Below are 72,089 nucleotides of genomic sequence, written 5' to 3' on the forward strand. Positions count from 1 at the left end.
TCAATATTTGGTGCAGTTTCCATTCACACGGATAACCGCATCTTAACGTCATTTTATACCTGCCATCCATCGACGAATTTGTTGATAAGATAACCGCAACCATTCCTGATAAAATGCATTGGTTTTTTTGACGAAGTGTTTGAACAAGGGGTGACCTTTCACGCACTTAACGCCAAATAATGTCCCAGTTATGTTTTATAGGGGTCCATTCCGGGCTTCAAATAGGACAAAGAAGATAAACCGATTTTCATCGAACCTGTTGATCTTCCTTCAAGATAATAATTGTATGTCTGTTCGTAAGTAAATGTCCTCGAAATGGTCTATTCGTATGCTACGCAGTAGTTATGAGTCGATTTCGAACAGTTCTTGTTTAAAGTCTCCTGTAAAGCAACCACTAGGATTGTACTGTTTGCAAAGGGTTTTCTACTGACCAACATTTCTACGGCTTGGGCTTCCCTTGCTGATGTTATAGGGGGTCTTCCTGATCTCTGAGGTCTTTAACATCATTTTTTGCCTGATTTTAATTCATTAAACGACTTATAGTGGAATGGTGATGACCAAAAAAAGTGCAATTTGTCGCAAAGACATACCTACTTCTTTCATGCTGATAATATGCCATTTGCTGCAGTTGATAGTTGTTGTAGACCTAGTACATTGTGGCAATCACATAACTTTACAAACTTAGTAATGTAAAGTGTAGAAAACAATGAGGTTAAAAAACATCTGTTACTGTTTACAGTCAATGCGTGTGCAGATTATAACTTATCGAGTCATCATTTATTGATTTAACTCAGGAGAGATTTGAATAACGTTGAACTAGTTCTATTTTAATAAATTATATCACAACACAATATAGAGTGTTTTTTTTATTTGAGTTTCAATTCGGTGTTGCAATACTTTTTCCCATGTTTATATATAAATAAATAAATTTGGTGTATCAAATGTCTTTTGATTGGCTAAAAGAGTTTGCTTTATTTTCAATGTTATCAATTTGTATGGAGACACGCCTACTCTAACGTTGTGTATTCATACGCAAACATCTGTTTACGTTGTTATTGGTATTAGTATATATCTTTGAGCATTATTTTTGATAGAAATTTATTTATAATGAATGGCAATAATTTATTTTGAATTTATTGAACCATAAAATTAATTTTTGACTGTTTACATTTAACATAATCCGCTTCACGGATTATTCAATGTGAACAGTCAAAAAATAATTTTATGGTTCAATAAATTCAAAATAAATCAAAGCCATTCATTAAATATCTATGTGTGTATAAAATAACACGTACTTATAAAATAACATATAATACATAATACGAAATACGAGCGGAGAATGATATACCTAAAAAAAAAAGTGAGAACAAATATGCTATATAATGCAATTATTTTTTTCTGCTGATTTTAAAAATATAAAAAGTTTGTATGTAAATTAATTTCTCTAGTAATATTTTTTTTATACTTTTCTCGGATTTGACTATATTTTTGACATTCTAGAATAAAATAATATTCATATTCAATGTCTTTAATTTTTGTCACTATTATAATATCTGCCTGTTTCTATGATTAATTTGTGAGCTGATTTACTATATTTACAAAGTAGTAAATTCGGTAAGGGCCACATTTGGCCTCGATTATAAAGTACTATATTACAAGATAAAAAATGGTTTAAGTTGACTTAAAGGCATGTGTTAAACTTAAAAAGAACTATTTGTGTCAAAGTTTTATTCTAAAGTGTTGATTTTTACATCCTAAATAGGTTTAGATTAGAGATTTTTGCGAAATTTGACAAAATAGGCCAGATTTCACCCATATGTAGGACAAGGAAACATAGAGCGCAGCCGTCGACAAATGTAAAATGTCATAACTAACATCGTTTTAAAAGATATTTGTTGTCGACGTATGCGCTGTATTTTTCCTGTACCATAATCGATGGGAACTTACACATTTTCATTTTCATTGGTTGTTTCGTAGAAAATCAAAATGAGTACTATTTGTCACGGCATAAAAAAAAAACCAAAGGAAAGTAAATTTTTAACAAAAATTGTACTAGTATTTCATATCTAGTCGCTGTATTATCTTTGATGCATTGTGATATTGGTTAATAAATACTTATTTGAAATATAAGCTAAAAAAGGGGTCAATATTTCTTTTAATTGTGGTAGTAAAATGTCTTTACAAACTTTGGCTTAACCAAACATAGTTAAATCAATAACTAAATAAAAGACTTCTAATTTTACAAAACCTTTTTTGTTTATCATTTTTTTTAATACAACTTTTTTCATACATCTCATCATAGCAATACTTCTATAAATACAATTTTTTGTACACAACATTTTAATCAATTTTTGACCATCCTATACTGCCATTCAATGGACATTGACAGTCTACCTAATACACAATAAAACACTCATTTTGACTTCAAGAGTACGTTTGGAAAAATACAAATGAACTTTTTCGATATTTGTAAGTATCACATAATGACAACAAAATGGCAACAAATTTTCAGGACTCTAGTAATCGTCATGTATTTTATCATATATGCTAAAACAGTCTTTTTACCATGTTCTGATAGTTTCTTTTGGGTATTGCAAACTTAACAGTATAATAAATCAAAATTCCTCAACACACAAACTCATAACTTATAACAATATCGTGAGCGTACATAAACAAATACAAATTTAACATTTTAAGTTCACATGATTTATAATTTTGTGTTATAAGTTCTATCTCCATATCATTGGTATATAATGAATACAGCAAAGGGGATACGGATTCCCCTTGCATTAGACCAACTGTACATTAAAAGAATTAAGAAAATATTTCTCAAGTTTTCCACATGCTTTTAATTTGCTATAAATAGATTTAATGACAATTAATAGCCTACCATTTATTACGCATTTGACAAACTTTGAAATGCACGATACCACCAAAAGCTCTATCAGGTCAGCTACAAAGCAAAGTATGAAAATTTATTCTAACTTAAAAAAAATAGTGATAAGAGAATAAAGAGCAAAGACGGCATCAATTGTTCAAAATTCATAACGGAAACCATATTGTGCATCTGACAACACATTATTCTTTTCACTCCAGTGTAGCAAACTTGTATTTAGCAACGAGGTGAAGAATTTTTCAACATGAAATACTTAAAAAATGCCACGGTAGTTTTAGGGTCAGCCACATCTATTTTTTTTTAAAACAGGTACGATAATAATTTTGACCATTATTTATGGGAAATTTCCAGAATTAAGCAATTAAACAAAATTGGAATTACTACAACTTTTCAACCTATCAAATATTTATTCTTGACTTCAATAGAGACAACGACCCGACCAAAACAGCCGAGGACCACCAGTTGATTTGCAATGCATCGAGAAAAATCCAGCATCCGGATGCGGTCTTCAGCTTGCCTCTGAAACAAAACGTGTACTAGTTTTAAAAAAAATGGACATAGAAATGAACTAAAATTTAAAACAATAAAAGACTTACAAAGGCCAGAAGCTCCTGACTTGAGAGCTGCGGCGAGGTTAAACATGTTTTGTGAAATCTTACCCTCCTCCTTTACCTCTTGGAAATGTAGAATAGACACACACACATAAGCTACATATATTAACGAGGGATATATATATATCAATATGGATTTCATAATAGAAACTTAAGGATAACTTTATTCAATTTTGGTAATCAGGAATATGCAAAAAGAAAAATCCCAAAAGTACTGAACACCGAGGAAATTTCAAAACGGAAAGTAATATTAAATGGCAAAAAGCTCAGGCAAAGCAAACGCATTGACAGTCATATTCCTGACTTGATACCAGCATTTTTGTATGTAGAACATTGTGACTTTAACCTGGTTTCATAACTAGCCAAAAGTCTCCCTTGTATGACAGTCGCCAAAAAAATCATTATCAAAATAAACTATAAAAGTATAATCCTAAACCTGAATGCAAGTTCGTTGTGGTAATTGTAATTCACCAATTAATTATATATTGGTATTGAAGATTTCACTAAAATAGAAAATAGACCATTAACCTAGTGTGCTTTTTAAACAAATGTACATTTATTTTTGAAAGAATTCATGCAATAACATTAAAACAAAAAGATAAAGGCATTATATGTTTTATTGTTTGTTCAAGGTTAACATAGCACAGTTATTTTACACAAAATTCTCATAACATCTGTGAAATCACCTATATAATATATGCATATATAATTGCCTTCATGACAAGTTCAAGTTCTAAAACGAGATTTGCAAGAGTTTAGACTATGAGATTTGCAAGACTATGAGTTTCTCGCTACATTGAAGACCCATTGATGGCCTTTGTCTGTTGTCTGCTCCATGGTTGGGTTGTTGTCTCTTTGACACATTCCCCATTACCATTCTAAATTTTATGAGGTAAATTTAATTATTTCTCAGGGGTGCAAACTAAATACTCTCCAGCTAAGATCAAATTATGCAGTATCAAATAAAAATGTTTTAGTTTTGAAAGAGATAATAGCACAGGAAAATAATTTCGTATCATAACTTAATTTTTCATCTTTAACATGTACTCAATCGGTTGTATTATTTACAACGAGCAGGTCGAATGCATAAGGTAATGTCTTTTTGTTGTTTTATTGATAATAAAAAGTTGCGAAAACGTTTTAAAAAGTCAAAACACAATATCACAGACCATTTATTTAAGATAAGAACACATATTTGGGAAAGATCAAGGAAGAAAAATATCATCAGAAAATCGTATTTACGAAAAAGTGAATGCTGCAGACCTCTTCATGGAACAGTCACGTCTTAGTGATTCAGTCTTTTAGTATGTGTCTACGTTAGGCAAATATAACACTTCGCCATAGTTTTAGTTATAAATTTTCTCAAAAGTGAGCACGTTGTTTTTTTTTTTGTTGTTGTACGGAAGGGGATTTTATATGCTATTCATGATTATTAAACATATACCTAACAATTATAATATACCAAATCGGGGTTTTTACCGTTTTTAGGGGTTTTGTCTCATTTTTCGTTTTTCGTTACAAAGATTTTATTTTGTTTCATTTGTTTATGCACATTACATGTGAAAAGAGTTATCAATAGATATAGGAAGATGTGGTATGAGACAATGAGACAACTCTTCATCCAAGTAACAATTTATAAAAGTAAACCAAATCTATACCCTACCATCAGGAAAGAGTAAATGTGCTAGGTCATAGATTCTGCTAATATTTTGCATACACATTTGGCATGTTTCAAAACTATATTAATAACTAAAAGTGAAAAAATAATTCATTAAGTAGATATACGTGCTTAAATTAAATAGTTCAACATTTTTGTAGAATGTTCGTAAAATCTACCGAATACTTTGTCCAACTCAATAATCTTCCCCTTGTGCATAGATTTTTCATTTAGATGAAAATGTTGCCTGATTAATTTGTAAATTAATGAATATGTAAATTAATCACAGCATCCCTCTCTTTGTCTTTTATTTTTTTGTGTATGCATATTAAAGTGAAAATTATGTTCTTTGTAATACAAATAGCGTAACATCGTCACGTTGTAAAACCATAAACGCCATTTCAAGATTTTTCACTACCAACATGGTAACAGTTTGATAAAAGCAAAAAAGACGTTAATGGCCCAATAATAAATTTATACTAATCAAAATTAAACAATGTGACAAGAACATATTTTAGAAAGGAAAGATTTATAGATTGGTGTTAAAGATTTGGCTTGAATAGAATGTTAAGACTGTCAATTTCATTTATTTCACTAAAATAGAAAATAGACCATTAACCTAATGTGCTTTTTAAACAAATGTACATTTATTTTTGAAAGAATTCATGTAATAACATTAAGAAAAGATGTTAAGCATTATATATTCATTGTTCGATTATTCCAATTCAGTGCACACCTTGCGTTTATATATTGCGTATTTCAGAGCTCTTTTACCTGTTTTTTGTTTCAATACCTGAATAAAAGTCTTAGTTGATGAAGACAATTTATAGTTGGCCTTCATCACCAGTTCTAAAACGAGATTTGCAAGAAAGACTATGAGGTAAATTTAATTATTTCACAAGGGTGCAAACCAAATACTCCTCAGCTTAGATCAGATTGTTCGATAGCAAATAATATTTATCAAATTTATTTAGTTTTGTAAGAGATATACTAGCATAAGGAATTAATTTAGTATCATAAGTAGATTTTGATTCTTTAACATGTACTCGATCGGTTGTATTATTCATAACCGATCAGGTCGAATTCTTGATGTAATGTATTTTAGTTGTTTTTACTGATAATACGAAGTTGGTAGACATTGTTGAAGTCAAAACAAAATAACATAGACCATTAACATCATATAGGAACCCATATTTGAGAAAAATCATGGGATAAATATTTCATCCAAAATGTGCACGTTAGTTTGTTATGGAAGGGGATTTTTTACTTATTCGTAAATTACCCAAGCAATTATAATATATATCAGTTCGGGCTTGATGACCATTTTTTGTTGTCATATAATTCAAATCTTTAAATCTATTCCATCTATCAGAATATCATCTGTATAAAGATGTCCTATTATTTAAGAAATAGTGTCCTAGAAAATGTCACAGCCTTTATTCCAATAAATAGATACTAGTATGAGAAGATGTGGTATGAGTGCCAATGAGACAATTCTATATTTTGCATCTACGACAAGTTTTAAAACGAGATATATTTATATAAGAATATTAGGTAATTGTATCACAGGGTAGCGAACCAAATACTCTCCAGTTAAAATGAAAATGTGCACGATATGTTCAAAAATATAATAAAAATAATAGGTCACCGAGTATTTTCTGAAGCTGTTTTTTTTTACTGTCAAATTACCTCTGTTTTAAAATCAAAAATGTTTATTTGTGCTTTATAATTACTTACTTATTTTGTTTCAGAAAACAATGCCGCTTTCCATTAAGATATGTCATTTGTATATTGTTATTGTGTTTTTTCGTTCTTTTCCTATATAATTCGAAGTTTGGAAACGTTTTTAAAGTCAAAACACAATATAACAGATCATTTACATTTGATAGGAACAGATATTTGGGAAAGATCAAAGGAATAAATATTTCACCAGAAAATTATATTTACGATAAAATGGATGCTGCAGAAGATCTTGAAGGTAACTTCGTTCCAAATACTGTCTACTTTTCATGGTGTAAAAAATACACGATTCCTTTCAATGTTTATCTCAGTATCCTCACGATATGGAGAACATTAAAACCGGACATCATAGTTCTAACGACAATTTATGATAATATTGAATCTGTTATCAATACCGGTGAAAAGGCTGACCCTTCCCTTCGTCGGGAAAAATATAATGATTATAATATGTGGCTTGGACTTCTTAAGAATGCTATACCAGGTTTTTACGTGTTAACCGTAGAAGGAACCCCTGACCGTGAAGAGGAGTGTACTCTAGGGTACATATTTCAAGAACTTCAAGAAAAAGGGGGTATTTATTTCTCCAATAATGTTTTTCCTACATCTTCACTGAGGTCATTTAGGAAACGACGATTCTCATTGGCATTTGACAAAATGAAGAAACTTAGTTTCATATTTACAGAAAGAAAAAGCGCTACATTCACTAGGTTTAAAAGCCGTTATTTGATAGAACATAGTAATTATTTTTTCAACAATAGCATAAAGTGTGAAAATGTAAACACTTACACTGGTAGAAATTCACAATGTTTAATTGTACCAACGTTAAATCAAGTAGACGTAATAAATTCGATATCGCCATTTGCTCGTTTAGCAAAACAAATATTGTACGAACATTCTGACATTGATGCAAAGACTCATTCTGAAAGTGTAATGCCAAAGATTGTCCACATGATATGGTATGGAACAAGTGATCTACCATTTCAAAACTACTTAAGTCTAAGAAGTGTTCTAACCATTCTTAATCCTGAAAAACTATACATACATGGTGATGTCATCCTTACTGGGTATTATATGCAAAATATATCAAAGGATCCACGTGTTATTTTTGTCTACAGACATAAGCCGCAGTATGTTTATGGAAATAAAATTAGATTTTTGGCAGCAGCTAGTGACGTCACAAGATGTGACATATTACTACGGTATGGTGGAATCTACACCGATTGGGATGTTATATGGGTGAAGCCTGTTGATGATTTAATTATGAAAGGTTATGCTGCCGTTGTCTCTTTCGATATAATACCTTGGACATACTATCCAGACACAATTCAAGTCGGAGTTATGATGTCAAAACCCAAAAGCGAATTCATTGAACATTGGAAAGAAAATCTAAAACATTTTCAGACTAACAGTTGGCATTTCAATGCTTTATTCTTAACTTATAAAGTATATGAACAATTTCCTGATTCTGTTCATATCGAACCACGGCTACAAGTTGTCTGTCATACACAAAAACGAACCTGTCATCCGTCGTTTAAAGAGAATTTCAAAACCCAAGCAAAGAAATTCAATTGGATTTTAGATGACGTTTACAGTGTACATGTACCTTGGCCTGAACCATTTCCAGGATTGGAGAGTCGTGCGAGTGTTATGCGAGGTAACGATATGTTTGCCGAAATAGGACGTTACATTCTTCACCAAAAGTACAAATATGATCATGAAAGTAACAGTTAAAATAAAACAAAAACGAAACATTGTAAATTTCAGAAAACTGTAACCATGCAAAATTGTCAACTTTACTTGAATCAAACTGAAAAGCTGGATAATTGAAAATAGAAGTTGTTTTCTTATATGATTAAAAGAACAAATATGTTTTATATTAATGAAACCACAATTATAAAACGACATAAAAACAAAAAAAATATAAAAAGATCATCGTATGTTGCTTATAGATACACAACGCAAAGCTATACACCGTCTGATATAAATAAAACCAAAGAAATGAAAAAAATCGAGTTAAGGTGGCTTGTGGGTACAAAATTCAGCAAAAAATTAAACCTTTATTTTGTCATTACAAATTTTATTACACTATTAGTTATTACTTTATGATATGGTACAAAAATCAACCACAAAAACGATTCGGTTTGGCCCCACAAGACTTTTAAAATGTTTATATCATTAAAAAAAGCTCCAAATTATCTTCCTTTGGTGCAAAAATGCCATTTTTAGTCATTCATTTTGAAACATCTTTTTTCACTCATCGGTGACCTATATTTTTTATTATTGTTTTCAAATAAGCTGTACATAAACTAAATAATTGTAAAATTTAAGCGATTTCTGTAATTAGGTTATTTTTTTATTTCGATATTACCTCTATTTCTCCTATTATCTCAACAGAATAAATGGACATTAAAAAAACTGTAATCTTCTTCCAGAGGCAGATTGCGAGCTTAAATGCACGGTGACCCCATTTTTATTATTTCATTTTTCTTTTAAGCATATAATAAAGTTTATTTATAAAAAAAAATATACATGATATAGGGAAATCCTATATTAGAAAAAAAAGATTTATACCCAGGAGCCCCTTAAAACTTTAATAGATGTGCAATCAACATCATGTTTTTCATAGATTTTGTAGACGAAACGCGCATCTGGCGCAACTACAAAATTTCGATCCAGGTATCTATGATGAGTTTATTTACAACCACTGGGTCGAAACCATTACTGCTGGAATTGTATTCCTCCGAGGATATCACTAGCCCAGTAGCCAACACTTTTGTTCTGACATGAATTTTCATTGATATGGTCATAATTATGAGTTAACTTTTTACAAAACTTTACATTTTTGAAATAGTTAAAAGGTTTTTCTGCCTCAGAATAGATTACGTAAGTCGTATATGGCAAAACTTTTAGGATTTTTGGTCCTCAATGCTTTTCAACTTCGTACTTTATTTGATCTTTTTCTTTTTTTGTAATCAGGCGTCACTAATAAGTCTTTGTACGAAGAAACGCACGTTCGACCTAAATACATTTTTTTAATCCAGGTATCTATGATGATTTATTAATAGGGTATAAGACAACCGCCAATGAGGTTCCTGAGTTAAATAGGCTAATGAATATAGTAGAATTGGACTAGTTTTTTAGATATTTAAAATTCCTTGTGTGCTTTAAAGCATTTTTAGTTTTTAGTAATGCTGTGCTTGTGCATCACATTTAGTTGTATATCCCTATGTGAATCCTGTGGCACAGTGATTTTTATAATTTATTTTAATATCTTTTTGGGGTTTAAATTTGAACTTATATCAGGCTTTTGGTCTTCTCGGATGAATTAATTCCCGTTTGTAATCCAAGTGCCTTTTACTTCGAACTATATTGTATCGGGGTTTTTTTCTAATTGGTTAAGATCATACCGATGGTGTCTTGCACTTGTTAACATCTTGTCTTCTGGTCTTTTTTAAAAGAACAACAACATTCGGCTTCTTATGGTACAATAAAACTGTGTAGATATATTCTTGTCATGAGACTTTATGTCTCCCAAAGGTTTTTCTTCTACCATTTTTGCTTTTGACAACATGTAATTAAAATACGTTTTCTGCTTTTCTAGCTGCATTGTAACAGGAATAATTCACTAACCATAGCATAGGAGGATATTTTGCCCACCCCCCCCCCCCCTTTCTCCAGTTAGAAATCGATTAATTGTTGTGTTGTTAAATGTGTTTTCCAGTTCATTTTTGGTCACATTTTCACTCTGAACCTTCCCAGCTAACATTAATATTCCAAAGAATCGACTACTGTTTGTTATGTTATGGAATACAAATATTGTATATTGTTATAGTCTGTTGGTAGTACTTTCGGAACAATGATTGAAATATTGAAATACTGAAACATTATTGAATTGTGTATTATGTTAATCTAATAACGTTTATTAAAAAAGTTATATATTCGTAAAGATTGATACTCTAGGAATTATTGTTTAGGTCATAACCGACCAGTTCATATTACAGGGGTTATAAAACTTCAAAAGTCATAAATCGGTTAAAGAAAATAAATTCGGGTTACAAACTAAAAACGAGGAAATTCAACTACAAGAGGAAAAAAACAGAACAACGTAAACACTGAACTGAAACAAAATAAAACGTCAACATACATAGAAACAGATTATTTGATAATTAAAAACCAATTGTTCAGAGAACAATTGAAAGTCTTTCCACACCAAAGAAATTTGGATAAGAAGATAGTTTCTTCATACTGATGCGATTAATAATGGTTTAATTATTCTTTTGAGTGATATAAGGGAAATAATATGCTACTTCCGGTGAAATTAATGTCACTTCCGGTCTCATATGATAGCTTCTTTCACACTGATTCCAAAAATAAATAGTTTCTATATACTTTTGTATGTAGAATGGGAGATAATTGGTCACTTCCGGTTTGTTGGAAGTCGTTTTTAGTCGTCAGTAATCAGTTTATGTATCTATATGACAAAATATATGGATTCTGAGTACTTTTAAATGTAAAAATTGCAAAAAAGGCTACTTCCGGTTTTCTCAAGGTCACTTCCGGTAGTCATTTTTCAAGGTCATTTGTCACCTAACCTTTTGTAAAAGGTCAAATGCCTTTATAATGAACTTAGTTGAAGTTATAATCAAATAACCTCATATCATGACATTTCAGGGGCACCAACTCCTATAAGATGCCATTAAATTGTATAAGACTAAATGTAGCATATCTTCATTTCAATAAAGCAGACATTTTGCACTTGTTCTTTTATATGTATCTTTCAAAGTGTCGGGAGAAAATGCAAAAACAAGCAAAAGTCACAATTGAGAACTTGACCTTGACCTTTGACCTTGACCTCATTTTCTAAGTTAGGACCTAGGGGCCCCAAATAAAAACATTCAAGGGTTATACGGTTAACTGTTCATGAGTTAAAAAAACATACCGACAAATTTATTTTGTAAAGGTAGATAACTCCTATAAAATGTCATCGAATCGCTTCGATCCAAATTAGCCAAAAATTCCTGAGGATGTAACGAACAATTTGTAAAGGAATTTTGTCGCTATCTTTTTCTGTTACAAAGGAGATGCACACAGATGATAAACAGTGAATAGGGAGATAACTCTTACAAAGAAAATTGTTCGTCTTAGCAGGGTGAGATTTAAAACCGTATAAACTATACGATACAATATACAAAATATCTAAGCGACATATTGCGAAACAAAAATTTCAGAATGTGGCGGAAAAAAAAATAATAATAATCAGAAGAAAAACAATAAGTCTTTTCACAAAAAAGTGAAAAGACTTAATAACTGTCATATTCCTGAATTTATACATGACATTTTACGAAAAACTGTTGGGTTGAAGCTGGTTTTATAACTAGTTAAACCTTCCGCTTAAAAATGTTTTTTCCATGAAACAATTGTCTTGAACTTCTGTTGGGGCTACTTGGCTTGATCCTTTTCTCGGATGTGCAATTGTATAATGTAACTTAAGTTATTAATAAGCAAACACGGTTTAATCAATTTATACTTTGCACATTGTTCATTGTCCAAACGGTAATAATATAGTATTTTCTATTCAAAGTGTTAGAGGGCACTGCAGGGTTTTAACTATTTTGCAGAAGGAAATAAAAAGTAAGCATTAACTTGTATTCATTATTGGAAATCAATACTACGTATCGGAAATATAATCCTTTGTCCATCATTGTAGTTAGTTAAAATCATTTATGGGAAGTTCTTTTCTCGAATGAATTGTTTCACGTTTGTCATGTCCGGGTATCTTAAAGCTGCCTATACTAATTGTACATGAGGTAAAGTAGTGATCTGGTCCACTTTGAAAAAGACAAAATTTAGTATGTCTAGATCTGAAAGTGTAAGACTGTATTATTCACCACTCTTATCCATAATTAAAGTGACAGTCTATATACATTTCTATCATTTCGATATAATTTCTCCAAATATTTTTACACTGTAAAATAAAATTTTGGATAGAGGAGGTACGACCTTTTTTAAAGACAAGGTATGATAAGGGCGTTTTAGCCCCTTCCCAAAAACGTTTATATATAAATCATTGATAAATGTAGCCTTTGTATAGAAACTAGACAAATCAATGATTTTTGTTGTTCCAGTAAAAGAAAGGTTTTATTAAATAGCCAAATTATCACTTATGCATTGCTTTCTCATAAGAAATAGCATTACTCAAAATAGAATTGTTTGTTTAACAATAACTTAGATATGCAACAACCTAGCAACAAAAATGTTGCCTAAGAACGGTTTAGGTTTTGGGTCTAAATACAATATACTTAGACCAAAGAACATCTCTTAAACATCTTCTAGTGATAACGGACAATATAATAAAAGATATCATGCCAAACGTAATTTAATTCATCGATTTGAATATAGGCAACAGATGTATACTGGTCTTCAAAAGTCATAAATCAATTAATTGAAAACAAGTGAAGGCTACAAACCAGGCGTATAAAATACAAGTATGTGTAAACTGGGTAAACCACCTATAAGTAAATCACATGATATTTTCAAGAACTGTGAAACACTCTCATTCTTCAGCCCATTCTAGGAATATTCGAGTACAGTTAAAGATTTTTGTCACCATAGACTGTTCCCACGAATTGATAAACTCGAAGATCATAAAAGGCACTTGTTGAAAGTTAAATGTATTAAAAGATGTATTGCTTTCATCAAATTAGCAAGTATATTAATTGACTCTACCATTTAAATCTTTATACATGCCTATTTTGATAACACAAAACTTTATATGATTTCGTATACATAAAACAGAGTTTATCTGTTTTTTTATATTATACGTCAGAACCATCAGCCGTCAATGTAGAAAAATGATATTTCTCTAACTTGAAAAAGTGAATCGTAGAGTTTTAGATATGGCCCATATGGTCATGTTATTACAGGAGACCTCAATATAGTTCAAGACCGAAAGGTTCAAAATATTTTGCAAAATGGACACAATGTCGTCCTCCATTTAGAATAGATCGGAAATCGTGTCGTTTCGTATTCTATTAAGTGTTCTACAACTAATTTGTATGTGCTTTTAACTAGTTCCCTACATACTATAAAAGAACTTTTATAATAGAAAATGTGAACATAGTTGAACTATTTTTTTGGAGTGTAAAACATTCTTTTGAATGTTTTACAAAAAATCCGTGCTTTTGATGGTCCCTTCCGTTGTCAGTTTTGACTTATCAACTCTTTACACTACACTGCAACACAACATTATCAAAAAAATCTTGTCCTATGTAATTAAATGGTTGTTTGGTTAATTTGATTGCAAATATATTTGCTGCAACTCTTATATTTGCTTACTGAAAGTCTGCTGTGATGATTGGAGCTGTTAATGTTCTACTAAATGATATATGTTAATGTTTCGGCAAACTAATTTTATCGACAGTTTGTAGCTTTTCCTATAGATAACAATTATGATCGTTAAATGGCAGACATGTTCCTGGAGCAAACTCAGTAAAAATCCGTCAGAATTGCATTTAAATATTAAATTGCCCTTATCGTGATGATAGATTGTCGATAAATAATCAAGAATTTTCTTTAAATATACCACCGAAATCTACTCAAAGGAACATACTTATTATTGAAGAAATCTTAACATAAACGTCCGTTGCATAAACGGAATGTACATCGTTACCAATGATAAAACATATAGTCGATACAATTTCATTATATAAGCTCTGATATAAGCCATTGAAATCAACACAGTTTTGATAGTTTCTCATGATGCTGGATCAGATAATCAAATTAACACTTTTTAACCTCGAAATGGAAGATAAGCCAACAAAATTGACATAGTTTGCATTACACTTGTTCGTGCAGTGATAAACGCGAAAATTTGTTGCATGCAAGACATGGATAACTGACCACAACCACAAGAAACAAATTAATACATCTCATTTTATATCTCGAATATCTGATAAAAGGGAGAAAGGAAATGGGGAAATTGTCAAAGAGACATCAACCCGACCAAAGAGCAGATAATAGCCGAAAGCCACCAATAAGTATAAGTTTCATTAATAAGTTTGTTGAAATCTTCATTGATAAGATGTGTATAGTTATGCGGAATTTACTATTTGATAGCAATCAATCTGCTCCATTAGGGTTTGGGTTGCATGATGCAATCTTTTTATCTATGAAATTTCTAATACTTGACATTTGATAAAAACACAGTCGAATAATATATTTCTGTTAGTGATCTTTGACGTGATAACACAAAATGAACAGAAAAACAGATATTCAACAATGAGCAATTCGTTACAATGCCAAAAATTGTCCCTTCTTCGGGCCGCAGTAGCCAAGTGGTGTAAGTAGTTCTAGCCAGTCAACAATGAGGTTATGACTTCGAACACCGCCTGTGCTGGTGCACTCGACTCTTATCTTAATTGATTAGGAATGTCAGTTTTCCCATCGAAGGTCGGTGGTATTCTCCGAGCACTCCTACTTCTGCCACTAATAAAAACTTACTGCCACGAAACAGGCCGAAAATGGCACTTAAAGATGGCGGCGAAACAATAACAATCAATCAATCAATCTTGTTTCTTCTTCGTTCTGTGTTCATAACATCCCAATTGTAACTTTACATATTTTTATTATCTGGGTTTCCTGTTGCTAGAGTTCATTTTAGGAACAGTTATTTTAACAATATAATGGTTTTTTTGTCAAACAAAGTTTGAGACGTAATGTTTAGGGTTATGACAAAATATCAATTCTGCAATTTCTATAAACATTCTGTTTTATTGGCAGCTGTAAATATTTTTCTTGTGTATGTCCGGACACTCGTTTATTTATACAAGTTCTAAATTGATTGATATTTATTTCTGTCTTTGTCTTTCTAGTTAAACATGGTATTGGATACCTCATTTTGAGTTTTGTTTTGAATAACAAATTTTTGAAGTTACATTATACAATCATGGAAAATACATGAATATGATTTTTTTATGTTTATTTTTTATTTTTTTATTTCTTACTTCATTATGTGTTCAGTTGCCACTGACATTGATTTTACATAACTGTTTTGGATACTTCTCAATAGCAAAAACAACGAGGAGAAACATATCCTCAAACTTCTGTCTGTCTCTTATAGATCCTTCTTTAGCCTCTGTAACAGTATAGTGTATTGTTGGTCTTGTTATGTTATTCCGTTTTTAACAGGTGAAAAACTTTTGGAAGTTGTCGACGGTTATTTTTTCTTAGAATGATGTTTTCTTTTTCTGTACTTTAAATAATGAATACATCATCTTCTTTGCCATCTTTTTCATCCATTTGAGACTGTAAAATAATAGCTTTTATTGATACTTTTAGATTTTAAAAATGTATTGACTGTACACAATTTTTGTATTCTAAAATCTGTTGAGGTTTCTCTGTTATTATTGTTGATTAATTAGAATTGTAAAATTAAATATATTTGTAAAAATATAGAAATGAACGGTGGAATATTTGTTGAACCTATCTCTTGTATCTTATTATTTATTGAAAATTTACGAATGAATGTTCCGAATAGACAGCGGGTTAAATCATATGAGACAAATGTTATCAATGTGTGATTTGCCAAATTCATTATTTACTAATTATTGATTCTAGAGGTTCGTCGGCTATTTGTCTTGTCAAAACTATCTTTCACTGTGCAAGAAAATATAAAATTTATTTTGCAAATGTGTATACCGCTTTCAATATTTTTCAATTAGCCGCATATATATAATATTGCTTAAGTGCGTTGTCTATACGCCTATTTCTTTTTCTTTTGTTTGTTTTTCTATGATTTTAACACAATACACAATAGCACAATATTGATTGTTGTGCACCTCCCTTTATTTTTTAAAAACATTTTTACCTATTTACTGTCATACAAGTGAGAGGTTTGGTTAGCTATAAAACCAGGTTTAATATACCTTTTTCTTCGTAAATAATTGCCTGTACTAAATCAGGAATATGATAGTTGTTATTCATTCCTTTATGTGTGTTTGAGCTTCTAATTGTGCCATTTGATAAGGGACTTTCCGTTTAGAATTTTCCGCAGAGTTGTTTTTTTTTTTTGCTTTTTAATTTTCATTTGTTTTTGGCTACCTTTCAAGTAATATGAATGAGATAAAAACGCGAGATATATCTTTAGAATATTCATTATATAACTAATGCACCATATGAGAGTTTGAAAAACACAAATAACTCTATTCTGCCCATACCGTAGATTTCTTAAGACAAGCGAGATCCCGTTCTTCTAACTCGTCGTTTTGAATGTGTGACGATTTTCCGGTCATCATGACTGACTCTAATTCATTATGTTTTTTCTTGCATGTATCCTCATTTAATTTGACAACAGTTACAGATAATTTCTCGTTTTCCCTATGACAAAATAAGTCAACATTATTTCAGATTCGAATAGATATTTTGCGTTGAAAATTAAAAACTTATATAATACATCAACATTGAATCCCAAATATTATTATTTTACCTAAATATAGTTATTTTGGTTGTTCACCCATATTTTGTAATATTAAGGAACTATGAAAAAGGTCACACTAGAAAAAGGTTTGACTAAATATAAAACTGGGTTTAACCCAGAGTTTCCTTATATTCCCACAATATATTTGTACCAAGTCATGATTATGACAGTTGTTGTAAAGTACGAGGTTTTGTCTAGTTATAAAACCAGGTTCAAACCACCATATTTTTTTTCTTAATGTCATATACCAAGTTAGGAATATGGCAGTTGTTATCAAATAGTTCGTTTCTCCGTATATTGACGTTTGTTTTTGTTGCACTTCATTGTTCCTGTTGTTTCTTTGTTTTCCTCTCATAGTTGATGTGTTTCCCATGGTGTAAGGTTGTATCCAGGATTTGTTTTCTTTTAATCGATGTATGACTTTCGAACATCGGATACTACTGTTGCTTTTATTTATTTATTTATTCTTGTTCTAACTATTTATAATACGACCCAGCGGGAAGTTCACATAAGGATATAAGATAGTTTTTCCTTATTCCTTATTGCATAAAGGCTTTACCATATATTATTGTACACTAATGTCTTCGTATGATGTAGTTCAGATTTCTTTGCTATACAACAAATTATCTTACTGTTTGAGTTGGTCAATATAATACTGCTTGCTATCAATCTCCTCCTTAAGTGATGACAACTGTTCATTAAAACTTTCTCTTTGAATCTCCATCTCTTGTTCTTGGACTGTCTTCATTTCAAAATCTAACTTGACGTTTGCATTTCCTATTGTATCAAATTTTTCTGTTGACAAAAGTGTGAAGTAATCCAAGGTTCAAATATATAATTATTTAATATGAAAATGAACTCAGAGTTTATAAAAAGAACAGAAAAATAATAAACTAAAACTTAGTAGCATTTTAAGAGTTCAATATTCAAATTAAGTTATGTTCTATGATTTCTATAACTATAATATAAAAAAGAACATCTTTATTTAATTCTACACCAAAATTACTAATGCATCAATCGTTTGTCTTAAATTCTCATAAAACAGCATATTTGGAGCTTGCCTGAAGAGAGGAATAAAGAGTTTCAAAAGGAAAATGTCCCTATTCAAGAAAATGATCATGACTTCGAGCATATGTTTGTGATCATATCCTTGAATGTTAGTTCTATCAACATTATCTAAATTACTAATCTTATACAGAAGGAGAAGACTTTAGTTTTAAAAATAAGTGTTGTCTCTTTACCTGCAACTATTCTTTAAGGTGTAATGCCATCAAATCATAGGATATAAATAAAGGAAACAGTAGTATTCCGCTGTTCAAAAGTCATAAATCGATTGAGAGACAACAAATCCGGGTTTTAAACTAAAACTGAGGTAAACACATCAACCATAAGATGAAAACAACGAAACAACAGAAACTCTAAAGTGGAACAAAAAACCAAAACGACAATGCAACACACATAAAAACGAACTATAAGATAACAATTGCCATTTTCCTGAATTGATACAGGACATTTTAAGAAAAAATGGTTAGCTGAACCTTGTTTTGCGGCAAGCCAAACCTCGCACGCACTTTTATGGCAATGTTAAATATAACACTAAAATGACAACATTACAAGCCAGGGCTACAATACAAATAAATGCAAGAACATTCAGGACAAAGAAATACACAAATAAACATTACAATAAGGCATTTCTGTATGCTAATAGTTATCAAAGGTACCAGGCTTATAACTTCAGGTTGCATACGAAAAAGGGTCGAAAAATAGTAATTCCTGGAATTTTTTGATTTTGGTGTTTATATAGAATATTTGGGAAACTTGAGTTTATATGGTAATTAAAGCATGAACACGGGAAAAAAGAGGTGACATTTTATTGGTTAACTTTCATTGTTTTGGTTTTTTTACCTATGTAATGAAATGTTATGTGAAGTTTTGTCTAAAGTACTGGACAGGATAAAACCTTACTTATGCCGAGTATTTCTTTATTTGAAACAACATTTACCGTACCTTGTCCTTTTACAAAAACATATAGTCGAGCTCAATGGTGGAATTACATCAGAATCCGTTCCGCTTTTCAAAGTGTTTGTATTAATAAGCTCCTCTGTTTTACAAAAAGTTATAGGAGTGTATAATGACATTATAGCTAAACTTAAAGGTTGTTATTTTTTCAAATTGTATTGTTCTTTTTTTTTGGTTAGACATGCAACTACTACAATGTAGTAAATGTCTTTTCTTATGACTAGAAAACCTAGACGAGATATTCAATTAGTCAAGCAATAAACTCAAATCGTTGTATCTACAACCTTTTGAACAGTCGAAGATTTACAATTAAATTCTGTATTTTCTCTTTGACGTGAAGTTGTTAGATCTAGATTATCGCAAATCAGGATAGGAAATGTTGAAAAAGATTATTAATGTGTTATTGAATATATAAACTGTGACAAACCAAAGGTAACTAGTTGAATTGCATCAATTTCTTACATTTGATGTTCTTCTGGTATTATGTTATGAACAACGAAAAGTTAAATTTGTATGTTGTACATGGCACTAAATTGATTTTAATGGCGCATGATATCCTGCTTTTTACCATGTGTGGATGTTCTGTTTGTATTGTTTTTACAATATGGTCTTAGGTTTGTTGTTTTGCATATGCTTGAAGACTGCAAGTTGATTTGTTGTTGTGTACATCCTTGTCACTGATGTTTTGGTTGATAAGTTGTTTCATTGGCAATAATTTCCACATTTTGCTATGAGTTTCGACTATTGAGTTTGAGTGTGCTTTTGATATCTTTGCTCCTAATTTTAATTTTAAAGTTTACATATTATGTTTATATCTATTCAATTTCATATGTTTCGGTTTTTAATTCAAATATAGTCAACTTAAATCACAAGCACTGATGAAACATTTTATCGATGTTTTAGATGTTTCATACATGTAGCAGAGTAAAAAAAATGTTTTTACCTTTCATACATTACTTTTGGATGTTTCATACATGTAGCAGAGTAAAAAATAATTTTAGAACAAAAGGTCTGTAAATTATGCAGAAAATATATGATTTTCAAAACAGAATACAAATAAATTATCATAGAAAATAAAGGCAACAGTAGTATACTGATGTTCAAAACCCATAAATCGATAGAAAAAAAACCAAATCCGGGTCAAAAACCAAAACCGAGGGAAACACATTAAATACAAGATAATGACGAAACAACATTAAAATGTAACACACACAGAAACGAACTAAGCATTAGACAAAATCCGATGAGAATAACAAATATAACATCAAAACTAAATACATGAATTTGGGATAGAAAAGTACCATGACACGTCTTACAATAATGTGAATTCACACTCAAATATTAGAGAAAACAAACGACACAAACGATTTAAATGTTGTACGCCAGATGCAAAAAAATATAATTCATATCTTACTAATTTGATATATTAAATTGAGATTATCCAGTAGTTCTTTCTCATCGTTAGAGCACATCACATCAAAAGTATCTGTCAAGTCGTTCTCCAATGACACCTTTAAAATCAACATATGATACTAATTATCTAAATTTTCAAATACAAGTCTGAGTTTTCTGAATCCTTCTGTTTTTATCGTACTGACATACTAAAATTAAAAGTTAATGTCGATCAAAATGACACTTTATATGTTTGGTTCTGTAGATATTTAACACGTTTGTCAGTCGATGCACATGACACTACTGGGCAACAAAACAGTACAAAACAATCTTTAAACGAAAACACGCAGATAACCATCAGAATTATCATGATTATGATACAATTTTAGTTCAAGTTTGAGGTCAAAATCCTTTTTTAATTCATTCTGTCGTTGAATTGAATGATAGATTTGTAAAAAAAAATATACATATATAAAATGAAAGACCCTAAAACGATTGCTTAAATTGTGATCGTCACTTGCTTTTATATTGTTTTGAATTACAACTCTCCATGTTAAGGGCAACTTACATATGACGATTTATCTAATCTGTATGCTAATGATCTCATCTCTTCTGGACTGATGTCATACAAATCTGGAGTAAAGGAGTTTTAAATTATTATGTTTTCGAAATTATGGAATCTGCTTTTTTATTTGAAGTAACCAAAATAATTTTCATAATCATAAAACATCATATATTATGTAAATTATGATACTTGCGTATATGACAGGCTTCACATTGAAAGGCTGGCTAAAGTATTTTAAGCTTTTCCTCATGCATTTAATCTGGTTTTATCATATTTTTGTCTTCAACATACTAAAAGTTGAACATGTTGAACAAACCTCTTCGACATATTTTAAAAACTATAATGTTTTTTTTATCAAATAATTGAAGAAATTTGCAGATCGAACGATTATCCGAGTAACCGGTTAGGCAAAACTGAACGATTTGACAACACTAGTTAAAGTAATGTATGAAAGGTAAAAACAAATACAGCACCATATACGAATTTTGACTTATTGAGGAGTCTTCAGTGATGCTTGAAGCAAAATATTTGAAAATTCAAAACCTAATAAACACGTTGAAGATCTGATTCTTCTGATTAAAGGACCAATAATATAGCCAAACTTGAGAAAGAATCAAAGCTGTAAATAATGGAGAAACATTCCCTAATTTCAAATAATTTTCATAATAACAAGTGATTGTATTAAGACAATATCCATATGTTCAGAACCGACTGGCTACAGGGCTGTTATTATACTCCTTTGGGGGATTTATTTGAACATCTGAAAAGAAGTACAAACGTTGGATTACTAATAAATTTCTTTATAAAAAGCCTTTTATTTACATGATTAAGAATGTATTTTGCTCTGACCAATGTAAGTGTGCATATCATTTTCAAATATATATGTAACATATATATATAAATAGTTGTAAACATAAATGCAAAAATGAATTTAAAAGTACAAAGACAAATCACGTGAAAACTCTAGGTTTTTTTTATTTCAACCTAACGCACATACATGTAGTTATAGCCAGTATTCAAGGTAAAAGTAATCATTTTCGTTTAGCCAGAATTTAGACATGGATACATAAACTGTATTAGTTTGTTGACGGTTATAGAATAACCGTTTCACTGATGATATTGATATATTTCTTACGTTGTAACAACAATCCCCTTCCCTTTTCATGAATGTGACCTACCGAATTAGAATATTTACCGGGTTTGTAATAACATGAGCAATACCACGGGTGCCACATATGGACTAAAATCTTCTTACCCTTCCGGCGCACATGAGATGACCCCCATTTTTTTATGGGGTTCGTGTTGCTCAGTCTTTAGTTTTCTATGTTTTTGCTTGTGTATTATTATATGTTTGTTCGTCTTTTTCAGTTTTAGCCATGGCGTTGTCAGTTTATTTTCGATTTATGAGTTTGACTATTCCTCTGGTACATTTTGCCCCTCTTTTTGTATGAACAGTTCACTTGAAGATTTAATTGGCAGTATCTGAAAATTATGTGTACAAACAATAATATGTATCGTTTGTGTTAAAATTTCCAAGATTAATATTCTACTATCAATAATACGTGCTACATGTATGTGTGGTTAAATACCTTTGCAACCTTTCACTGCAGAAAAAGGCCACATCTTTGATTGTCTCCATTGTAGAAATCTGCAAAAAGAAAAAAAACTTCAAAAGGAACGACATCGTTATAATAAAAAAACAAAACTTTTTACTGTTTGGAATATCAACTTGAGACAACTGGCCCTACGCTTGCTGAAATGATAAGTTTGTGTTGCTCTTTTGTGTGTACCTTGATTGATTAAATAAAGGCAACAGTAGTATACCATTGTTCAAAACTCATAAATCTATGGATAAAAAACTAAAGTTTAAGGTCCTAAAAGAAAAAAAAAGATGTTGGTGGCAATTATTTAGTATTAGACTTAGTTGTTGATACTTTACATTACATTTGTAACTATTTATGGACCAAATATAGATACTCCAATTTTTTATGTTCAAATTATGTCAATTATAGATGATTTTGGTCATGATAGCTATGTGAAATGTGGTGATTTTAATCTTGTTTTCAACCCCGATATAGACTATTTTAACTATTTATATGTAAATAACCCTAAAGCTCGGGAGAAAGTTTTAGAAATCATTCAGGAAAGGTGTCTCATTGACCCTGAACTTTACCTAGATTTGAAGCGTTTCAAATGGAGAAAAAGAACCCCCTTTAAACAAGCAAGGCTAGATTTTTTTCTTTTATCTGAAGATCTACTATGCTGTTTGAAAAATTGTAAGAGCCTAGCTATCGCTCTGATCATTCTATTGTTGTATTAAATCTAGAATTTAATCATTTGATCGAGGTAGAGGATTGTGGAAATTAAATAATTCATTATTGTATGATCCAGAATATATAAAGATTGTTAAAGAAAAAATAGTAGACGTTAAAAAACAATATGCAACACCTGATAATGATATAGATAGAATTGAAGACATGAATAATGAAGATCTTCATTTTGATATTAACAGTCACTTATTTCTTGAGACAATGTTGATGGAAATTAGAGGTAAAACTATATATTATTCAAGTTATAAGAAAAAGGTAAAAGAAAAACAAGAGAAAGATCTTAGAAATGAAATTCTTATTTTAGAAAAAGGTAGATGAAGGTTCAATACAGATTTTGGAAAATAACTAGAGGCTCTAAAGAGCCTGTTTCGCTGACCTGTATTTTCTGAAGCTTTGGAAATCATGTAAAATAAGATTAAAATCATAATTCATAGTATTATATCTAAGGTAATAGCAAAAAACAGCAAATTTTTTGTAAAATTACTAACTCAGGGGCAGCAACCTAACAACTGGTTGTCGGAATTGTCTGAAAATTTCAGGGCAGATATATCTAAATCTGATGAACATTTTTGGTCTAAATGCTTCACTTTCAGAGATATAAACCAAAAACTGCATTTTACCCTATGTACTATTTTTAGCCATGTCTGCCATCAGGGTTCACGAGCAGGGTGATCAGACACATTTTTTAAACTATATACTCTTATGATGATTGTTGACAAATTTGGTTACATTTGTCTTAGTAGTTTCAAAAGAATGTTTTTGTAAAAGATTACAAACAAGAATGTGTCCTCAGTACACGAATGCCCCACTCGCACTATCATTTTCCATGTTCAGTGGACCGTGAAATTGGGGTAAAAACTCTAATTTGGCATTAAAATTAGAAAGATCATATCATAGGGGACATGTGTACTAAGTTTGAAGTCGATTGGACTTAAACTTCATCAAAAACTACCTTGACCAAAAACTTTAACCTGAAGCGGGACAGACGGACGGACGAACGAACGAACGGACAGACGGACGGACGAACGAACGGACAGACGGACGGACGCACAGACCAGAAAACATAATGCCCCTCTACTATCGTAGGTGGGGCATAAAAATTAAGAACAAGAATGTGTCCATAGTACACGGATGCCCCACTCGCACTATCATTTTCTATGTTCAGTGGACCATGAAATTGGGGTCAAAACTTTAATTTGGAATTAAAATTAGAAAGATCATATCATAGGGAACATGTGTACTAAGTTTCAAGTTGATGTAACTTTAACTTCATCAAAAACTACCTTGACCAAAAACTTTAACCTGAACTTTGCACTATCATTTTCTATGTTCAGTGAACCATGAAATTGGGGTCAAAACTATAATTTGGCATTAAAATTAGAAAGATCATATCATGGGGAACATGTGTATCAAGTTTCAAGTTGATTGGACTTCAGCTTCATCAAAAACTACCTCGACCAAAAACTTTAACCTGAAGCGAACGGACGCACAGACGGACGGACGCACAGACGGACGCACAGACGGACGAACGAACGGAGGCACAGACCAGAAAACATAATGCCCCTCTACTGTCGTAGGTGGGGCATAAAAATTGGTAAAATTGACTATAAAGGGCAATAACTTCCTAAGTGGTCAAATGACCATTTTGTTCATGTTTGACTTATTTATAAATCTTACTTTGCTGAACATTATTGCTGTTTACAGTGTATCTCTATCTATGATAATATTCAGGATAACCAAAATCGGCAAAATTTCCTTAAAATTACCAATTAAGGGGTGGCAACCCAACAACCGGTTGTCCGATTCATCTGAAAATTTCAAGGCAGATAGATGTTGACTTGATTAACAATTTTAACCCGTGTCAGATTTGCTCTTATTGCTTTGGTTTCAGAGTTGTAAGCCAAAATCTACATTTTACCCCTATGTTCTATTTTTAGCATTGGCGGCCGGCTAGCCGGGTTACCGGACACATTTTTTGAATAAGTTACCCGAATACTGATTGTTGCCAAGTTTGGTTGAATTTGGTCCAGTAGTTTAGAGGAGAAGGTTTTTGTAACAGATTACAAAAATTTAAGAAAAATTGGTAAAATTGACGATAAAGGGGAATAACTCCTTAAGGGGTCATTTGACTTATTTGTAGATCTGACTTTGCTGAAAATTATTGCTGTTTAATATTCAAGATAATAACCAAAAACGGCAAAATTTCCTTAAAATTACCAGTTCAGGGGTGGCAACCAAACAACCGGTTGTCTGATTCATCTAAAATTTCAGACAGACGCAAAGTGATGAGAAAAGCTCACTTGGCCCTTCGGGCCAGGTGAGCTAAAAAATGTGAATTAGAAAATGTAAGAAAAGAAAAAAAATTAAAGGGAAGTTAATTCGATCAAGAATACAATAGGTAGATATGGGTTAAAAAAACCTACTAGCTATTTTTGTGGGCTAGAATCAAAAAAATTTACAAATAAGATAATACCAAAAGTTGAAAAAGAAAATGGAGATGTAATTCAAAACAAAAAAAATATTTTAAAAGAAGTTAAATCTTTTTATGAAAATTTTTACAAGAATAAAGATAAGTCAAGGGGAGATAAATTCAGTTAACGTAAAGAAGGATTCAAAGATATAAAATTTAAAATACTAGCTGATGATGAGAAAAAAATCTTGAAGGTGAAATACCAATTGAGGAAGCCGGTTTGATATTGAAAAATATGAAAAATAATAAAACCACAGGATCTGATGGTTTCTCCACAGACTTCTTTATTATTTTTTTTTGGAAAGATTTGAAAATTTTTGTTGTTGACTCCGTGAACTACAGTAATGAGATTGGTGAACTATCTGTTACGCAAAAATAAGGAATCATTACATGTCTGTCGAAAGGAAATAAGCCTAGACATTTCTTAAAAAAATTGGCGACCTATATCTTTATTAAATACAGTATATAAAATTGGTTCTGGAGTTATATCGGAACGCTTTAAAACAGTTTTAGATAAACTGATAGATTTCGATCAAACTGGATTTATTATTGGGAGATACATTGGAGAAAATATTCGTTTAATTTATGATATTATGCAATTTACTGAGGAAAACGATGTTCCGGGACTTTTGCTGCTCATATATTTCGAAAAGACATTTAATTCGATTTCTTGGGAATTTTTAACCAGTGTCTTGACGTTGTTCAATTTTTGAGAATCAATAATTAATTTGGTTAAAGTTTTTATAACAATATCAAATCAGCTGTAAACAAGGGAGGACATCTATCAGAATTTTTTTCTAAAGAACGAGGCTGTAGACAAGGAGATCCCTTGTCGCCTTATATTTTTATTCTCTGTGCTGAGATATTAGCACTAAAAATTCGAAATAATGATAAAATAAATGGTATTACAATAACGCAAGTTGAGAACAAACTTTCACAATTTGCTGATGACACATCTCTTATGTTAGATGGTAAAGAAGAATCTTTGAATGAAGCATTAAATGAATTAGATTGGTTTTGAAATATATCTCGTTTAAATAAAAAAAAAATCTAAAACACAAGTTATTTGGATAGAAAATTAAAAGTATAGTAATGAGGTATTATGCCAAAATAGAAACCTTACATGGGGAAAAACCTGTTTTAAGGTATTAGGTATAAGCTTTGATGTTAATCTTGATAAAACTTTAAAAATTAATTATTATGAAAAAATTGTACAAATAAAATGTCTAATTAGACAATGGTCAAATCGAAATCTTACTGTTATTTGTAGAATTACTGTAGCAAAGACATTCATATTGCCTTTTTAAATCATTTGTTTATATCCTTACCAAATCCAAGTGACAATATTTTAAAAAATGTTGTTCAACTTATGTACAATTTTATATGGAGTTCACCAATTGATAGAATTAAGAGAGATATGTTTTACAAAATGATATTGAAGATGGTGGACTCAAAATGATAAATCTTGATGCATTTATTTTAGCACTAAAACGGATAAGGAGTTTATTTAAAACAGACAACAAATGGCAGAATGTTTTTTCTTTGTTAAATGTTCAACTTGTAGAACTTGGTTGTGGAAGTGTTTATATCCAAAAATAAATTTTGGCAAGATGTTCTGAAAGCATGGCAACTTCTCAGAGAAAAAGATGAATATGACAGTTGGAAATGCTTTCTTGCTAGTCCAATCTGGCTTAACAATAATATAAAGGTATCAAATAAAGCTATTTTTTATAAAGATTGGTTTGAAAATGGTATAAGATTTATAAATGATATTGTAAATGAAGATGGGACCTTTTTCTCTCATCAAAAAATAGAAGAAATGTATCAGATAAATGTGAATTTCATGAGATATAATAGTATTATATCTGCTATACATCATGCATCAAAATTTTATAAACTGTCATTTGTTGTCACAAATAATACTAAGTTACAGTGGTCACAGTACAGATTCAATCTTAGCTACAAACAAATTCTTCATAAAATTAAGATTTATGATAATCCAAATTGTGTAATAGAGAACTTGAAACATTAGAACATTTATTTTGGGAATGTCAACATACACAATCATTATTGGAACAGATTGAAAATTGGTTTCTGACCAATGGAATTAGTGTACTTTTTACAAAAGAAGTGCTTTTGTTTGGTAACACTGCAAAAATATCAAAAGGCAATGCAGAAAATACTCTTTTTCTTACCAAAAAGCAATATATATATAATTCCAGAGGTTTGAAAAAAATGTCAATAAACTCAGTAAAAAGAAAAGATGAAATATGTGTATGCAATGGACAAAAATATTGCTATGAAAAAACAAATGTGAACATCAGTTTCTCAGAGAATGGAATGTTTTTGATATATTACTTAGTCAAGTACAAAAATATATATACTTTAAATTTGATATTATACATGTTATACATGAAAATGTTGTATTTACTATACTAAAATAGAATTCAATTTATAGATGAATTATATTGTAAACTCACCACACTATTCTCTCTTACTCTCTTTCTCTTTCTATCTATCTCTCTCTCTCTCTCCGGTGTTTAAACTGCTTTACTCTTAATCTTATATTTGTAAATTTAAAAAAAAAAAAAAAAATCCAGAGCAAGTTCAATGTGACTTCCATTATATTCAATATTTCGAAACGGCTTTAAAAATTTGATCAGCACTTATTTTCGAAAGTGTCAAAGACATTGCTGATATAAACCTAGGAAATAAGTTATTTAAAACAATAATTGTATACAGGAGAACGCTGACAATCTAATTTTCCATATAATCAATATATTTTAGATGTTAAATATATGTGAAATGTACAAGAAGTATATAATAAAAACGGAAAAGTTAACTCTTTTTAATAAAAAAGTCGTATATGTAAAAAATATTTAATTGTTAATGACATAAATTAATGTAAAAAACAGTCTTGTCCTTTCCTTATGTGGTATGGCTCTATTCCTTTTCCTTTTTACTTTGTTGACATGTTTGTTTGTTTTATAGTGACTTATATAATGATACAATATGAACTGCTTTACTCATATATTGACATTTTTACCTATTATGTCTGTTTTTTGCAGACATTGTTGTCAATATAAATGAATTGTATGCTACTGTCGTACAATTGAGAAGTTTAGCTAGCAATAAAATCATTAATGTTACGTAAATAGTTCCTCAAATTCTGCAAAATAGATGTCTTTATATGTAACTTATTAACCGTATATGTGTTCTCCTAATACATATTGTATTACTTAACTTTGCTTCGTCTATAACCTGTTATTTAACCAAACTAATATAAAATTTAGGTGATAAACCTGGGCAAGTTTATCGTCTTCCGTTATTTTCCCCCTGCGATAGTTGATACCTGTAAACCTCGCTTGTCACAAGCAGGTTGTGATCAAATTTGGTAAAAAAAAACATGTAGTATTTTGTGATATATGTTCATGATAAAACATAGCAAACTGTTGACCAATCCGTGATGCGACCACAAAGTAAGTTCTATCATTGTTAGATTTGCGATTATTTATACGAAATTTGTTACGTTATTTATTGATTACTGTCTGAAATGTATCTATCTCCCATTTGCTATCCTCAGGTAAAATGATATACTTTGAGAGTAGCATATTTACCCTATACTCTGAAATACTCGGGTTCTGTTTCTTTGATAAGTGTTGATAATTCTGCGACAAGTTTGTCTTTGACTGCAATCTGTATTTGCTATTAGGCTCTGCACTCTACCCTCACTACGCATAGAGTATGTAGTGCGAGGACCTTTTCCTATAAGATTGCAGTAAATTCGTTAGTTCAATATTGGTAAATTTATATTATTTATTTTTTTTTTTTTTTTAACTACATAATAATTTTATTCATCAAATATTTTTATTGGTTAATCTTTACATATGTCATGTATATTATTTATCATAGAACATAAAATTTGAAAAGTTGTAAAGTTGTAAAACAAATATTTTAATATCATTAAAATGTTAAATGTTGTGTGGTTTATTTAGATATTTCATTGTATGTTTATGATTTACAATGATTTACTGGGGATTCATTTTTTTTTAGGGTATTAATTTTCCTGGATAGAGAAACTATTACATGTTTGTGGATATTTTATTTCGCGGTTAACCGAAGTCTGCAGACAAGTCCTTAGAAAAACTGTTATTCGTTGTACATTTAATTTCGTAGTTCGACTGTACCCACGAAACCAACGAAAATTAATATCCAACGAATAACCATACATCCATAGCATGTACAACATAGAAATGAAACTACACTTGAATTGCTAGTAAAAAATCGCTTACTCAAAACGTATCAAAATATTGCCATTCAACTTTCGGTTTTTTTTAATTTTTGATTTTTTGACATTTACCAATTTTCTTTTTGTAAAATTAACTCGAGTTTTATGGGGTTTTATTTTTTGTTTTAATTTTCATTTTCGACAATCACACAAAGTAACGAAGTTCAAAACTTAAATAAGAGTTAATCACTATATCATATATAATATAAGCAGCCACAAACACAAGTTCACTTTTAAAATTTAAGTTAAATTTGGTTTTATTTCACAGCGGAATTAAAACTCCTGTGCACATTTAAAGAGTCAAATCTATCACTTCATTACAAATATTAAACAATTTGTTCATTCGCTGATAGAATGGATACAAAATTGAAATAAACATGCATGTAAATATTTTCAGTAAACTTGGAATAAAATAAACTATTCCACCTGAACGTTTTAGAAGATATTTCGATGATTTTTCATTATTGTCGTGTATTGAAAAGACAATAAATTACCTGTTACTACTAAGATATGCTTGTGTCTTTCTTTGCTATGGTCTGATTTCACTTGTTCCACCTCATTGCTCGTCACATGCTTCGCTTTAACAATGTATCGCTTATAAGGATGAAGGTAATATCCGCCATAGAAGTTGAATACGTAGTCACTCATGTTCAAAACTTTTTTGAATTTTATTTTCTTATCACATATTAATTCGATATACAGGAAAATTTCAGAAAACATTCGTCTTGAATTTAGATACAGGAATAGATCTGATACTTTAATAGGTGCTACGATAAATTCATCATCCAAAAACATTGTGGATTTGACTGTACATAGGGGGCATGGATTTACCACTGTAAAAAAAAATACTACATTTTAGAATAGAGTAAAGGAATGACAAGTCTTAGTCATAATTTTAAGAAAAAACACGACACGGGGGTAATGATTGCAAACAATGTTCTTTAGTTTTCGCAAGAAAAGAATGTTAATCATCCCAAACCCTTTTTCCCACTATGGCATCATTTGATTATTTCGAAAGTTTTATTCTGGTCATGGTATGAAATTCAAAAACGAAACTACAATAAAGGAATTTTTAAAAGCTACCTGAATAAAAATATTCCGATTTCAGTCAAAACCAGTGATACTGACTAAATGGTAAAAGGTTTTAACAAATTAACTCATCTGTATTTCGTCTACAAAACATTAAGCAGTGACAAATAAATCAAATATGTTAAAATAAATTAGAAAAACTTTAAGACAAAGTTAAGTATGAAGTTGAAAAGCATCAATGATCCACAATGCTGAAAGGTTGTGCAAAACACAGCTAAGGAAATCGAAACGTATTGAATATGTATGAAACCAATTTCAGTTCCAGAAAATAACTTAAATATACTAGAAAAATGAGGCCTGAAGAAAGAACTACGTTGACATTGAGAGTCCCAAATCAAACACGATTCTAAAAGTTCACACATAAAAGTGTTTAAGGAAGTAATCGGGTATACGCGTATTTGATGTATTTCAATTTTAAATAATTAGAATTACCAGATTCCAAATGCTCTCCGATTGCGGTCTTCAGATGTTTGAAACTAAACATTTTGTTGATAGCGTTTGGCAATGGTTGAATTGAACTAAACAGTTCTATAGCTTCATTTTCGAGTTTTTTCCATCTGCAATAAATAGATTTATTATTTACTGACATTTCAACATTTTCTTATACTATTTGAATACTGATACGTTTACTGTTTAATCTCTCCAATCAAGATTATAATGTGATTCTCCAGATTCATCTCCAGATTCATGGCTCAATTTTCATTATCCTAAAATCAGTAGAAACACTTCTTTACGATTGATTTGAGTTATCTTTCATTGTTTTCGGCAATTTTATGTTCATATGAACGTTTAGTAAGTAAGTAGGAAAATTATTTATTATAGTGGCAGGTATTTTTCACAAAATATTATAAAATACAGTGAGATATAAAAACAATAATTGAAACACCAGACCTTTTGGGTCTATAAGTCACTTTAAACAAAAATGTCAATGGTATGACAAACAAAAATAAATAAATTTTATCGAAAATTTTCATACAAAAAGTTTTTTTCTCTTACTGAAAGCTTGCAATAGATATTAAGCAGTAGTTCTCGGATGTTGACATAATACAAATTTTAATTTTATTTGATAAATTGTCTATTTGTGAAAAATGTTGCAGTCGTATAATCTAAAAGTTTGTACAACATGTATAAATTGTCTCTTGATAAAAGTTGAAATTGAAACACATTTCAATAATGCCTAATATTAAAAAAATATTCTCCTTCGTCAAATTATACGGAATGAGAAAAATAATAACTATTTCTTACAAAAAAAATATTTCAATCCTGGTATCTATGTTGAGTTTATTTAATTATAAATTCATTATTCTTCATCATAAAATGTGAGGCTATTTTTTCTATGCAAATGAGTACAAAAATATGTGAATATTTAATTGAATTCTAATGATATTTATAGAACGAATTCAATGTGTTTAGTTAAACCTTAATGTTTCCAATTGTGTACTGGAAAACAATATTTAAAAGTAAATAATATATACTGAACGTTTTTTTTTTTTTTCGTTTTTTTTTATTGAATTGAAAGTTTCATAGGACTTTAAACAAATTATTAACTCTAAAGGATAATTGATACGAAAACAAAATGAAAAAGCAACGATAAAGAAAAATGATAAAAGAACGATTATGAAAAATATTCTATAAATTCCATAAGCATTCGTTGTAAGCAGATACACAAATGACAAAAGCCAGAGTTAACAAACAAAAGCATACATCCGGGAGTAACTATACGGTTTTAAAGGATGTTTTATTGACCATGTTGTATGGTAAGCTCTAAATCTGGCGAAAAGTTATCCTTAAATTCAACAAACCTATATGTTACCAAGTTCATATATGAACATGCTCAGTCTGAAATAGTAACGGGAATCGGAACAATTTACAACAACTAAGATGGCACTCTACATATAGGAAATGAAATATAATTAAATCAACATAATGTTTCATCATCTTTCTATTCCTAATGTTCTCATTAGTTAATTGTAAGTGACAAAGATGTGCACATGTATGTAAAATGTTAAATAACAAAAATAACGAACTCCAAGGTAAATTAAAATCGGAAAGTCTGTTATCAAATGGCAAAATCTAAAGCTCAAAGACATCAATCGAACAGACGACAGCGATCATATTCCTGACTTGGTACAGGCATACCCTCATGTAGGAAATGGTGGATTTAACCTGGTTTTAAAGCTAGCTAAAACTCTCATACGTATGGCAGTCACAAACAATATCCATTATTTTGACTACGATTTGTAATCAAAACATGCAGACATGATAGGTAAAAATATAAAAAAAAATAAGGGCATAGCAGTCAACATTGTTTTATAATCGGTATGTTACAGAGATTTGTTTTTCAACAGTTTTTAAAAACAGTGAAATATGATTTCAATTATGTGTATCAATGGCAACATAAATTATTACTTTGAGTGCTATTTTTCCTTATTTATTGGCATTATTCTATCGAAAGATCGAATAAAATGTGAGCACCTATATTCTAAAATTCCGTTTGATTATATCACAAAGGTATTGCTATAAAAGGTGGGAAACCCCAATAATCGGACCAATGTCTGTTGTGAATATAAAAATACGGTTTGTCATACAGAAAATGCTCACAATAATACTTTACACAATCTTGATGTTCATATTCACTCCCAAGTAGATTTTTTTTTATTCTCAGCTATCAAAAGTATTTTGCATTTATGATACAGTTTATAAATTGACAAATTCTCTACTTAGATGTTCCAATCCGATGCAGAGTATCAAATCTTTATGCAGCGCCAAAATATAAGTTTTGACAGGTGTTTATTGTATATGAAATTTGATTATAGTATACATAATTTGCAAGCAAAAGATACCTGATAATATATAATTGGTATTTAGTAGATTATTATGAATTGAATGCTTTGTTTTGTAAATTCAATGGGATGTAAAATGTACGCATGTACCCTATGAAATTACTAAAACAAGGATTCAATAATTACATGTTTTTGCTGTGATTATGAAAACACGATTCTATCAAGTTTTTCTTTTATTTACATGTGCACTTTATTGTCAAATATCTCATAAAAAACATTTGTGAAGAAGTTTTACTTAAAGCTGTGATCAATATAATTTCACAGACAAGTTGATTTGTAAAGTAAAATTAAACTTAAAATAACGAAACATCAAACAAACAAAAAAACAGACGTATGAGGAAACTTCAAAACGGAAAGTTATTAATCAAATGGAAAAATTAAAATACGGAAAAACAGGAATTTTATTTTCACAAAATTTACTTCTGGATACTATCTTATGATCATAAACAAGCTTCTGTCCAAGTTTTGTAGAAATCCAGGATAGTTTAAGAAAGTTATTAAAATTTTTAAAACTTTAACCACAGAGTGAATATTTGTGGACGACGACGACGCCGACGCCGATGACGGAATGTAGGATCGCTATGTCTCGCTTTTTCGACAAAACTCGAAGGCTCGGCAAAACGTAAGTTGCACTTCATTAAAAAAAATTAAACTTGAAATCATTTTGGAATATAGTCATGCTTTTTTTTTATTTGAAAAAAACTAAGTTTTTCAGGGTTAATTGTACCTCAAAATAGTTATGTAATTTGAGCAAATATTTAGTTTTTTACCACGATCAGTATTTAAATTATGTATAACACTGAACATACAAAACGGTTGAGGTAATCTTGACTTATCTTGATTATTACTCTGTTGGCTGACGTTAGCTAGGGTCCTTGTATCAATAAAAGAATATGTAGAATTTATTCGCATACATAATATAACTACGTCATGTAAGGAATTATCCAAAGAAATTAATTGCATAATATAATATAGGAATCAAATTACATAATTAACATCAAAATGTGACATGATAAAGAAACCCCATGATGATAGAAAAAGAAATTACATTTTTATATAAAAAAAAACACTTCCCAACTACTTTTGAAATATGCGGTGTGCCATAAGTTACAATCACAAATATCACTATTGATACCTCTGACCTAATATGTTTGATAAATAATGATTGTGTATTTGATAGCAATAGGACAGTTTCGTACTTACTTGTCTTGTGTATGTGTGAGACTGTCAAAGACCTGTGATAGAAAAGGTTAATTTGAACAGCATTTTAAACGAAAATATTTATACAAAAATCATAACGAAATTTCAAAAATGTTTTTTTTTTTTAAATTCATAAAAGATTAAAACAGGTCGAATTGGTCTCATGATAATCAAGTACAGTAAGGTCATGTCAGTAAATCTTTTTTTTTTTTGGTTACCAATAGTGACGTCTTTCTGTTAATCATTTGGTCTTTAACACTAATAAAACGTAAATCACAAAAATACTGAACTCTGAGGAAAATTCGAAAAAGAAAGTCCCTAATCAAATAGCAAAATCAAGGGTAACCCACAATAAATTACAGAACAGTTAATTAAAAATCTTATATTTATACATATAAAGACTTAAGTCGATTTGTTTCCGTATATGTATTGAAAAATATAATGCTTAAATTCCTTAATAACATAAAAATCCGACACAATTTACTTCATATAATATTAACGTTATTTTACTTACACTCAAATCTGTGTCAAATGAATCATCTTCGTCGATACTTCTTACGCTTTCACACATTAATGAAGCTTCTTCGTCAATAAGTGAACCATACTTTTTCTGACTTTCACTAGTCTGCAAAGAATGCTCATCCAAAGTCTATAAAAAATTAGATAGAGCAACATTTTTGGTAAGCACTAATGAGGCGACAACTTAAGTATAACTAAGGGTTCCTGTTGTTGTTGTCAGAGTGTATAGCCTTTTAAATAAGTTATATTTTCGAACTTTCGCTTAAACAATATTTTATCCAAATAAATCAAAACATAGTATACAATTCTTAAACATAAAATAAATAGGATTCAGACACAATATAAAATTGCTCTTATTAATCCTAATCAATGTGTTGCCTGTTTTTCTATCTGTTTATGTTCATATTATGTTGTGCATGTGAGTCGTTTCGTCTCTCATTTGTTGCTATATCTTTTACTTTAAATACACATGAATTGAAACATCAGGTCGACACAAAACATGATACAAAACAGCACAAATGACTTGATGGTGTTATCCATAAGTATCTAAATGTAGATCCAGAATGGAGTTGGGCATTAAGGTCCCAAAAAAAATTGAAAACTTTTTTCAAATTCCTCATAATGAAATGCATAAGATTATGAAAATAAATGAAGTACATATTATCTTTATTGTTATGACGTCACAATATAACGTCATAACACGATCTTATTTCATAAAACGGACGAAAAATTGTAAATCTAAGCTGTTAACCTTCAATATTTCCTTTAAGGAACCATCATGCACAGCCAAAAACAACAACATACTTTTCAAAATATTAATCACACGAAATAATAAAAAAAAAAATATCGAATGAACACGTTCTTTTCCCCTTCCATACCGGATATATATTATAATGATTTCGTAAAACAATATTGAAATTTCTTTTAAAATATTGATGAAAATGAATGTCCAAAGAATACTACCCTCACATGGTCACATTTCAAATGCTAAAGCTTGTTAAAAGAAAACTAAACTGGAATATGCCTTACAATGATCACGTCATTATTTACCCTTATATATATATAGAATGGGGTTTAGCTATGATTTAATGTGAAAAGTAAAAAATACCGAACTCCAAGGAAAATTCATAACGGAAAGTCCCTCATCAAAGGAAAAATCAAAAGCTCAAAAACATCAAACAAGCTGTCATATTACTGATTTACAACTGTTGAGAATATAGTGCAAATTAATATCTTTAACATTCTCGTAGTTGACGTCTTGTGTTTATGACGTTACTTTGTTCCTTTATATGGGCACCTTAGATTTAGATTTTAATCATCATAGTAACACAACGTAAAATTATTGAGACTTATTCGTTTATTCAATAGAGGTACATGCATTTTCCTGTGTCGAAAATGATGTATTTAACCTGGTTTTATAGCTAGGTCAACATCTAACTTGAATGACAGTCGCATACAATTCCATTATATTGACAACGATGTGTGGACATTAGAGGTAAAAATATAAAAAGAGGTACAACGGTCAATATTTTGCTATTATCTTAATCTAAATCTTAACTAAGGTTTCAACTCCCTCAGGCAAAGTTGGCTTTAGATAAATTTGGCTATTTATTTTAGGTATTTTTGACGTATAGCTCTTCAACGGTTTCGGTACTTATACATCTTCGAATTTCGAATGATTGGCTTTGAGCGTTCCTGATGAAGGCAAAACCAGAAAAGTGCTTCGGACGCAATAAATTATTAAACGTGTTTTTTTCAATTTTTTAATCACTATAAAAACAAACAAATTTGTCAACAAAGAAAACACAACAAAGACAACAAATTTGTCAACAAAGAAAACACAACAAAGACAACAAATTTGTCAACAAAGAAAACAAAAGGGCATAATAGAAATCAGTAATACAATTAGATAGTTGTTACCTTTTCTAGATGTTTCAGTATCTTGTTTTCTTCATCAATAAGAAGATGATGAAATGATATAAATTCTTGATGAATACGATCTCGTTGAATTAGTGCTTGAAACTAGAAAATAATAACAATATGATTAGTTTCATATGTATCAATAAAATTTCCTTGAATAGAACACAAAAATAAGAGGAAATAAATTGGTGTAACCCCCTTTACCTACATTTTTCCTAAATTTTTAAAATAATTTGAATTATTTTAAAAGGTGTCCTCCTCAGTGCTTAGTCTCCGTGAAATGTCATCTTCAATAGAGGTTATGTCCAAAACAACGACGACCCCTTTGATAGTTACACATTTTGTTTAAATGGTATAGCTATCTATCGTTTGATACGTGTTTTAAAATGCATTTCTTCATCAAAGCAGACAAGCCTCAGTTACACAAGGTTCAACAGATCAACAGAGATTGACTGTAATTCTGAAGTTTAATAGATGCAATCCCTACAAGTTGTGCATTGTGGCTACGGACAATTGTTAAATTATCCATATTGATAGCAAATTCCAATTACCTTATCATGAACCTTCATGCTGTTTAATGTTGGACATAATTGAATGACATACATGACCAAAAAAATTGACCAAAGTAATACCCAACATCATAACTAGCTTCAGACGAATTTTATAAAAAAAAAAATTAATGAACACACAAAACATGTTTTGAGGTTAAAATTATTTTTATATTTTTCGATGAATTGATCTTACCTGAGATTCTCGTTCATTTCTTTGAAGTTCTTTGAATGCGTGATCTAAAACCTTCAAACAATTATTGCTGTTCTTTTGAATTTCTTTTTCCCATTTTTCCTGTGGTGTTTATACAAATTAATGAACATTTGTTAGTTTGTGTTATACATACAAATACTTTGATTTATTCAAACAATTTCTTTAGCAAGTAATTACCTACATGTATGTTTATATGTCACAGCAATTTTTAATAAACAATAATATGGTATCTGTTTCATTTTCACGCATTGTGCATTGTTATCAGAGACATATTTTCTTTAAGTGAACTAAAACATATCATTTTAAAGAATAGAATAACAAATTCAAATGAATTGTCTAAAACTTTTCTACCAGACAATTAAACGACACATTATCTTCATTTTATGTTCGAGAAGAACAGTTTGAACAGAAATAGTTTAGAAATGGAAACTTTCGAGCAGCCGATTTGACTGACAGCTTTTCTATTGAGACGCATAAAAAGATGCGGAAAATAATGTTTAGATGTAATCTTTCATTGACATTTTTGTCTCAATACGTATTTACCGCTGGTCACAGTACAATTTAAACTAAGAATATAGCTTTGCTACAAATCTTACTAATTACTTACCTTTTTGTTTGATACGAGTAGTTTCAAACTCTTTAACTGATGTCTTATACAAAGTTCACTATTGAAAATGTTTATGCATTTTTCACATACTGATTTCTTGCAATCCTTGCACCAAAATTTCACAACATCGTGATGACTTTTACAATACAATTTACTACGCAGATCTTGAACATCCTCTTGTTGATCATCTGGTTTTTGAAACGATGTGACTTCAGATCCAACATTAGTTGAATTAATCAAACCGGTTGTGGCTGATTGAGATGAATTTGAAACTTGTTTAGTTGGAGAACGTCCTGCTTTTATCTTAATAATTTTTCGTTCTTCTTTTTTATCGGATTTGACGTGTTTAAAACTGATAGCCTCAAATTTAAAAACTGTTACCTGAGGTTTTGAATGTTTTGATGCCTCTTCTTTCTGAACGGAACATGTTTCTACATCAATACACAATTTGTTTTGTTTGTCAATAGCATCACATCGAGCTTTTATAGTAGATAACTTGTCATCCCCTTCATATGTGTTCTTGATTAATGAATCGTTAGACTGAAAAATTTCAAAATTGTTCGCCAATATTTTTGATGATTTTGATATAAATGTATTATTAGATGTCTGAGCTTCGTCTTCATTTCGTTGTAGATTTTCCAACTCTTCATTACCATTCAAAGAGATATTAACGCTTGTGTCCTCCTCCTCCTCTTCTTCCTTATGCATTGTAAGACTATCACGTTCTAAGTCTTTGTCTGACAGTTTAAGTAAAGCTTGAATCCCTGTTTCAGTTTTGGAATGTTCAGTTTGCTTATTAACGAAACATTCATCGATCAGCTCATTTTCAATGTCAATCTCATTGACATCGTTATATACACATGTTGATTCACCACTTGTGACATTTTTGTCTGTTTTAAGTTCTTTTGCACTCGTCGATATTATCTGTGATGATGGCTTAATGTTACTGTCCGTTTCCAAACTGATAGTGTTTAGTACACACTTTTGTACCGTTTTTGAAGATTCTCTTGATTGACGAGATGAGACAGAAGGATGTGAACAGTCTTCCGTCAAATGCTTCAATTCAAAATTAATAACGTCTCTATTTACCTCAGGCTTGCATTCCCTATTTGTTTCACATTTTATCTCGAAAATGTCTTTGTCTTGTGCTTCACAACTGCCTTCAGTTTCACGTTTATATTGCTCTCGTGAAACGTTGGTGTTTCCATTAGTATCATAACTAGGTGACCTATTTTCATTTGGTAATGCATCTTCATTATTAATTATTTCAATAGGTTCTTGTACGCAGGAAGTTTTATCAACGTTTTTGTTTTCATCTTGGTTGTATTCTGATGATTCCAATGAGCGCTGTATATCAGTATCTATCGCATTAGGTTTTTCTTTACTAAAAGTATCAGCTTTTTCCTCTATATGATAAGTTTCTTTTGGAAACATCTTTTCAATTTCATCGTTGAGTTTAGTCAACTTGGACAATTCCTCATCAAAACAACCTGATTCGCCATATATATTTCTACCATCAACTGGTTCTAAATCTGAGGGCGCAACCACTGTGGAATCACATACTCCAGTAGCAATTTCTTTGAAGTTATCTTGCTTAGAGCATTCATGCTGTCTTTCATCTTCAACAATACTTGTCTTAAATTGTGTTCCCTGTGATTGTGATCGCAACGAAACTTCAACTTCACAATCGCTATTTTTTTCTGCTAAAAACTGATTTTCCACTGCAGTTAATTCAACCGGTACTAGTTTCGTTGATTTGTTGGATTTTTCGATATCTTCCTTCTTCTGATTATTTATATTATCTGTTGCACTCTCAAAATCTAAATCAAAAGCATTTGAGTTTGTAGTTTCACTCATTGAAATGGGCGTCTTTTCAAACGATACTGTTTTATCGGTCATTTCGTGTTATGTGAAGCTCTATCATGTATCTAGTAGTATGCCTTAATGTCAACCGGCTGTAAATGTAGAAAGGTAACATTTAGTATTTGATAGTGTCTATATAGACCGTTTTTATTTTAGATAAAGTGCAAAGGGGGCATTCAAGGAAATACGTCTTGAATGTGTAAATTCAAATATAACAAAAATTTCATTTGTAGACAGCTATTCGCACTAAGTCATTCCTAATTTGTTTATGAATATTTACAATACTGATTGAATGGCCTCTCAAACGGCCACTAACGAGAATCCACACTGTTGTTATATTGGTTCTTTGGCGTGCATATGTGAAGTGGGCACTCTCATTACACGAGGCATCGGAATGTCAGCGCATTTATACATCCAGTATAATTTATGCAAGATATATTGTGAAAATTACGTTTGATAATTTATCACTTTCATCCCCAAAGAAAATCCCTGTATGTATTTTCCGTTTCTATAAAAACCTAATCTATCACGATAAAAATGTAACTTACCTGTTCAATATAATTTGACAGATTCAGAAATGAACACATTATACTAAACCGAAACTAGATTTGATTTTCGGAAAACCTTTAAACTATATAATACATGTAGATATTACAACACAATATTCTATTTAAATAGTTTTAGATTACTTGTTCATTGTAATATCGTCAAATGAAGTGTTTGAAAAGAAACAATAGGCAGAATGTGAAATAATAAATTATTAAGAACTATTCACTTGAAAACATTTTAAAGTCTGTTTCGTGAATGATTTAATTAAACTAGAGGCTCCAATGAGCCTGCGTCGCTCACATCATATTTTTAGTTACAATTGATGCATGAAATAATGCAAAAATGCAACTGTTTGCCAATGTCTACTATCTTTTTTTACCCTTCGTTATTTTTTTTTTCTTTTCACTTTTCGAACCCTTTACTCTGCTTAGCTATTTCCTTGTCTAATAGTGTACTAATTTTTCTCGCTTACATGTATCATTATTTTCATTTTCATTGCTCTTTGGTTACCAAGGGGTGTGGTACTTGTAGTTAAACCTTAATGATGTTAAGTTTTTGTGCTTTGTTCTGGTTTTTTTTCAAATACCATAAGTAAAACCAATGTCAACTAAATTTGAGGGTCTGAACTGGTCGTGCTTCAACTTTGTATTCTTTAATATTTTAAACTATTCTTCTCTATTCTATATATTTAAGCATCCTAATATTCTCTATTGTTTATATTTTAGCACACAATTATTTTATTATTTTTTTGTGGCCTATTTTTCTCAATTCTTGATTTTCACCCTTTACTATGAATATTTTGTACATTAATATATGTTCAGTAAACACTATCCACACCCTCATATCTGATATACATGTAAGATTTATAGTTGTAATATGTGTGATAGGATTTATCTGACCCTGACCTTATTGTCATGGATCTTTAAAAAAATATGTATAAGTTTATGTGATACTTGTAGTAAAACTATGAAACTTCAAATTCAAGTCATATGAAACGAGTGACTGGTGATAAAATAATGTTTATCCAATACTTGAACCAATGCATGTATATATCATAAACATAGTCTTCTGTGCACGATTTTATCATTTTTTACGCAAACATTTCGTATATAATGGCCCATTTGTTTTCTCGCTGCCTGTTATAGTTTGAAAATATGGCAGTTACTTAATTGTCGTGTTTTAAAGTCGTAGTTTACTGATTGTCAGTTTATAGTAAACAATCAATCAAGAAGCATGGCTATTGAGCATGTCTATAACAGTTACAATCAGATTATAGCTTTTTTAAATGACAGATCCATGGGTACTACGATCACCGGTTAAGAGAAGGGTCACGCTGAGGTCACTTACATACTGAAACTACGTCCGACTCGGCGAATTGCTTCCTGGAAGCAAGCAATTAAAAAAAAGTAAACTTGAAATGTGGACAAATTAAAGAATCTTTTTCAGAAAATAGGATATACACAAAAGTTTTATAATGAAAACTATCCATTTAGTTATAAAAAAAAACATATGCATTATTGCATAGGATTCATATAAATTTAAGGAATAATTGATGCATATGTATTTTATAACTAAATTGCTAGTTTTTATAATAAAAAACTTACATGCATCATTTTTTTTTCTAAAGAAAATGCTATGATTTGTCCAAATGTAGAAGAAATTTGCTTTTATTGATATATTGGCTTCTCAAACAATAATTCGCCAATATGTCGTGTGCTGTATTACGACGCTAGATAAACACTCAAAAGAAAATGTAACACCCGACCGCCGAAACCTTGATTTTAGGCTAGCCTAGGTGGTCAAGTGGTCTGACGCTGTAGTGCAAGGCGATTTGGTGTCACGTTGTCTCAATAGCATGAGTTAGAATCCCTGCCAGGAAAGAATAAATGTGATTCCGAAAATTTACAGATGTAACATTGTTCAGCTGTTATTAAATACGCTTTAAATATACTGAATGCTTTCTCAGCCTTTTATCACCATCACTGGTGTTCCGATGGATAAAATGTGTGAATAGTTGTCACTCATCTGGTTCAGACATACTTATAATATAATTATTTCTGGGACTGCATCCTACATTAATTTGTAAGATCCTCTACGATAGATAACTCAGCTGTTCTGTAATATTCCATCTTCATGCCTTATATATCATGTACTGTGTTACGACGCTAGATAAAACTGACGAGGAAAGGTACATTACACCCGGCCTTGTTAAACTTATCTTTATCTAGCCTAGGTATTTGAGTGGTCTAGTGCGCCGGTATAGTGCAAAGCGATTTTATGCCATTACTGCTCACTAGCACGAGTTCGAATCCCGTCCAGGGCAATACAAAAATTTTCTATTGCAAATTTACAGATCTAAAATTGAGAATGGAAATGGGGAATGTGTCAAAGCGACAACAACCCGACCATAAAACAGACAACAGCAGAAGGTCGTTAACAGGTCTTCAATGCAACGAGAAATTCCCGCACCCGGAGGCGTCCCTCAGCTGGCCCCTAAACAAATATATATACTAGTTCAGTGATAATGAACGCCATACTAAACTCCAAATTGTACACAGGAAACTAAAATTAAAAATAATACAAGACTAACAAAGGCTAGAGGCTCCTGACTTGGGACAGGCGAAAAAATGCGGCGGGGTTAAACATGATTATGAGATCTCAACCCTGAACCCTATACCTCTAGCCAATGTAGAAAAGTAAACGCATAACAATACGCACATTAAAATTCAGTTCAAGAGAAGTCCGAGACTAATGACAGAAGATGTAACCTGAGACTACTATAACACATGTTATAGTAGTCTCAAATGTAACCAAAGAAAATAAACAAAATGACAATAATACATAAATAACAACAGATTACTAGCAGTTAACTGACATGCCAGCTCCAGACTTCAATTAAACTGATTAAAAGATTATGTTTTCATCACATGAATATCAGGCACAATCCTTCCCGTTAGGGGTTTAGTATCATACCATCATAACATATATGAGAAGAACATATTAACCCGTGTCATGCCAACAACTGTTTTTAAATAATTATAAAATGTGTTTAGTTCCGGTGCATAGACCCTATAAGTGAATTAATATTAACGGCAAAATATGCAATCTTTAATAACCTGACAACAGTATCGTAACTATATCCCTTCTAAATAATTCTATTTAAAGGTTTTGTTAGATTCTGAGGTGAATACTGACATTTTTGTGCTTTATAAAGATTATTTTCAGAAAAAAATGGATGTGAAATACCTGAACGTATAAGAAGTCTGCATGTTGAGCTATATTTACGAATGATGTCCTTATACCGATGATAAAATTTAGTTAATGTTTTGACTAGTTCGTGATATCGAACACCCTGGTGTAATAATTTTTCAGTAATACATAAATTTCTCTCGTCAAAATCTAAAACATTGTTACATTTTTAGTCTGTAATTTATACAAATAATATATATAGAATGTGTTTTCAGCCTTGTATCACCATCACTGGTGATCCAATGGATAAAATCTGTCGTAGAGCTGTCAATGGTTTGTTCATACGTATATATATTGTCGCCTGTCTGTTGTTTGAGACTGAAAAATGTGTATTTTGATTATCTTTTTCGTGTGGTTCCTGTCTCGTTGGCGTATACTCCACCTCTCCTTCTGTTCATAACATTATATATATTTCGTGCATGTATAAGAACGCTGTGAGATACATTTTGTTGTATGATTAATTTGGATAACATGTAATTAAAAGTAGCCACAATTTTTTGAAAATTACTTTTGAAACGCAAGCAAAAATCAATAGTTTTAAGTTCACATACTTGATATAAAACCCTTAGATACTGATTGACATCGTTGATCAATGTGATTTATAATAAGTATTGTTAACACTAAAGTTCGTTCATTTTGCCAAGTAGAGGATCCCAGCAGTACGCTAAAATATTACCAATATCTGGTTGAAGAAAGACAACTACAATCTATACTACTGTATCAGTGTATGAATATATATGTTATAAAACAGAAGATATGGTATGATTGCCAATGAGACAACTGTCCACAAGAGACCAAAATGACACAGACATTAACAACTATAGGTCACCGTACGGCCTTCAACAATGAGCAAAGCTGATACCGCATAGTCAGCTATAAAAGGCCCCGATAAGACAATGTAAAACAATTCAAACGAAAAAACTAACGGCCTTATTAATATAAAAAAAAATGAATGAAAAACAAATATGTAACACATAAACAAACGACAACCACTGAATTACATGCTCATGACTTGGGACAGGCACATACATAAATAATGTGGCGGGGTTAAACATGTTAGCGGAATCCCAACCCTCCCCCTTACCTGGGACAGTGGTATATCAGTACAACATAAGAACGAACTATAAAAATCAGTTGGAAAAGGCTTAACTCATCAGATGGACAAAAATACAAGTTGACGTGGCCGGGTACTTATACATCCCGACACAAAAAGACACAAAAACAGATCTGAGAGTACTTGCAGTTATCTGACAGCAAGATAAATGTGTTCATTGTCTTTCAATTTCTGGAAGAAAAAACTTATAATGACAGAATCATTTTTTTATGAAATAATTAATTGTCAGATTCATTATATTTTCATTGTATATGGTGAAGTACCCCAAATGCTTTGTAAATTGTTCTGCATTGGAATAAATTTGATATTATTTAATTTTCCAATTATTGCACAACCGGTGGTACTGGTGATAAGAACCAGACTATCTCTCATTTTAGAATGCATGCTTGCAACAAGATTATATCAGACAATTTCAACGTTCGGACAGTATCTAAATGATGTCCATTTACAGGTGTGATGCTTTTTTTTTTTTGCTTTTTTTTGTTCAATTGTGATGTTAAAGAGAGGCGAATGATACCAACGTGATAATCAAACTCATAAGTCAAAAATACCCTGACAAGGAAAAATGAAAACGATAGAAAAACGAACAATATACACAACACAACTTAGAAAACTAACAAACTGACTGAGAAACACGAACCTCAAAAAAAAATATTAAGGGATTTGTTTGAAATTAAAAATAATTATGACCAGTCCACTATACATGTATCAAAATTTACCCACTTTAATAGTCATTAATTTATTATAGTTTATTTTAGGGACAAATATTATAAATGATGATTCTTGCATGCACATGTATACCGTTAACTGCTTGAGGTTAATCGTATGATCCTATTACATACAGTGGCTATCATGAAGAATTTAAGGAAACTAATATCATTCTTATATTTCATGTACCCCTACATTTGTATATCGAGATGTCCTCTAAATAAATGATTGACAACTTTGTGACTGTAGATCACATTTATCCAATCGAACTATTTTATTATAAATAAATTTGGTGTATTTACTGTCTTCTGATTCAATGGTTAAAATTATTAGTTTTATTTTCAATGTTGTCAATTTTGATGGCGACACGCCCACTCTGACGTTGTGTATTCATACGCCAACATGTGTGTACGTTGTATAAAATGTTCCTTGAGCCTTATTTTTGATAGAAATTTATTTATAATGAATGGCAATAATTTATTTTGATTTTATTGAACCATAAAACTAATTTTTGACTCTTCACATTTTACATAATCCGCTTCGCGGATTATTCAATGTGAAGAGTCAAAAATTAGTTTTATGGTTCAATAAATTCAAAATAGATAATAGCCATTCATTAAATAAATAGAATGAAATTCATAACAGTGTGGCCATTCATTGACTGGGGGAAATTAGGTGAAAGTTCGTCTGTAATGCCCACTGCTCACGACGTACTTATCATAGAAATTTAAACTGTGAGGTCACCAAAGGTTCTAAACGCCTAAATAAAATAATTAAAAATACTAATCAGGAATAACCTTTGTAATTTGAAAATAAATAAAAATGGCCTTCAACACGGAGTCTTGGCTCACACCGAACAGCAAGCTATAAAGGTTGAATACTTAAAATTCTTTACTTGATTTTTTGTTATGGTTTGACCATCAATTTTCCTAATATGATATCGCACGTTCTTTCAGATTATTTTTTTTACTTAATTGGCTTTAAAAGTTTATACAATGCATGATGTCGTCTGTTTATGTAGTTCATATGTGTTTTTCGTTTCTCGTTGGTTTTCCCGTTTGAGTGGTTTTACACTAGTAGTTTTGGGGCCCTCTATAACTTGCTGTTCGGTGTGAGCCAAGGCTCCGTGTTGCAGGTCGTACCTTGACCTATAATGGTTTACTTTTATGAATTATTACTTGGGAGGAGAGTTGTCTCATTGGCACTCATACCACATCTTCCTATATCTATCTACATCTATACATTTGTTTTCAACAAAAGAATACATCACAAGAATATAAGTTTTGTAAGAAACGTGAGAAATTGTGTTGGACTTGAAGATAAGGCAAAGTGACAAATATCTGAAAGAATGAATCGTTTTATGGTATTAAACAAAGAAATCAAATGATTTTTTAATTATCCAGAACTCTTCACAAACAAAACCCACATGTATACGCATTGAATAAATAGTAGGCCATTCTTAAATGATCACACCGTAGAAGTAGTTGTGCTCTTAATCAATGAGATATTTTGTGAATTTACAATGGATAAACCTATTTTTTTTATTATTATTAAATAATATCATCTCTGAACATTACTATTCTTATAAATGACACGGTTGTATGTGATGATTATAATAAATATTTAAAACAAATTCCTTTCAAGCTTTGTAAAAAGAAAGTTTCATTTTATGTATCGGAATGTGTAACAAGTGAATATTTCAATCCCCACTGGAAGGCCTCTGACAGACTGGGTGAGCATAAAATCATAGCCGTTCACAAACAAGTTACAACCTACAAACGTTTTACTGTCGACCACACTGTTATGCAATTAATTCTATGTACAGTGTAAGTCGGCTGACTTCTGAAATTGCCAACAAACATATGACCAATTTCAACGATTTTGAGTACTTTCAATTGTGTGTGGCAATATTTCAGTAGCACCGGCCTAATCTTAGAATATCATAACAAATAGAAATTACGTCTAAGTTTCCCATATAAGATAGTTGATTAGAATAATTGCTTATGCAGTTTGTTACTACAGTATCATCCTACCCCCACCCCCACCCCCACCCCCCACTCACACATACCATACACATAATTAACAAAACAAAAAAAATCAGTTGTTCCCCACACCATGTTTAGGGATTGAATGTTAGTAATATTTTATGTTGTCTGTAAGTTATAAACATGAAAGTTGAAACGTTATAACATAGTTGTTAGTTTTGGTAAGTCATCGCGCAAAACTCATTACATTTCACGTGAAGTAATCACATAAACCATTTACCAAATTAGTATAATCATCACTTGACAAAACTACAATAATTTTCCCTTACTGGTAGAAAAACCAATATAGTATCTCATTAAGATGTAATTAGTTAACTATATAATGAGTTTTGGGGTAATTTTATTATCGGATTTTTGGTCAGCATAAAATATTCATTAAGTCTATTACCAAAAGACGGACGAAATCAACAGTTACAGCTATGAAAATTAACCTCGTATTTTATGGTAAATAAACTATCTAAATAAGGATCTCACTAGCTGGTACTATCGGAAGTCATCATCCTCGACGATAAAGTACAAGATGATAAATAATTTACTCGAATCGACGCTGTTCGGATCTCAGACGATTTCATCAAATTAAAAGTAAACTTACACGTAACTAGTGAATGAATGTTCAGATTTATACTCCCAAAGTGAAAAGGTTTCCATCTGAATGACACAAAGATACTTATCATCAAGTGGTTTTTTAGTCAGCAATGTCTTTGCTGGACATTACCCATGTGTTCTTAAAAGCATTAAACTGATTAATCCTATCATATTGTGAGTCTGTTTATATATAAAGACTTCGCTATATCGGCCGCATAGTAGGAACAAGAATAGCAGAAGTAAATTTCACTTATCGTATAAAAATAAGAAGATGTGGTATGATTGCCAATGAGACAACTCTCCACCTGAAACCTAATGACATAGAAATTAGAACAGCTGTCAGTTAACTGTGAGTACTCTCAGATCTGTACCTAGTGTCTTTTTGTTGTTGGGATGCACACGTATCCGGTCACGTTCACTTGCATTTTTGTCGTTCTGATGAGTTAGGCCTTTTTCAACTGATTTTTATAGTTCGTTCTTATGTTGTACTGTTATACCACTGTCACAGGTTAGGAGAGGGTTGAGATCCAGCTAACATGTTCAACCCCGCCATGGCCTCATTATGTATGTATGTGCCTGTCCCTAGTCAAGAGCCTGTGATTCAGTGGTTGTCGTTTGTTTATGTGATACGTATTTGTTTTTCGTTCATTTTTTGTGCATAAATATGCAGCCGTTAGTTTTCACGTTTGAATTGTTTTACATTGTCATTTCGGGGCTTTTGTCGCTGATTATGCGGTATGGGTTTTGCTTATTGTTGAAGGCCGTCTGGTCACCTATAGTTGTTAATTTCTGTGTCATTTTTGTCTCTTGTGGAGAGTTGTCTCATTGGCAAACATACCACATCTTCTTTTTTTATATATAGGTCACTGTAGTGTGTTTGAGTGTGGCGATCATTTAAATTAACGCCATCAAATCTTTTATTTGTCTTCCATTCTTGGATTCGTTAATATATCTTTGTTTTCTGTTTTATTTCTGAGTAAGATTTGCGTCTTCTTTTTTTTTTGAGAAATTCAAAAATATCTCTTCACTGTTCCCATTTCAATGTGATAACACAAGTTACTCCTGCTATTCGGAACCATCTGAAACTTGGTTATTCTTATATACTCGTTCAAACACACTACTTCCAGATAAATTTGGTGTATGGAACGATGGTAAGATGTACATGTCCAAAAATCAGACCAAAACACAAAAACTAAACTATAACCAATGAACCATGAAAATGAGGCCAAGGTCAGATGACACCTGCCAGTTGGACATAAAATCATATTCAAAACAGTGTAGCTGTGGCCATTGATTGACAACCTTAAATTATCCCATTGACTGGGGCAGATTATGTGAACGTTTGTCTGTAACAACCGCTGCTCACTATATGTACTTGTTAAAGGCACTTAAACTGTGGGGTCACAAAAGGTTCTCAACACCTAAATAAAGAAATTAGAAAAACTAATCAGGAATAACACGATGTTTTGATTTATATCAATAATATAAATCAAAACATAAAGTTATTCCTGATTAATTTTTCGAACTATTTTAATATTAAAGGCGTTAAGAACCTTTGGTGACCCCACAGTTTAAATTCTATAAAAAGTAAGTAGTGAGCAGTTGTCGTTGCAGACACACGTTCACCTAATCTGCCCCAGTCAATGGGATACTTAAAGGTTGTCAATCAATGGCCACAGCTACACTGTTTTGAATATGATTCTATACACTTTACAATCTTTCCATACAACAAATATACTAGACCTATTGCTTATAGTATCTGAGATATAAAATTGACCACCAAAACTTAACCTTGTTCACTTATTCATGAAATGAGGTCTAGTGAAAAATGTCTGATGGGCATGAGGACCTTGCAAGGTACACACATAAAATATAGGTATCCTATTGCTTATACCAAGAGAGAAATTAACATTACAAAAATCCCTAGCCCTATGTCGAGGATTTTGCGACAAAAGTCGCAGACTCGACAACAAGCATATAGCTTACCTATTGCACTCCTATGTGAGGAACTTGAGAAGACTAAAACAGAAACATTAGGTTTCTACTGGCCCGAGTCAAAGTGATTTATCACTTCAGAATCAGGTCATATAAAGTTTGCCAAGATGTAAATACATAGACAATCATATACGATATAATACCACGTGCACCGGCACTGCCTATTTCGGCTTGTAACGAACCTTTCTGACGATTCCTGCTCGTTTGCCGAAAACTGCGTTAAGACTAGCGTGAAAACTTCATAGGAAAAGGATGTATAGGCGTGTATAAATGAAGTAAGAAAATGATTGCTTTAGTTTTTCTCATATTGTTAAGTACATATTTTCATATTGTTTGTGAAATTTCTTCCGTAAATACTGTCCTTGAAATGTTGATTGTAAAAATATAAACTATCTACCATATGAACTCTATTCCATTGTAGTGCACATAATGTAAACCAGTACTTCATAATCAATGTGAAGTGACAAAAGAAAACAATTCAAATATATTGCAGAAACTTACAGCCTCCATGTACCGAGACCAGACAAATTTTTACAAGCAATGAATACTCGTGTGTTAAATTGATACTTTTTTAATTTGATATCAGTCTGCAAACAAACAGACAAATAAATCAATACCAGTGACAATAACATTAATTAATATAAATGATCTACAGGATGCTAAATGATTACAACTATAATTAAAGGGACTTTTTATCTGTGGAAAGGTAATGAGTAAAAAAGTAATATAGTAAAAGACAAACAATCTGTGCTTTTTGAAGTTCTAAAATCAATACTTCAAAATAATCAGTAGTATTTCCGTCGCAGTCCGCATATTTATATTTTTTGGGGGTAAATGGTATCCGATTAACCTCAACCTTTTTTTGAAAGTAAGCATTGATCATCAATTCACCACTGTAACAAGTTTTTATACCAGCGTTGTCGAAAGCGGCATATTTATAGATTATCGTTGGTTAATATCTCAACGAGATTGATTTTCTCGTTTGAGCCGGATACGGCGAAAGCGAGAAAAACAATCGAGTTGATAATCTGTTTATCGCTATTTTACCTATGACGATGTTGTCAATTTCATTAGCAACGCCACGTGGCTTCTTAGTTTCTAGCGATCATTTCCCATGTCTAGCGAGTAGCATGATATGAAAATTATCAAAAAAAAAGATTAAAGGAAAAATGCACAAAATAGCGATAAATGAGTTTATCCCTAAATGCAAATTTACATTTATACCCCAAAGAAAGTATCGCTTGTTAACAAACATAAAAACGCAATACACGAAATCAAAAATAAAACTTTATCACATGGCTTTTAAATAAATTTTGAAGCTGACTAAAAAATTGATGTAAATGATGTCCGTCCGTCCGTCCGTCCTACAATTGTGATATACTGTCAAAGTTGGTTGTTTTACGTTCTAGAAAACAATCAACTTCGTGTTTAAATTTGGACAGACTTTTGTATCTGCTAAAGTGTATAAAAGATTACTAATAATATCATATATTATGTTCATATAAACAAAGTAGCATTTTACCTCTGTGCTAGAAATTCAAAGGTTCCTCCATGTCTATTAAAGACTATCACAGAATACGTTTTAATGTTGAGGGTTCAGAGCTTACAGTGGATTAGCAAATTGAAACGAGGATGTGCCACAGATACAACCCTAACAAAAAATAAGAAAACAACATAACACCACCAATGGGTCAGCAACGCAGCAAGGACATCCCGCACCCGAAATCGCGCTTCACTAGCCTTTAACCAATATTGTATATTAGTCCAGCGAAATGGACTAACACACAAAACTCTGAAAAATACAAATGAACCAAAAGTAAAAATAACTATCGACTAACAATGGCTACAGCTTCCTGATATAGGACAGGTGCAAACATGCAATGGGGCTAACATTGTTCTGTGAGATCCCAAAACTACCTCATCTATCCAATTTGGAATAAACAAACATACAACAAAACGCACAGCAAAACTCGTGTACCCCGTCACGTTTTTATGTGCTTATTCCTATGTCAGTAATCTAGATGATTTCGTTATTTGTCATTTGCCATAATTGTACTAGTTAATGTATTGTTGTTGTAAATTAAGCCCAGTGTTTTTTTCGTTAGCATATCGTCATCCTGGGGCTCAAATATAGTTACTTTGCAGTAACCTCCTGTAAATTTTCATATATTTTCCTCCCTCTCGTCGTAATGTCTCATTGATCTCTAAGGGGTTGAAGTATAGTCTACAGCAACTATCATTTGTCGTTACAATATATGAAATTTTTTAATTGTTTCTTCATCTAAAAGGGTTGTTTAAACGTTAACCAGAAAGTATCCAAGACCTGCCATTAACACCGAATCCCCCAAAACAGGTGTAACATAAAAGATAAAGATACATGTTTGATTTAAGACCACCACTGACAAACTTCTATACTGGTATACTTCAACGCAAGGTTAAACTAGTTCCATAGTTCCAACACTTCACTGTATTTTTGAAATGAAAATAAACACTGCAATTCTTCAAAAAAAAATGGTGTATCAATTTATTGCACAAAATCATAACATGAAAAGCAGAAGCAAAGAACCAGCGCCAAAATACATGTTTTTCATTTCGGATACACAATATTGTAAACAAACGGAATGCAATGCAGTGTTAGAAAACTCTTAATGTTATTAGCTGAATCAAAGAAAACCGCTTTCATGGCAAATTTTCATTGCGGAAAGAAGAAACCTCCATATAATGCTGTCCATTTTCTGATTGTTCTAATAATACGGTCTTTACGATTCTATATCGCAATCTTACAAAGTAACGCTGACCAGAACCATTTCAATATTCCTTAAGTGATTCGGACAAATACTTCTTTGTGCTGTAAACTTATCATTCATATAGCTATAATACTCAAAACTTAGCAGTCTGATGGATTTTGTATTGGAAAAATATATTTCGAATGTTAATACAAGAAACGGATAAGTAATTCTATTTTAAGGTAAATAAATATGTTCAGTTGTTTAATATTTTCTTTGTAGATTAATAGGGTTAATAAGTGCAGCAAGACTTATAAAAAATGTGTACAAACATATACAAGTATATGTATTTTAAATGTCTCGCGGCACTTTGATAAGAAAAGATTAATATAAAATAGAGTTAAATTGTTAGAGATATAAATAAATACGTGACAAAGACCCCGGATGACGAATTTGGTAATGTTTACAGGATGTTTACACACGTAATACCTGGATGACATTGGAAGGCATTTGTGAAAGAAATATTTAGTAAACTTTTCGTCATTTTCTATAAACAAATTTTCACCTACAATGCCGGCGAGACGAAAACAAGATTCGATAGAAATGTAAGTTTTGTACCTTGCTTTAATCACTTTTACCTGTGATAATTATCCATTAGCACACAGGTGAAATATGTATATCCCCAATGAAATCAACACCGATATTTATAGTAACGTAAACAAAATGGAATCCCCAGCATTTCATTCGTTCTGTTGAGCAATCTATTCTCTTTGAGTGCATTATACAGATATTAATAAAAAAAAAAAAGAGAACTTCAATCGCTTGACTTGTCAAATGTAATTGAACTAAAAGCGACTCCTAACATCTTTCAAAATCTGTATTGTTATATTGGTAAATTGCTTTGGTTTTAATTTGCAAAATGGAAAGTTGTTAGATATCAAAGACTGATGGAGCAAACGTGTTTGATTTTTACGCCTAATATTGCATGTTGTCATGAATTATATATAAACCACCTATCTCCCTATGGCATTATATAGCACAGTTTTATATAATAGATTTTAGGTATCAATTTCCATTATCGATCATCCACGTCGTCTATTTCAAGAAATTAAAACTGTTGGTAAAATAAACATAATTTCTCAACTTGAATGCATATTGTCAACAATGCCAGAAACATATGTTAATAAATGAATTTTCCCGATACATAGGGAATTTATAACGATGCAATCGTTTTCATTGGATGTTCGATTTCACTGTTACGGATTGCAAAGTTACAAAGTATATAATATTTACAGAAACCGATGAGAAATTTGAAACAGGGTAAACTTGCACTGATAATTTGGGATTCAATCCTTTTATATATGTATCTGATTAAACAAACAGTTGTAGTTTTATTAGATTACCTTGGTGATGGAATTACAAGTGAAACTATAAACTTTGAACATTTAGCAAGTTGTACGTACACCTTCATAATACATCTTGCTAGAGTATACAGATCTCTTTGAAGAAATTGTTTTTAACTTTTTCCCCAACATGTGACATGGAATTCAGAAATATATTTATCGAACATGACAAGTTACGGAACAGAATCTCCGTGTCTTCTGGGCGTACCTGAGGTCAAATTTGTCAAGCCTGGTAAAAACAGGTAGGTTATAAAAAAGTTGTGAAGAACACGCAATGTTACTCAATCTTTAATTGATATCAATTAAATTCTTTCTTGAAGCAGAATATGTCAGGACGGTTATTGAACAAACAGTCTTTTAAGAAAATTAGATTATTAAAATGTGACCACAAATTGCCAATTTATTGGAATAACAAAACATGTCAAATATTGAATTTCATTTATCCAAGGCATATTTTTTTTTTACGAAATCCTTCAAGTGCTTGTTTTTTTTCCCTATTATTCCACGCGCTAGGTCGGTCGCACTGAATGAACATATGGTACTGTATACAACTTTAGGACAAGAGTCACTTGTGTAATTCTAGCAAATTTCGTTTGAAGAGAAATAATCCTTGTCAAAATATCATTTTGCAGTCATTTAGGATACCACCTACACTTAAATATTTAAAATAAATTACACGTGTAAGGACCAACCGGAATTAGTGAAGTTTGTCTTTATTCGACAAAGATAACTAAAGGGTCATATTATTTGTTGTTTTGAAATTTTATCAATTAAAAAAGTGATATGCATTGTTTCAAAAGGCTAATTGTTTGATATTTTTTTAGCATCTCAGGGCAACGTGGAAATTTCTTAAATTGATGTGTCAATTTAAACTCAATTATGTCATAACTAAATCAAGCAAGACTTAAAAGTTAGTAACTACATAATCTTGTGTATTTATGTCAAATAAAATCTCAAATTTTAAAACACGATATGATTCACTCAAAATTATCAAATGATAGAGAGGGAAACAGTTTGAATGCCTTAGGCTAAACTGTACATCACAACGTAGCGTAGACATAATACACACATTTCTGTTAACACCATTTATTTAGCTTGTACTTTTGGACTTATGGATCCTAAGTAATTACTAGTGATCCAGACAATGTTCATTTATTTTACTGCTTAATTGCTATTTTAGAATTATAGATAAACTATGTAAACTATGTTTGAAAGACCAGTAAAAAAGAAAGTTAAGTACAGCCATTAAATCCTCTTCACTTTAATTATTTTCTGATATTAAAATATACGGACATTTTTTTTCCTTTTACGTTATAGTCTACACGGAAATTGCTTCTTCTCATTGAAGACTGAACTTTGTTTATTATTGTATTTGCATCGACATTCAAATTGCTCGTACATAGCACATGAAATCTATCACAAATATAAAGCAATCCTCGTGAAAATAGGATATTTGAAAAATATGAATTTCATCAATTCCGACACTTATGTTTAATGGCCTGTTAAGACATGATTTCCTTCTCGGAGTCGAAAATATACAGAAAAAAGAGATATGTGTCTGTTTGAGTTCATCCATTATGTAAAAAAGGGTAACATTATTTGATGGAAATACAAATTTACAAGTTCTGTAATATACAGACATGCCGCACAGGAAAACATTTTGATTGAGTTGGGCCATTTCGGTTGAAATGTTATAATAGTGTGTTTTTCTATTTTGGGATGTTGCACTGTTGTTTCGGATAAGGGTGAGGGTCGGTGCCTGTTGAAACGTTTGGACCCGCTGCGTTTGTTTGCGCCAATCCTAGGTCGGGAACCTGACATTAAGTGGTTGTCGTTTGTTGATGTGGTTCATAAGTGGATCTCGTTTCTCGTTTTTCTATATAAAATGTAGATTAGACCGTTGGTTTTCTTGTTTGAATTGTTTTACACATGTATTTTTGGGGGCCTATATAGCTTGTTTTTCGGTATGAGCCAAGGCTCAGTGTTGAAGACCGTACTTTGACCTATAATGGTTGTGACTTGGATGGAGAATAAATTGTCTCATTGGCACTCATACCACATCTTCTTATATCCATCTAACTGATTTCTGTTTTATAGGAAATTTCTCACCGATGGCATTACAAACTACACTGAAAATAAAAAGATAACATATGAGAAACATCCGTATGAAGCAAAGTTTGTCCTTGACTGACCTGATGACGGGTTGTTATCACTGCTTGTTATTTGAATTTTTATCAATTCAAATATTGTACTTAGCATTCAATTTGTCTCGAATCGAAAGATTGCTGACTAAACGATATGGGTTTTACTCATTGTTGAAGGACGTACGCTGATCTATAGTTGTTTTAAATTTCTGTGTCGTTTGGTCTTTTCGTTGTGCAGAGTTGTCTAATTTGCAATCATACCATAACTTCTTAATTTCAGTCTTGTTCGATATGAAGAAGCATCTGGGTGAATTTGGAGAAAAATATGGAAGCTAATGAATTTAGGAATCTAAATGGCAAAGTCGTCTATTATACAGTATCCCGAACGCATTCATGATTTGGTTGACCACTATCAAATATCTATGTCACGGATTTTCACAGATATGGTCAACTGTATCGCAATTTAGTAGCTACAATCCCGGCCTTTGATACTCACTGATGGAACTTGTCACCATTTGGTATCTGTACAATCTCGTTAACATGACTTGTCACCATGTTCCGTTAGTACAACAATTTATTAGCTACAATCATGACTTTGTCCTCTGATACTCGTTAACGGGACTTGTCACCATTTTCCACCCGTACATTAATTTCGTAGCCACATTACCGTCCCCTAAAACTCGCTGATTGGGCTTGTCATCATGTTGTGGTTATACAATGTACGTATAGTAGCCTTTATCCCGACCTCAGACGGGTCTGACTGAAAAAGCAGTTGGGAGAATCAGGGAGTAGACTGCGTTGTTTGATTGGGTTCGTGTTACTCAAGGTTTTTTTTTGTAGTGTTTTGTGTATTCTGTTAGTTTTTCTTCTTGTATTTTGGCTATCAGTGTTGGCTGTCTTTGTACAACTTACAGTTTTTAATAGAACAAGAATTATAATTGGTTATTGAAGGATCATTGATTGATGGAATGTAGAACTGATAAGATTTTTATATATATATTTTTTTAGATTAAAAAAATATCATTACTTGTAAAGTATCAGGATTAAGCAGATAGTACCTTCTTGTACAGAAGTAATGTCGAAAAGTGCATTCGATTTTCTCTGATTAACACATGTACGGTTAAATTCTTTTCGACGTAGGTAAGGCAATAGCTACGACATTAAAGTCCCGTAATGACTTTTGTAGTGGGACATGTAAGCATTTTGTATTTCCTTCGGTTGTGCATCATTTGTCCTTTGTTCATGTATATAAATTAAATGCTATTTTTGGTGATGACGTAAAACCAGGGTTATATTGTCTCTGTCTTCGATTTTTTCGCAACCAGTCTTGACCCAGGGAGATTTAGGACCATACTTTATGTACAAAATGTATTAGACATTCGGCCTTTGTTCCAGTAAAGTGCTTAAGATATATGTTGTGTTGCTGTTTAATTGACATCTTTTCTTCACAACATTGTAAAATGATATGGCAAATATTCAAACTATTACTTTGTATCTGTATATATTATACATGCACCATTAAAGTATAGTATGTTTTTTTAGATTCTCCCATGAGCTGTAAAGGCCATTAATATTTTACCTTCATTTATCAACACGTTCTGCAATACGTGATTATTTCCAGAATAAAAAAGAATAATGCAGATATTTTATTACCATAACAGTACTACACATTGCTTACCTTCATACATATCAAATTGTTTAAAGTCTACTTTCTTAGGGGTATTTACTTTGTGTATTATATGTTTTGTACAAGGTGTGAAGATCAGACTTATTTTCACACGTTATCATCATTTGTTTTTCATGGTACTGTACGTCCACTTTGGCACACAGCTGCACATGAGGAATCAGATAAGGCAAGATTCTTTTTATAGTTTTACACTTATTTCTGATTATAAGTTTCCAAAATATCTTTAAGTGTCGTTAATATCATATCTTATAGAACTTTAGATATGTGTTATATATAGGTATACGATTGTAACATAAATAGTCATGGAAAATGGCAAACCGGTCCATTGACGTGAACTAAAGCGCTGATTTTGTGAAAAGCAAGATTTTGTTTAAGGTTCAATTTGTCATCATCTGTTGTGATTTTATGGTCCCAAATAATCATCGAACGTTAGATAATGGATAACTTAAGGGCTCATATTTTACATCGGGAAAGGAACTGCTTACAGGTCTCATATATACTCAATACACTCCAGTCTTTGCTGGGACTCGTGTCGCTCAATCTTTTCATTTTTATTTCTTGATGTGATATACCGGATCATATAAACCCTGCTTTGCGATGAACCATGGGTAGGATTTTAACGGGATATATAGTTGCAACGGTAAAAGTCCGATAAGTCGCACTATCCGGTTCGGAATCTAAACCAGTATTTGTTCTTGTTCCAAAATGCCGGTAGCCTATTTACGGATAAGCTGCAAATGATATCTCTAATAATTTGAGCGAGCACGCTAACACGAGCTAACAGTCCGAGCACGCTTACACGAGCCAACAGTCAAGTTTTTTCTGTGTTCCTTCCTTTTTTCCATAGGTTCGAGATAAAGAATTCAGTCAATGTTTATACATGTTTAGAAATATCTCATAATTCTTTGCAATTCATCAAATTTTAAATAATAACATGTTGACCATAGCTACAATTTTTTGGAAAAATTGAGAACTAGTTTTAATCCTGGATTTGAACAGTAAAAACATTTCAAGTTGAAACAAAACTTCTATCGAAAATATATTTCAACTACAACATGTACAAAATAAGTAACTTAAGAAAAGACCCTTCAAAATAATATTTTGCAAAAGTTGAATTTGCAATATGATAGAGGGAAAGGGTCACATCTCTGTTTTGAAGATTAATCTTATCGTGCATACGTTTGGGGTTTTGTTTGCTTTTTTTGTTATCATTATTATAATTTAAAAAAATCATAAAGTGTATAAGACGTTCTGTTTATGCATTATCCTGATATATAGATTCACGTATCGGATAGTTATTTACTATTATCAGATATCAGAACTGCATATTTGAATTCTCAATTGAATACCATCATGTAGGATTTCTTGTTGGAATTGTAATTCAATGAAAACAAATCCAATGCTCAAACGGTTTGACGATTAAAATGCCGCTGTTAAACATTTCAAAACGCATCAAGTTTTCATCATCAACATATTTTGATAGTTTGAATAATCCAATTTGCGTATTTTTTTCAAAGTAGAAAATTAATAACTGCATGCAAATAGGTAGTTCGGGGTGATGAATTGCAGGTGTAAATTTCACGCATGAAATTTACATTGCATCAACTAAATGAGTAGCATAAATTGATTGTTTTATATTTTTAATCAATACAGTGACTGTTTCATTGTTTATCAAGTTTTTTTTTAATTTACTCAAATTCTAACTATAGACAAATAAACGACAGGTACTACACGAAATCCCAGGTAAGAAAAATCTATATTACAATCAATAATGGCGTCATGCAATTTCATACTGATTAATATTACATAAATTTTACATTAAATGTATTTTATTTAAATCCTTAATAACCGCCAAGTTGATCACAGTTTTATTTATACTGTAGAGCGACTTTAATTTAAAGTTTATCAGATTGTTCTAACTTGTGTAATATGCTTTGCGAAATAAATTGGTTCCAAGGAGACAATTTGAACAATTTATCCATGTATATTTAATTTAACTCAATCTCAAAATTTTAAAGTGCTCTACTAACTGGCATTTTAATTAAATTGGACGATAAATGTCATTTAGAAACTGGGATCCATTCAGTCATAATTGGTTTTAACTCGCATATTTTTTTTCTTGATTTGAAAGTTGAATAAAGGAGGATAATAAACACCATATGCGCTTTGTTTCTATAATTTGTATGCTAGTTGTTTTATCTGTGCATCGTACCATTATGTTCTGCGATAACACCAATGTCTATAGGTTAGGGGGCAGTTGGGTCCTCACAAACATGTTTATTAACATCGCCACAATTTATATGTGCTTACCTCAAGTCGTAATCCCTGTTATTCACTGAATTTTGTTGGTTCATGTTTGTCATATGTGTTGCTTGTGTAAATTGTAATGTTAAGTTATGTCGTTGGTTTTTCTATTTGAATTGTTTCCCATTTTAGCTCACCTTGCTCTGTGATTTTCTCAACACTTGATTTGAGTGTTTGCCTTCTATAGAAAAAATGATATATAGATAGAAACTAGAATAAAAATAAATAATCAGCTAGACAAAATCCACAAATTAGTCAAATAGCAGAAATCGTCAATCTACTTCTTATTGGAGTAATTGCTAATTAAAGATGATGTTAACCAAGCCTCGTGTATGTATCAAGGCCTCTTCATAGCTGACTATACGCCATGCTGCTCTTTCATTGTTGAAGGCCGTACGATTACCTATATATTAAATACTATATAACTATATCCATTTGAAATCACTATATAGTCGAGTTTCACGTTGTTAGTAAACATGCATATTTAGAGTCAAAATATGGTATATTGGTTATGGTACATATAAGTGATACATATTGAAAAATCTAGGATTTATGATAATAAGGGGGGACTAAGGGGGGGGGGGGGGGCTCATAACAGGATCCTGTCCTCAAGCACCTATGTTTTTATCGGGATTTTGATCGTGATTAAGATTATACTGGTGGGAAAGCACTCCTTCCTTCCGTAGGATAGATGCCGAAGTAAAAGTATATTCTCATCTTTGACAGCTACATGTATATTTCTTATCTTTTCTTTGGGCCACTGCGATACCCCTACTATTCTTAAAAATTCTGTACCTACCCCCGTAATAACACTTTAAAATTACATCGATAATTTTTTATCATTACTAACTAAATCCTTCTATAATGGTTAAGTTGTGATAGAGCATTATTTCCTTTAATATAATTATACTCCAGTGTGCTAGACTGTTATTTAGTTAATGAAACGTTATCCTGGTGGCATATACATAGTGCATTAATCTGCTGTACGTTTTAAATTGCTAAACAAAATAAAATATTATTTATAAAACACTTTTTTCAATATAATAGATTCTGAATAATGTCACAATATCGATTTCATTTTCTATTCTAGTTAATGGAGTCATTCTTGTAAATATCTAACGTGACAAATATATCATGCACATACTGAACGAACAAAAAGACTAAGCTGACGTTTTGTGTACGATTAGAACCATCAGCATTCAGAGTTAATACCTTTTTGTTCAGTTTACCAATAAGCAGAAAAGTACACAGTTAATGCATTAACCAGATTTTAAAAACAAAGTAGAGACGGAAAGAAGCTTTTCGTCAAAATCTTGGTGTTTTACGAATTGAAACTGGGTCATTCTAAGCTTTGCTTGTCATGTGTAAGGTCACTAAATGTATTGTTCATCCAGTAATAATCATTGATAAGTATTTATACAAATTTAGGATCTTTGATGACCTTAGTCCGAATGATAGTTTTCAATAATTTAGAAATAGGGGGTCTTTCAACGATTCGACCATAACTTATTGAATAGCATGATAAATATGATAAACCGGTAGCCTAGTATTGCTTGAATAACTGCTTGTTTATATTGTTTCATTGCATGGCAATCATACCACATCCCTCTAATTTCTATTTTAAGAATGATCCCATTGAGATTTCCGACTGCAAATGATTCTTCTATTTGAACAAAATTCATTTGCACAATAAGAAAAATAGTATTACAGTTCATGAATAAACCTGTCTGGGCGATGCGTACCTTTCAAGTCATTGTTCAGTTAAATTTAGCATCGTCAGAATTTCTATAAATTGAATGAACCGAAGTCTTTAAAAACATAATCATAGAAACAAACATAATTAAAGTAAGAAAAAATGTTTTTTTTTATTAATATTTTCAAAGAATATGCAATATTGTGTTTTGATCGTTAAATCATAACGAATGCAGCAAAACATGCGACTGGTCCCTTTTTGTCAAACAAAAGACTTGTCTAGTTTCAACTAAGCACACAGCGTTTAAAACAAATAGGAAAAACTAATCGGTAACAACTTCAAACAATGATGACACTCGGGTCTTTTTTGTCGATTGTACCGGCCTTGTTAGCCTTCAGTCGAAGCTTTCGTTTTTGTCGAGCCTGCAACTTTTGTTGCAAAAAGCTCGACATAGGGATAATGATCCTGCGGCGGCGGCAGCGGCGTTAGCTAACTTCTTAAAAGCTTTATATTTAAGAAGTTGGAAGACCTGGATGCTTCATACTTTGCATATGGATGCCTCATGTTACGAAGTTTCCGTCAGTCACATGTCCAATGTCCTTGACCTCATTTTCATGGTTCAGTAACTACTTGAGAAAAAAAGTTAAGATTTTTTTGTAATGTTAAATTCTCTCTTATTATAAGTAATAGGATACCTATATTTGGTATGTGCGTAACTTGCAAGGTCCTCATGCCCTTCAGATAGTTTTCCCTTGACCTTGACCTCATTTCATGGATCAGTGAACAAGGTTAAGTTTTGGTGGTCAAGTCCATATCTCAGATACTATAAGCAAGCAATAGGTCTAGTATATTCTGTGTATGGAAGGACTGTAAGGTCCACATGTCCAACTGGCAGGTGTAATCTGATCTTGACCTCATTTTCATGGTTCAGTGGTTATAGTTTTTGATCTGTTTTTCTTTTACTGTTTACAATAGGTCTACTATATTTGGTGTATGGAATGATTGACAGGTGTACATGCCTAGCTGGCAGGTGTCATCTGACCTTGACCTCATTTTCATGTTTCAGTGGTCAAAGTTAAGTTTTTGAGTTTTGGTCTTTTTGTCTAATACTAATTGCAATAGGTCAACTATATTTGGTGTACGGAGATATGTTTTATGATCTTTTTGTCAGTCGCGCAGGTTTAATTTGACCTTGACCTCATTTTGACGGTTCATTGTTCAGTGTTAAGTTTTTGTGTTTTGGTCTGTTTTTCTTAAATAATAAGCAATAGGTCAACTATGTTTGTTGTATGGAAGAATTGTTAGCTGTACATGCCTGCCTGGCATTGTTCGTCTGTCCTTGACCTCATTTTCATGTTTCATTGGTCAATGTTTAGTTTTCTTGGTTAAGTTTATGTGACAGTTGTAATAGAGCTTTATATTTAGGACTATCAACATAATATCAATGATTAGTAAAGAAGGCGAGACATTTCAGCGTATGCACTCTTGTTATATGTCGGTCTTGAACAAACCAGGGAATACTCATATGCGGTAAATACATCCATAATATTTTAAGCATGTATAATTTGCAACCAATCATCAATTCATTTCATAATCTTCATTGGTTAGTAACATACATATATAAATATATAAATATAAGTCTTGGTAAAATTGCGAAGATAAAAACCCAATAAGTATGATTTGTTTGTCATTACCTCTCCATTTATGTAATTGCTTACATAATGCAGCAATTTCTTGGTACTAAAACATTTTGATAGAATGCTAACCAGTGTTATCAACAATACAAACAAATTGCCATAAATCCCTTTCATAAAAGTTGAAGAAGATTAATGTCTGCCTTGTTGATTGATGTTAGATGACCTTTTTGTACCCCGCTCTCTCTTTCGTAGCAAAAGCCATTACCATTTTAAGACAGAAGACCCGTACTAACATACATATCCTTGACAGAATGACGATTTTATAATCCTTCATTTTGTATACGTAATCAATATAAATGATGCTCATTTTATGGCTCACTCATACATCTAAATTAAACAAATTATAGATAGGTCTGATCGAAAGTTTGTAAAAATTGTTTAGTATCAAAATAATGATGGGATCCTTCAATGTGTAATTATCTGAAAAATATCATTGATCATTCAATAAATGAAAAAAGTACGTACGATTGGGAACTTCTGTACAATTTTATAGCTATTGACTAGGAGCTTAAAGTAATGAGAGTTTGGATTATCTTGAGGAATATATCGGCAATAAAGTGTCTATATTAAAAGTTGCCATTGCAATTATTACGGAAGATAGTTATCTAGTGACGTCTTGTATATCTTTGGATTGATATGGGAATATGGTAACCGGAAATGGATGCTCTAAATGGCATGTATACGTTTACTATTTTCATTTCTATGTTTTATAAACTTTGATAATTATAGTAATTTGCTTTCTAAAGATTGTGTTTATTGATTACGTAATTGATTTAGCATATGTTTCATTTTCTTGTCATAATCATTGCTTTACTTTGTTATCTAATCTTTGCAGAATTTCTCATCATGTATTTAACGTGCTTAAATTTATAAGCTATCAACACACGTGTGAACTGGAACTGAAATAAACTCATCATAGATACCAGGAATAATATTTAATATTTACGCCAGACGCGCGTTTCTTCTGAAAAAAGACTCATCAGTGACGCTCGAATCAAAAATGTTATAAAAGACCAAATAAAGTACGAAGTTGAAGAGCATTGAGGACCAAAAATTTATAAAAGTTTTGCCAAATACAGCTTAGGTAACCTATTCCTGAGTTAGAGAAGCCTAAGTTTTTCAAAAATTCAAAGTTCTGTTAACAGTTAATTTGATGGCGACAAAGTTTAGAATAAAGTTACTTCTAGGTTCATACTTTATTTCAATTAGAATAATTCCTCAAATATAGTCTTTTCAATGCCGTTCGGTGGCCTATAGTTGTTAGTTTCAGTGTTACTGTGGATTCATTATTATTCGTGGATACCAATTTTCGTGGATTTCGTGGGTAAAGGTGAACAACGAAATTAAGTGTTCAACGAATGAAAAATTACCTATAGACTTGTATGCAATCTTCTGCAAAACCACGAAATTAAATATCCACGAACATGTGAGTTTTCCTTAATCCACGAAAATTGGTACCCACACGGAAATAAGTGAATCCACAGTATTTGGTCTCTGGTGGTGATTTGTCTCATTGGCAATTATACCACATTCCAATGTCTTCTGAACTTGATGCAATTACAGTGGTTTGCAAAATCTCTAACCATCTGGTGGCATAATCAGGGTAAGGGTTCATATCGGACGTATCATCATATTTACTGATGATCTAATTTTTGTCTTCAAAACCATGGCGTTCAGTGTGAAATCCAGTCGGAGTGTCTTGTTTACAATGTAACAGACATTTCAACCTACCGGGACAACATTGTTTTTACTATTTAGTTTCTAGTCAAATGACCTTTATTCATATAACTTAATGTGATATTGCGTCTTAAGGGCTTAACATCAATCTGCAAAGTAGGTCACTGTGACTTCATTAATCATCCCATTAACCAACATTGATATAACATGGTTGGACAGTGACGATATTGGGTCTACAGCCTCAAATATAAAGTAGTTCTGACACCTGACTTACTTTTAAGAATGTATATATATTTATACGTTTAACGTTAGAGTTATGTTGAAATGTACTGGATGAACAATAATTTGAAACTTTGTGTGTAGGGTATGTCTTCAGAAGTGTAGCACTTATTAATTAAATGTAACATTTGCCTTTCTTAACTTAATATTTGATGTCTTACGTTTGCGTTTATGTTGGGTTTTTTTTTAAAATAAAATGAATGTTTAATTGGTGAGATGCCACTGTCAGTTACATGCATCTGTTTAAGGGTCACAATTGAGCCTTTCTACCCTGTTTGTGGTATTTAGAAACGCTAGTGCAGAAAGCTGCATTCCATTTATTAGTTTTTCATTAATTGTCTCCCGATGTCTGCTTCATTGTGATTTGAAAAACTTAATGCTGTACTACTTGGGAGAACTATGTTACATTTTTAAAAAATAAATATTAGACTAACTTCTCAGTAATCATAAAATACATCTGAAAAAAGGAACCAGGATTATAATTTAATATCCCAGACGCGCGTTTCGTCTACATAAGACTCATCAGTGACGCTCAGATCAAAATAGTTATAAAGCCAAACAAGTACAAAGTTGAAGAAGAATGCGGACCCAAAATTCAAAAAAGGTGTGTTAAATACGGCTAAGGTAATCTATTCCTGGGATAAGAAAATCCTTAGTTTTTCGAAAAATCAGAGTTTTGTAAAAAGGAAGTTTAAAAAAATGACCATATAATTGATATTCATGTCAACACCGAAGTGCTGACTACTAGGCTGGTGATACTCTAGTGAACCTGAATTTAGTCTTTATGAAGCAGCGGATTACCACATATATACGTTTTGTTGATTGGTATAGTCGATCATATAGTGTTGTAAGGATTTATCAACTTTCCCAGTTTTTATTTACCTTGCTGTTTGGTATTTGGTGCCAATGTTTTTTGTCATCAAATTTTTCTGTATGACAGCATAATTTATATAGTGACCTTCTGCTGTTGTTTTTTTCTATGGTCGGGTTGTTGTCTCTTTGGCACATTCCCCATTTTCATTCTCAATTTTATAATTGTTGTATAGCTTCAGAAACAAGTACTGATACACAACATGTTTTCTCGTCAATGACGCACATGTGTCATAGCAGGATTAGAACTAGTTATGGTTTCTGCTTTTGTCGTTTTTATAAGTGCCACATTTCAACTAACAATATTAATATATTCTAATTTTCAGTCAGTCATTTGTTATTTTATAACTGACATATATATTACATCAGAACATTAAAACTTAACATTCGTCAAGCAGCAAGAACATGGACGCAACGGAGATGACTTTCAAGATATCCGATTTTCTGACAAGGAAAAAAATTATAAATGGTTCCATAATAGTTTCTTATGAAAGATAAAGGATAAAGACGTCATTATGAAATCGACAAGACGTGTCAGTGATTGACAGTTCAGTTGTGAAGAAATTGATTCCAGTTAATCAACTGATATCAAATCGATGTCGAATTACGATGAATCCTACTCCATCTTTGTTTTTATTTGTCCCCGTTCTTTGGTTCTGGAGATGAAACGCGACGTGACCTGAAAATAAATTTACGTTTCCTTTTGTTCTATTTTGGGTTTGGGTGCAAAAAGCCGCCTGATAGAATGTCAATATACATTTCGTTTAAAAAAATGATTTATTTGAGGTCTCAGTAGACCACATAGAAAGTATTTTTCTACGGTTTGATAGAACAAACAATCCCATCGTTATTCAAATTCACTTCACAGTCTCAACCATAGTAGCGTAAACTTCGACATCATTTTACCGATCATTTGCATTTGCTTACTTCGCTGCAATATACACGACTTGACTTCAATATTTCTTAATGCAGGAACAATTCATTTATCTTAAACAGAAAGGTTTCGGTCGATGTTTTATTTTATCAATTTTGTTGCCCGTTGCTATAAGTTTCAAAGATCTTTTTATGCATTGAAATGTGACACTACAATGCATATCGTGAAAAATGCTGCTTCGAATGAAAACATGTATACGGACAATTGGTATGACCTAAGGATTTGTTTTTACATAGTATAAGATAATTTAAATTCCAGAAGTCTACAAAATGTTGAATTTAACACATTCTTTCTTTTTATACTATCTAATTGCATTTTAAAATTATCATGCAATTGTTTCTGAATGTGGAATCAAATGCAATCTTTATAAGACTCATACCTGCAACCAAATAATTTATCAAACAAAAAAGCTATAAAAATTGCGTAATATTCAATATCATTATGTCCTTCGTGGCGTGCATTTCCCCCTCCCATCATAGATTTACTGATTTTCAAAGTACTGAAAATGTCAATTAGTTTCTAATAGATTTGAAAAGCTATATATAAAAAAGATTTTATGGATCTGAAAATGAAAATTGTAATGTCTTATCTTTTTACATGTGTGTTGATTTTTTTTTCATCTTCAGATCTCGTATAGATCTCATATAATGTCAGATTTGTCATATCAAATAGCGATTTAATTTCCATTTTAAAATGATTATTTGCTAATTACGACTAGCTTCAGATCTAAAATGATCGTTTTAAGTACCAAGCGATTAGCTGACAGCAGTAAAGTAAACCATATTGTCTGGGATTTGATTTTGTTTTGATTTCTGCAAATAACATGAATGATACCCTTAACAATGATAATCAGTAGTTAGAACAGTTTTACCTGCTGGCCTACACATTGCATCACGTTTCTTTGAAATTTTTATGTATTATGTTTATTTTATCTATTTACATGTTGCACGTGGATGTGTGTGCGCTATCAATGTTTATAAGACATACAATGTAATCTTATAGACTGTAAGAGTAATTCACAACCAGTCAATGTCGTTTAATATGATAGTACAAATAACATTTAGTCAGAATAAAAATCTAAAATCTTCAGGAAATATACTTCTATTTTTTTACACAATTAGAAGACCATCAGATGGCTTTAGAAGTAGCAGTCATTTATAATAAACTTTTGACAAATATAAAGCTGTTATTTTCCGGATTATAAAGTATTGTTATATGAAGCAATACACACTATTGATATTTCTGTCATTTTCAGGCAGAGTACTGAGAAGAACGAATTATTGAACAATACAGAAGTTAAAGTGAGTAATTAGTCTTATTGTATCCTTTTAAGGGGGATAGGTTTGAAAGATAGATGTAGATACATACATAGAAACGTCAAACGGGACAAGAAAGAAACAGTCAAATACAACTAAGGTCACTTCACTAATTAGCTTGAGGGAGTTACCAATATAAGTGTATGAGTGGCCGTTCATGTCAAAATAGCGATGTTTCCATCTAGATGTATTTTCCATCGGCACTCATACTACAATACTTACATATATCATAAAGAACATATAGGTAGATTCAGAGACATTGAATATTCCATGTTCTTTAGGTTTGGACTTCTTGCACTTGAACTTATTTATGTAAACATCAACGGGGAATAGAAATAGGACCAATCTTTGCGATTGTAGAATGCGACGCTCCTTCTTCCTTTCCCCACTATTGTCTTCCGTTAGGTTTCCCGTATAAGGAATGAATACGGAAAGAAATAAGTTTTTTAAGAGAGAAAAAAATAAGTATTTTTCCGTGGTTGTCAACTGCATAGAGATTTATTGTTTTGCACCTACGTCAAATGACCTTTGTACCTGAATATCTGTAGTGTCATGTGCACTTGTCTACAAGCGATATATCACAATCGTTAATGCATCTGGCACAAAAATGGTTCAATCATATTTAAAGATAGACTTGGAGAAAAACACATTAACATTTGTTAAAAACGATTTTCAGCTAAACATGATATGAAACACTCCTCAAAGCAGTTAACATCTTGTTGCTAACGAGCTTCAAAATTTGCCACTTTTAATTTGCGATGGTGCGGATGCATCACTAACTACCGATCATTAAGCTGTTAATGAGATTTTAACACAACATTATCTAGACTGCTTGTTTCCATATCGGTCGCCAACCACATTGGCTATTCACTGAAAAGTTTAATATTTAAGTTCGTTTCCTGATTTGTTCTCGTACATTTATTGGTAAAAAATAAACATCTTTTTTTCAAAATTGTGAAATTAAATTTGGTGTCCTAAATCAAGTAAAGAGGTTCAGTTTAAAAATGATTTTTAATATTATAAACCAGGGTTTAAGATAGACCAGGGTTTAAAGAAACTGGATAAATATAGTCCAGAAATTGAAGAAAAATGTTTAAAAAAGACCAGTACTTAAAGAAATGGGGCGATAAAGACAAATACAAGTTTAACCTTTCAAAAAAGATTCTGTTAATGAGTGATTCACAGTTCATCATTTTACGTAACCGTTTGTTTGTGTAATTTTTTTTGCAAAAGATAAGAACATAAGAAGAAGTACATGAAATTTTTGTCTGATAACGTTTCTGTCAACCTACCCACCCTCCCCGATTTTAGCTATAATAACAACATTTGTGACAACCTATATCTAAAATTCCATCACACAAAACAGTGATGATTTAAAAAAAAAAAAAAAAAGAATGGAAATCTTAAAACACTTTCATTTTGTTAACCTATTTCTGCTGACATTAAAAAAGATGATAAATCATAATACATGTTGCGCATTGTATATATCATAGCGGGGTCTTGTGCCTTTCATAAAGACGTCAAAAACAATGATATACGCACGTTGTTCGTTGTAATATATATATAGAAAATGATAATCTATAATCATTGAGGGAATCTAAAATATCAGACTTGGTAAGAAAGTGTCGACGATTGACAGCAGTTAACTTTACTTCACACCTGCCATTGCTCGCCTTGTTCAATCACGTCTAAAAGAGTTTAAGTTAGCATATTTTTTACCGTTTTAGAGAAAGATAGTAATTACAGTGTTTCCCTATGTTCTTGTGCTATTTTTGAATTGTTATTGTATGTAATCTAAATACGGCTTGTGTTGCTCTTAAAACGATTAGAATGACAGTAAATCTTTACTTTTACAACATGAAATAATGT

The 72,089-nt window shown here is 31.4% G+C and overlaps 3 protein-coding genes across 7 annotated transcripts in view; 2 read left to right on the forward strand and 1 right to left on the reverse strand.

Moving 5' to 3' along the window:
• The first annotated feature begins 5,938 nt into the window (after window positions 1–5,938).
• On the forward strand, window positions 5,939–8,913 carry LOC139520584 (uncharacterized). Its single transcript, XM_071313375.1, has 2 exons — window positions 5,939–6,044; window positions 6,916–8,913. Exons 1-2 carry the CDS (start codon window positions 6,040–6,042, stop codon window positions 8,633–8,635), a joined length of 1,725 nt encoding a protein of 574 aa, XP_071169476.1. The 5' UTR covers window positions 5,939–6,039; the 3' UTR covers window positions 8,636–8,913.
• A 6,740-nt stretch (window positions 8,914–15,653) lies between these two features.
• On the reverse strand, window positions 15,654–41,888 carry LOC139520585 (uncharacterized). 4 transcript variants are annotated; one of them, XM_071313378.1, is made up of 15 exons: window positions 41,794–41,888; window positions 39,383–41,337; window positions 38,758–38,856; window positions 38,014–38,115; window positions 36,089–36,223; window positions 35,578–35,609; window positions 31,964–32,088; window positions 30,937–31,275; window positions 29,772–29,919; window positions 22,944–23,002; window positions 21,358–21,422; window positions 20,812–20,908; window positions 18,011–18,155; window positions 17,119–17,278; window positions 15,654–16,207 (listed from the first exon to the last, which is right to left on the reverse strand). In XM_071313378.1, the coding sequence occupies exons 2-15, from the start codon at window positions 41,279–41,281 to the stop codon at window positions 16,157–16,159; spliced, it is 3,456 nt and encodes a 1,151-aa protein (XP_071169479.1). In that variant the 5' UTR covers window positions 41,282–41,337; window positions 41,794–41,888; the 3' UTR covers window positions 15,654–16,156. The 4 variants fall into 4 exon arrangements, 3 of the variants coding, with proteins under 3 accessions (XP_071169479.1, XP_071169478.1, XP_071169480.1); XM_071313377.1 differs by having other exon boundaries at window positions 18,011–18,173; XR_011663924.1 differs by lacking the exon at window positions 18,011–18,155 and having other exon boundaries at window positions 15,870–16,207.
• A 12,746-nt stretch (window positions 41,889–54,634) lies between these two features.
• Window positions 54,635–72,089, forward strand: part of LOC139520586 (endothelin-converting enzyme 1-like) — a 52,484-nt gene continuing 35,029 nt past the window's right edge. Inside the window, exons 1-2 of one of the 2 annotated variants that reach the window (XM_071313381.1) lie at window positions 54,635–54,821; window positions 70,160–70,205. In XM_071313381.1, the coding sequence (XP_071169482.1) occupies window positions 54,787–54,821; window positions 70,160–70,205 (81 nt within the window). In that variant the 5' untranslated portion in view covers window positions 54,635–54,786. Of the gene's footprint in view, window positions 54,822–55,368; window positions 55,862–70,159; window positions 70,206–72,089 lie in introns of those variants that run through there. The other variant, XM_071313380.1, reaches the window with a different exon arrangement.

Source organism: Mytilus edulis, chromosome 4, assembly GCF_963676685.1.
Source record: "Mytilus edulis chromosome 4, xbMytEdul2.2, whole genome shotgun sequence".
Classification (NCBI taxonomy): domain Eukaryota; kingdom Metazoa; phylum Mollusca; class Bivalvia; order Mytilida; family Mytilidae; genus Mytilus; species Mytilus edulis.

Coding starts and splice junctions, on each gene's coding strand:
- LOC139520585 (XM_071313377.1), bottom strand. CDS start 41,281: ATGACCGATAAAACAGTATCGTTTGAAAAGACGCCCATTTCAATGAGT. Junction 31,276..31,963: donor CGGAGAGCATTTGGAATCTG/GTAATTCTAATT, acceptor TTTTTTTTACAG/TGGTAAATCCATGCCCCCTA. Junction 29,920..30,936: donor GCATATCTTAGTAGTAACAG/GTAATTTATTGT, acceptor GCAATCTTATAG/GAAAAGGTCCTCGCACTACA.